General features: G+C 38.8%; 1 protein-coding gene across 6 annotated transcripts; it reads left to right on the top strand.

Moving 5' to 3' along the window:
- The first annotated feature begins 256 nt into the window (after positions 1–256).
- Positions 257–47,456, top strand: ESRP2 (epithelial splicing regulatory protein 2). Of its 6 annotated transcripts, none has more exons than XM_076349336.1 (17): positions 257–438; positions 681–833; positions 1,757–1,885; positions 21,222–21,335; positions 23,219–23,333; positions 24,087–24,185; positions 24,308–24,362; positions 25,281–25,391; positions 26,236–26,368; positions 26,565–26,607; positions 27,123–27,424; positions 29,537–29,758; positions 31,057–31,243; positions 32,483–32,675; positions 33,705–33,882; positions 43,001–43,112; positions 46,065–46,130. In XM_076349336.1, exons 2-16 carry the CDS (start codon positions 699–701, stop codon positions 43,088–43,090), a joined length of 2,106 nt encoding a protein of 701 aa, XP_076205451.1. In that variant the 5' UTR covers positions 257–438; positions 681–698; the 3' UTR covers positions 43,091–43,112; positions 46,065–46,130. The 6 variants fall into 6 exon arrangements, with proteins under 6 accessions (XP_076205451.1, XP_076205450.1, XP_076205452.1 ...); XM_076349335.1 differs by having other exon boundaries at positions 31,057–31,255; XM_076349337.1 differs by lacking the exon at positions 46,065–46,130 and adding an exon at positions 36,089–36,122 and having other exon boundaries at positions 31,057–31,255; positions 43,001–43,062.
- Positions 47,457–54,443: the final 6,987 nt, after the last annotated feature.

Genomic DNA, 54,443 nt, shown 5'->3' with positions numbered 1-54,443 from the left:
CCGCGGGCGCGCAGCCGGAGCGCGCATTGCCCGCGCCCAGCGCCGGACGGGATCCCGCAAAACCGAAAGCAGGTAGAGGCGCTTCCTGCAGGCAGAATTGAAGAGAGAGAAAGGGAGTTTTCCTCTGATCTCCCTCAAAAACCAATCAGGCCAGATCAGCCAGGCGTTGATTCTCCCTCCGTCCCTCCTACACCTTTTCCAAAGGCCCAATGGCCTTGTCCCTCTGGGAGATTGACTAGAGTCACATGAGCTGCACCAAGGGCAGGTAACTCAGGAGAGGGGAAGGGGAAGGGGGAAGGAAAAAAAAAAAAGAGGAAAAAAAAAAAAAAGCCCAAGCCCAGGCTGGGCTTCTGCCATGATGTCAGAGGGAAAGAAACCCACAGCTTGCTAATTTCACCTCCCAATCAGCCCCGGGAAGAAGGAGATCACCGGGAACAGGTAGAGATGCAAGTTTTCTCCATTTTTTTTGTCTCAAACACCCTACCTCCTATATAGCTCTTTCTCTCCTCTTGATACTGTGACTCCTCGTTCGCTCCTTTCCCCTTTGATCACTTGGAGGTAGGGGGTGAGCCTTGTGGGATTTTTTTGTTCTTTTTTTTGTTTGTTTGTGTGTCTGTCTTTTTTTTTTTGTCTTTTTTTTTTTTTCTCTCTTTTTTTTTGACCTCTGCTTTTGATTGTAGTTGTTTCCCCCTGTGGTCATGACGGCTTCGCACAGTGACTCTTTGGTGGTGTTGTTTGGGGCAACAGCTGGTGCATATGGGGCTAAACTGGGTTCGGATGAGAGGGAACTAATTCTCTTGGTGTGGCAAGTTGTGGATCTACACAGCAAGAAGGTATGGCTTCGACACCCGGTCCGAGGGCGCGTTCCCCGGGCGCAGGGCGAGCAGGCTCGCCCGGCCGCTCGCCGCCTCCCCGGAGCCGTTTGTTCATTTCACAAATGCACCGAGGGGAGGGGAGGGAGTGGGGCCCCCCTGCCCGGGGGTCATTCACTCATCGGGTTAGCCGCTCAAGAAGGGCCTTTTTTCTTCCGTTTTGAGGGAAGAAGTAACTCTTAAAGAAAGTTTGGTCGCTTCCACCCCCCTGCCCCGTCCCCCTTAAAACATCTGTAGCTTCGAATTCGAAGATGTCTACGGACTTCCGAAGCTTTAAAACAAAAAGCTGCCTTCAGTAGGCTCCAAACGTGCATGCTTTCATGGGAGCTGTTTCAGGGTAACCGTTGGACCCTTTGCGGCCTGCTGCGGGAGACTTTTTTTTTTTTTTTTTAACCCAGTGTTTGGATAAACCTTTAAGAGAATATTGACTTCCTTTTAATTTTTAGGCTAATCTGAAAATATGCTCTAATCTTTTTTTCCCAAAGCCCTATCATAATCAAGAACCCCCTAGAGATGAAGGGCTTTGATAAAACAAACATGACTATCAGTTTCATGAAGAGATTCAGGAAACTGCCTTAACATTGCGTGATCTTCCCTTTGCAGTTAACAACTCCCGCAAAAATCGGTGCTAACTGCAAAAGGCATCACATGAAAACCAGCTCCGATTCACCGAAGCAGAGAGCGTGGCTCTCCTGGGCGGGAGGGAAAGAAACCGAGGCAAAAGGTTTCGATTTGTGAAATCGACAAATGCTTTTTCTCATTGCGATTGTTATCAGGAACGTGATACTGCACCCTTCTGATTTTTCTGCAGTCTCAACGCACTGTTAAAAAGAGCTAATTTGATTGTTCCTCACTTCTGTCCATCATTTCTTAAATGTTTTTAGGTAGGGACACTACACAAATCCCTGGTGAAAGCAGACAACTTGGACTTAAGTGACCAGTGTCGCGAAGTGAGTGGCTTAACACCAGAGGGATTGGGCAAAGCTGAACCACTGGACCGGGTTCTTCAACAGGTGAGGTGCTGCTCTTGGGAGCAGGGGCTATTCACGGTGAAGCCTGGGGACAAGATTCAATTGCTTTGATAAAAGAAATAGACTTTAATTTTGCCTTTCCCTTTGAAATCATTAGCAAGTTTTTGTGCTTATTTTAAAGCTAACCCAAAAGAGACCTGAACCATTTGAAATGGGAACCCCGTAATTCTGAAACAGTTATGTACAATGCCAGAGTATTTGGGCTGACACTCTAGTCCTTGGAAGATCTGGCTTCTGATTATTTTGATGGGTCTACTTTTATTCTAAATTTCTCTTACTCAAGCCTTAAAAGAGTGGGCCGATAAGAGCACTTCTTAATTTAGCAGTGCTAATCAAACTTTCAAAATTCAGGTGGTATGTTTTAATCTACAGGTTCACTGCTATAATGTGTATTAAAAAACTTGACCTTTTCTCATTTGTTATTCTTAAAGTTAGTTGAAATCTTCAAAACTATACTTTCATAAAACATCAGCTGTGCTTGTTGTGTATCACTCTTTTCCAGATGAGCTTAATTAGTTTAGTGGATTATAAAGTGATTGGGGTTTTTTTATACGATTTCTGTATATTGCTCTTTGGCTCACTTAATATCACACTAAGAGAGTAAATCTGTAAATTTGTATGATCCTTGTGGTTCAAGAGGCCCTAAGTTACCTAAAAAATTTTCATGCAAGTAGTGTATACATATGCAGTTCCTGAAAGTTTGCTTGCTTTCACTGTCTTTTCTATATATGAAATGTGCTTGAATGGAAAAATACAATAGTGCATTTTTGTGTAACATATAAAACTGGCTTTCCACACCTTGTCTGAATCATTCATAGGTGTGTTTCAGCAAGAAACTTGCTTAGGCAGTAGAACAGGTTCATGTTGCTGTAACTTCTGGTGACACAGATAACTTGGCAGACTAGGTCCTAACCCTCTTTGATACTGAATGGTTAATACTTCACTCTGGAATGAGTAGCTTTGAAAATAGAATTGTGTAACTTTTATGTGCCTTAAAATCTGTCAACATTAGCTGCAGATGGCAGTTATTCTACTTGCACTAGTTTTGCTAGAGACCAAGAGGTGATTTTTTTTTTTTTTTTTTTTTTTTTAAAGCTTCAAAATAACCCCTGAGAAAATGTGCAGCTGCAGGTTTGATCTTGTCCCAGATCTTGCACTAAAGACATCTGGAACAGCTTAGCCTAGTACACTCTGTTTACCTTTATAACAGACACACTTTAATTATACTCAATACTTTATGAGAGATTGTATCTTATTGCCATAAATTGCACTGTAGGTGGGTCTGCCTTAGCAAATAAAAGGAAATACTACCTTTGTGTGTAGGTGGGTAGAGACTCTTGGAAGAACAACAATTTTTTTCCTTTTTCTTTGGCATATCTATGCAACTAAATAATTATTTTGCTGTTAATTGTTGGATGCCAGTTGTGATGTGGCAAGTTCTGTCATAGGTCTCTGGGAACACGCTTTACCTAAGCTTGTCTCCCTTCCCCTCCATGTGTCCTGACTCCGTGGGAGTTAGGAGAGAATTAATTCATCCTCCCGCTTGCAATGGTGGCAAAAAGCAAAATCCCATATTCTTTAATAATAGCTCCTTTTCTGCATTTTTGAAGATAAGTCCATTAAATATTTTAATTGCATCATGTATTTTAAGGATAAGTCAGGTATTTGTCAACACATACAGGTTTGGGGTTTTTTTTGTTGTTTTTTTTTTCTCAGTTAAGTATTTTGATTAGCAAAAGCACAGGTGGGTGAAGTGGTTATTTGAAAAGGAGGAGGAAAAGGAAGTAGACTTGTACCTTGATTTGAGATAATGTTATAGAGTGTGTGAAATTAGCTTTCCACACCCTGCTTGGATTGTGGTAGAAAATTAGATGCAGCTGAAAATCGCTCACTTTAGCACACATCTCAATCACATAAATGCAAGTTTCAGTGCCTGCTTCTGGCTTTTGCCTTGGGTTCCCAGTCTCTACATGTAGAGGGAAGTGAGAATCACTAAGCACAAATCCATTGTAACTTTTATCTGTGCTTCAGAGGTCTCTCCCAACCTCAACCATTCTGTGATTCTGATTCTGTGATTCGTAACTGGTAAGCAGTCGATCAGGTAGTGTGGGTCTGGAGTTTTTCCACTGACCACAGGAAGCCTCCTTCTATTACTGTTTAGTTCGCTTTCTAGCAATGATAGGGTCTACCAAAAGCCTGTAATCTGTGGTTAAGTCTTTACTCTGCTTGTAACAAGGCACTTCAACAAATGATGCATCATTTCAATTTTACTTCATATTCTTACAGTGTTAACATCTCACATGACTTACTACTTGGGTTTGTCTTAAGAAATATTCTAAAATAGGGTTCCCCACCGATACGTTTTTGCTGTGTAATTTTACGAAGTGAGGTTCTGAAGCACAGTGCCCCCAAATAACCAAGCTGTTTGCTGCAGTGTATGTTCTATACATTTTGCTGCAAGTTTTTAAATACTGTACTTGTCCATGGTAACAAGCATTTGATTCCACAGATGCTAGTGCATTTATGGGATCCAGCTGTATTTTCTGATAGGTGATGTGCAATGTTTTGATAGCTATGTTTTGGGTAGGGAGGAGAGATCCTGGTAATGTGCAAATATTAGGCAAATAGTTACCTGAAGTCATAAAATGTGTGTCCTTTGGAAGCAGTCTGCTTGATGTATTTAGTTCAAAATGGCATTAATAACTTATCTCTGTTGTTGGACCAATAATGGTGAACTTATAGCTGCTGACTGAGGTGGTGTTGTAGTTGCAGAATGCTACTGAGTAGAAAAATGTGAGGATTTTTTTTAACAAAGTAAGTAGGAGATCTCTTGTTCAAGTGTGTATTTGGAACTGTCTTGAGCCTGTGATGTAAGCCTCTAAACATGCATTACCTACACTACTTACTAAAGGGAATAGTGTCCTACGTTTCTTCCATTACTGGGACATTCTTGCTAGGTTTCGTTGTTCAGATCCTCAAATCACAGGACTGGCTTATTTAGCATGTTATTTATATCTTTCTAAATAACTGCTGCAGCTTTATGGTTTCCCAGTTTCCAAGCTTTTGAGGGAGAAAATTATTTTCAGGTTGATCTCTGAAACCTTGCAGGAATGGAAGCTTGCTTTTAAAAGGCAAAACCAAAATGAACTTTGCCTTTCTCTCAGGCCCATTACTCTGTCATCAAAAAGCTGACACCTTCATGGGCTTCTCTGCTTCTAGCCATGGGGGTTCTAACTTTAAGATCGAATACTAAGTTGAAAGTGGATTTCTTAATCCTTCCCATACAGAAAACCTGGCTGAATCAACATGACTTGCCTTAAGACATGTTACTTTCCTTTTGCAAGGCAATATTTGCATGTCTCCCTGACAAAGGATAAATCTAAGAAGAGCTAATAATTTTGGAGAGCTGTCTGCAGTATTTAGCTGTAATTACCATCTTACTTTGAACGATATACATAAAAAGGGAGAGGTTCTCATGAGAGCTGGGTCTGCTTTTGGACCTATTGAAAGCATCCAAATTTCATCTATGGATTGACATTTAAGTATTAAAAAATTGTTTGAAAGACTGTCCTAGTCTTGCTGATCTTTCATCGTATTGTACATTGAATCCAATACATCAATAATAGATTTGATTCATATTCTTAAACATAGACAGACAAAGCTGGGCTTTTTTTCCCCCACTCTCCTAAACTATGCACAAATTACAAATACTGAGGGGTTGCTACTTCATCAGGTGACAACAAATTACCAGTTCTCTAAAGCATGTTTGGATGCCTATTGATCATCCAGCTGAGCTGCAGGTGCAATTTATTTTCTCACATATCAACAAATTCAGCAAGAAACAAGCTGGTTAGATGAGCATTTGGAAACAAATGGGATGGGGGGAGAGGTGGAAGAACCGGTGAATTCCTCTAACCTGATAAACCGGTTACAACTTTTTTTTTTAAGAGAAACTTGTTCTGCAGCCTCTTCTTCACAAAGTGCTAGCAGAAAGTTTTCTTGGCTCACTTGCCAGCTGTCATGCCTTCATTTTGGATAAATGATTTTTTGAAATTTTTTTTAATACATCTCTGAACCTCCGGACTGCAGAAAAAAGCCTGAAAATGCAGGGTGATTTTTTTTTTCTTTTTTTATTTTTTCTTGAGTCTCGTGGTTGGTCTTCCAACTTCAGATTATTTGATGATTGCATCAACTCAATGAAACTCCTAACAGAGTCTGTATTTTGGAATATTTGCTGGGTCTGAGTTCTGAAGTTTTGGAGCAGGTGTTTGGCAAACCTTTGGCAAGTGTTACCGAGCAGGCTGTTCTCTCCACAACAAATACTTAGGGTGTAGTTTCACAAGATTTGGCTTCAGCAGTGAAGCCAGCTTCTTTCTTGCCCCTACACCATACTTTGCCTTCTTTTTGTTGTGTCAGTAAAACTCTTTGTGAAGCTGTGCTGTAAACAGGATCACTGAAATGAGCAGGTAGGGTGGGAACTTCTAAGCTGCTTTGCTGTCCAAGCTCACGTCCCATGAAACTACACCCTTTGGTTGTATTTTCATGATCCAACATGTTTGATGGCGATACCAGCTCAAGGTATTTCTGCCCCCGCATCATGTTCTCAAGCTGCAGTTGCATGAAAACTTTTTAGTGGCACCTTTCACTTAGGTAGGTCCTGCTACATGGACCTCCCTCACCTGCATTCTGCCAATACAAAAGTTTTTGGGGTGCATATTAAACTGGAGCAGGGCACTGTTCTGAGTTAAAAACGATTCTGGTTTGGAGTGGTTCTGTCTGATGTACAGTGTGGCAGATTAGGTAGTTTTTCCAAGGGCAGCCATAGCACCAAGGTGTGGACAAGCAGTGTGGGTGAAAGGAAAGAAACGTTTTAAGACAGGTTGGCCACCAAGCAGTTTGTATTGTGAAACTATGGCCTTGGTTTGGTATCAGCCTTGAATGATGAGGATTTCCTGACAGACAGAAGGTGGCCTTCAGGTTGTCAGGGCAGGTAAGTGATAAACACCTGCTCTTACAGGAGGGCTGAGTGTACTGTGTGCATGTAGCCTTATGCGGGGTTCTTACTATGTATTAGCACCTTAATTAGCTCCCTATTTCCATTGATAAACTTAGATGAGCATTGGTTATGTTTGATACCTAATATTGGAATATAGTTAGTCTTTACTGTGGTGAAGTAAGGATGTGCTAATGCTTCCTGTAGCTGCACGCTGTTACAGTGTGGAATTTTTTTTTTTTTTCCAGCAGTGAAAATGGGTGGCTAACTCTTGTTTCAGAACCCTAGTTGTAATTCTGTTGTTGATGGTATAGGTAAACTATTTTTCCCTTTACAAATCCTCTGTGCTACCCAGCTCCCGCTACATTATTATTGAAGCACTCAAATCTGTTACCTCAAAAGCAGAGAAGAGTTAATAGCAGAATGAGTTCCTCTGTTATGTATGTAATATATATATGTATACCTGAATATACATATGTAGATCATGTGAATGCATTTGTTATTGGCAGCATTTACGTTCTATTAGGTTTGGTGGAAAAGCAATAACCTTAGCTTCTCTGAAGGCTGCAATACTTCCATCTGAATTCCTCGAGTATTCCCTTAAGCATTGCTCCTATATTTAGGTGCATTTCAGTTCAGAATGAGCAGAGGATTAAATAAAGCAATTTGTCTGAAGCTGCATATTCTTTTCTTTGCAAGCGTAAAAATGTGGTAGTCTTGGCTACCTGGGCTCTCTTCTTCTCTGAAAATTGTAAGTACCAATATTCATTAGAAGTGAATAATGTGGCCCAGTGGTTTGAGAATGAGCCTGAGTAGACTTGTTATGATAGTGAATGCTGCTGCTTGTTCTGGTGAAGTTAAACAGTAACATTAAATCTCTTACCAAGACTGGGTGGATTAGCATATATAGAAAAATAAACTTTACTATGACCTATCCAGAATAGCTTGAAACACTATTGACACTTCACATAGTGTGATGTAGTGCAGTGTTTGAAAACTGTGTCACTAGCACATTTGGATGTTCTCACAGCTATGCTATTATATCTGAATGTTTGAATTTCACTTGAAATTGTACTTGCAGCTTTTTTTTAAAGTCATTGGAAGACAGTAAAACACAGAGTAGAAGCCTTTTAGTACAAAGATTGCTGGATTGCATGATCCTCAGAGACTTTGAACTTCTTTCCTCTAACTTGCTGTAAGTAGCTATTGGAAAAGTCACTGGAAACGTGTTAATGAACTGTTGTTAGGGTTTTCAAAAGTGGCTGAGGAATAATTGAGGAATAAAGGATTTGTATTCTACCATTTTGACAATAAGTATATGTGCAGTGCTTCTACCAGTTCTTACACATTAACATGGAAGCAGCTTAGAAAACTTGTGTGGATACTCTGGATTGTCTGCAAGCCTCCACTGTTCCCCTCTTCCTCTGGTAGCATTTTATCTGGTTCTTGTCACAGCTTTTGAAAGGGTTGCATGGTTCTTGCATCTGTGTGTTGGTTTACTTGGAATTTTTTTTTCCTTTTTTAAAAAAAAAAAAAACACCCTTAAGTTATATGCAGAAGGTCTTGGGTAGTTAAGTGCTGCCAAACAAGGGCAACATCTCTGTCAACATGTTGCAGCACTTCTTTGCTGAACAGTTAGGTTTAAGAGTGACGCATAGATGCTGGAATTGATATTGCTAGGAAAGCAGTGTTGTGGCCAAAACTAAAAATGCTGATTGGAGATTAATTTTTTTTTTTTGTAGCAACATAATGTCAGCCCTGTTTTATTTTATAATTTCTATGGTTAAAATTGGAACTTTTATGTCTCTTAATTAGAAACATAAACAGTAATTCTCCCTCTTCTTCACATTCATGTCTTTGCCATCTCCTGTCTGCTCTGGAAAAGCTTTTTTTTCTTCATAATAGTTGCTGCTTTGCATTAAAACTGCAGAGAGATCATGTTGTTTTCCTTCATGATCCATTTCTGTTAGCTACAACCTTATTTCAAGAAAGAAGGAAAATATTCATACTCTGAAAAGCAACTTCACGTGTGTGTCCTAAGAAGGTACAGAATCAGAAGTCATGTTTGCTCTACGGACTGTTTTTTAGTGCTTTGCTCTGATAAATCTGTGTTGATGTGCTTTAAACTGTTCACAGCTTACTCCAGTATACTTCTATACAATAGCCTCTGTTTTTGCTTTGTTTATAAGCAGCTGCTTTACTAATCTGTCCCTCATTCATTAAATCCACATGCTGTGAAGGTAGATGTGAGTTATAAGATAAATATTATGCAAAAGGTATTGGGAATTGAAATTTAAATGCTCACCACTTGTGATGAGTGACAAAACAAATAAAAAACCCAACCCTGCCACTTCTCCTGAACTTGCATTTAAAAATATTTTAGTTTTTCTTTCCCCCCTGCTACCTTTCTTTGTAGAGCTGCAGTGGGCAGAGAGGGGCAAGAAGTGTTGAGAAATGGACGTTGTGTTAGCACTAAAACATTGGAAAGAAACTTAACTTTAAGATTAAGAAACAGTTGTATTCTCTTTCACAAAAACTTGGCTCCTGTGATGATTTTGGATACCTGTTAGCTTAAAAGAAAAGGTTCTATTATTAGAGCTCTAGGGCAGTGTCTGAATTGTGTTATCATTCTTACTGAATTGAAATCAAAACTTAATTAGTGGTGTTGCCATTCCTTGGCTCTAATTTTAGAGAAATTTAAGGATGTGCTTTAACATTATAATGAATTGTGTAGACGTTGGTAGTGTGTGAAATTAAACGTCTTTACAGAAATTGTGGCAGAATTACTTTCCTGATAATGCAATTCACTGCAACAGAATTACTTAAGAATAAAGTAGAGCTATAGTATGCAACTTGGAAAACAAAGTGCGAAAACCACTGTAGAGGTTTTGCTTTGTAAGTAGATCTTATTGTAGCTGTGTACCTGAAAGTCAATTTAGGAGTCCTTTGCAGCTGAAGGGAGATGCAAAACAGTGTATAACACGTCAAACCTCTTGAATCAAATAACTATTGGATTGGAGGGAGATGCACGAGATTGAGAACTGGAAAATACATAGCAGTTACAAGAATATGACTATGACAGAGTTTGGGGGTTTGTTTGATTGATTACTTGAGTGTATTAGCCGATGTTATTTCTTACACCACAATTAAACTGTTACAGTATGGACTTTTGCTTATTGTAAAGCATGTGAAATGGCACTGTGTAAATATTAAATGCAGGAGAAGAAAACTGCTGCTCTTGTGGTATGCTTAAAGAAACAAAAGAAAATATAAATCAACCCCCTCTTCCTATAAACCTCAGACACTGAGAATTGATCACAAGAAGCTGTGTGACTTAGTTCATATTCCAGACAACTCATATCAAGTCTTGCGGTCATAATGAACTCACTTTGGAAACAAGAAGCTACCTGAAAGAGAGGATGTAGTTCTATAAAAGGAAGCAACATCTAAATAAATAATCTAAATAATGTCACCATTATATTGTCACCACGAGTTTTTCTCACTTGCGCTCTTCCAATTCTCTCCCCCATCCCACCGGGGGGCGGGGGGGAGTGAGCAAGCAGCTGTGTGGTGGTCAGTTGCCAACTGAGGTTAAACCACGACAGTCCTTGTTTTGTATTGGGCAGGTCTGAATCCTTTGGAAGGCCAAGTGTAAATTCTGATCTTACTCAGTTATGAACTGCTAAAATCTTAGAGATAATAATTTCCTACTCTCATTTTTCCTTTTATCAAACATAATCGGTTCCTGATGCATGGGGTTGCTGCCCTAATCTGTGACTGTAAAATTTCAGAGATTAAAGGCAAGCTGACTTAGGGATCTACTTCCACTTCTCCTTTATGTTTTTGTGAAAGCACATTGAACAAGAAAGGGAAAACTCCCTGTTTCTAAAGCAGAGTAGAGCCAGTTTAGAGAAGTTTGACTTTTTTGCTGGTATTTGTAAGGGTTTGAGCAAGAATCACTTGGTTTCTTATGTAAGCAAAGATACTTCATGGATCTCAAGGCTGTTATTCAGGAGAGTCCATGCCTATGATACTCTTACAGTGTAAGTCTAAAGGAGAGGCAGGAGTATTAGGGAATCTTGAAGGAAACTGAATTGTGGATAATAGGTATGTCTTCTTTCTTTTTATGTCTCCTCTTTACTTTCCCTGGATATTACTACAAAAACAACCTGAAAAACAACCCAAAAGAAAAAAATGCTTTAATTTTGCAGGTATTGGCTATTCTACAACTGGTTAAGCTTGCACTACAAACAATGAGGTAGTGTTGAGTAAATAGAGCAGTACCATGCATTACAGTCAATAGAGCCAGTGCTAAAGATCACGTTGCTAATGAAAGTTTGTCCTTGAAACAGGTAAGTGGGAGTGGGGGAGGTATAGAACGCTGTGAGAGAGAGCTTGTGCTTAAATCAAGACTTTAGGAAATATTGCAGTCATGGCATTAATTAAAACCTAGAGTTTGGAAAGTATGTTCAACCTTGTCTTTCAGGCTGTAATAACTTGCTCTGTGAGTTGAGCTGATAGCCAGCAGCCTATGAGGAGTGTGAGGCACCATTGTAATCCTGCTTGAAATGTAGGTAAAAGGTTGACAGAGTATGGATTTTTTTCATTACTAATATTCAGTTTCCTTTTGCTTAAAGACAGACACATGAATAATCTGTGCTAACAAACACTAAGGTGTTCTGCAAGATAGGCATCTTTTTTACATTATTTTGTTGGTTTTGATAGCTAGTGGCCTCTTTCATACAGGTTAATTTAAAGGTGAAAACTTATTTTATCTCAGTAAGTGTTTCCTTATTTAGCAGTTTTCTGACACATAATATCATAGTAAGGTAAGTCCAGAAACTGTGAAATTCTTATGTTGCTGGACTGGGGTGCTTTATCTTACAGAAGGCTAACTTCAAGTAGCTTATTTGTGGAGTACTCTGCATATTTCAACACTCTCTTATTACAACAGATTGTGCTTTTGAAGATAAAAGCTGTGACCTGATTGCTGTGACATTTAGATGGCCTGAACCATGGTCTTGCCTTTTATGCTTAATGCATTACCTGAATTAGATGCTGTAGATACCATAGCTGGAAAGCATACAAATAATGGTGTTGCAAACTTCCATCTAAGAAATAATTAATCAAAAATGGTCATAAAATGTTCAAGTGGCATGGCTTGGACAGATCTTTGTCTTGGCAGAAGGTTGGATTTTTGCTTTCTTTCCTATGAAGAATTAAAACTTTAGTTAGCTATTGTTTACTCTGTCGCACAAAGACCCAGGCCCAATTAAAATGAGCCAAAGAAAGAAATAATGTGGAATTTTCACCTTTAAGACAGTTTATCACAGTCCTGAGTCACAATGGTCTGTTTTCTATGCTGTACAAACTGTCACCGGACAGGCAAAGCATGACAACTGTTGCTCCATTTCTGTATTTCATATTCTACCTGTTGCTGAACCATGATAAACAAACCTATTTTTATGCAGAAAATGAGCTGTAGGCTACCCTCACCTAAGCTTAAAGTTTCCAGTCCCTCTATGTAATTCTGAAGGAGTATGATGAATTTTAAAGTACTTTTCTATGTTTTGTTGGATGGAAGGATGTGATGAACTTGAAGAGTACCTTCAATTTTTCTCCCTTGAACTCTTGCAGTCATTATAAGAGGTATATGTAGGCTGTGTGCCTTCTTGACTTGAGAACTCTGTGGTGACCTGTGTGATGACAATGAGGAGGAGGAAGTAATCCTGGAACTTCAGCTTCCCAACAAAGTAAAAGATGGATATCTTAAGTAGCTTTAAAAATATAATTCTGTATTTTTTAACTACTTCTTCTTTTGAAGGTTTGTGATTTTGGAATTTTATGGCAGAATCCCAAGCATAGGATAGTTGAGACCTTAACCCTGTTACCTTTGTTAGCTCATTCCATGGGTGGAAAAGGATTAGTTTCTTTCTGTGAGAAAGGCAACAATATGAGTTTATGTCTATACAGACATCCAGTGTAGATGAAACTGTTTTGGAACAGCAACAGAAGCAGCAGGATGTGTAGTACCTGGTTTGCTGTTGTTGGACCTCTGTTCAGGAAAGAATACAAAATGACAACAAGTTTAGTAGGTAATAAGAAGCAACATAATATACTTGAGGAGAAGACAGTCTACAGTGCTTGAAGCTCAGTGCCACATCCTGCATCTCCTTGAGACTGAGGAGAGCAAAACCTGCTCTTACACTTGCAAATTCCAAAGTTGGATGGAAACTCTGGCTGGTTTTGGGTAATATGTACGTATCTCTCTCTCTCTCTCATACATTTATGGTGGCCATTGTGACTGATTACTCATTCAGTTGTTTAATACAGTTTATAGTACCTCATAAGGTATAAAGTGATATGTAACTTGACTGGTCATATTGAGCACAGCTACATTGTCTGTGGCATGCTGGAAATGAAAACCATGCTTTTGTCCAGGCTAGTCTTCAGTCACTAAATAATCTTGGGCATTAGTGTTCAGTAGAGCAAAAAATTGCTTTCCTCTTAATAGGAGAAATCAAACTGGCAATATTGGTTTTGAACATTACTAGCGAATGGACCTGGGCTGCCTCTGTCATCTTCTGTAAGTTTCCCCTGCAAAGAAATAAAACCAAGGGGCAATTTCTTTTTCATGTTTGTGTCTGAATAATATCTAAATACAGTAATTTTTCCTATTTTGCTGGAAGGGGAAAAAAAAGTTAGGTGCAGCTTGTGGCTGCACTGTGGCTTACGCTTTTTTTCTTTTTTTCCATACAGCAGTTTCAGTACAAGGTCGCCATGTATCCATTATCAGCCGTGTGGAATAGCAGTTAACAGATGAACAAAGGCAAGGGCTTACTATAGGATTCTCTGTTTAAAAAGTTACCTAGCCCACTAAAGGGTTATCATACTTGTAAATACTGCTGAAATGCAGTCTGTGCACCTCCCAGTAGTATTGACATGCTTTAAATTCCTCCATTGCATGGATAAGGCTGACGTTATCACCAGGGTTTGAAGAGTGAAGGAGCAGAAAACTGCCCATGGAGAGTATTGTAAATAAATGTGAAACCCTCATGGCTGTAGGGTCTGAGGCACAAAGTCCAAGTGAAAATATTTCCCAAAGTTGACAAGTCATGGTATGTTGTGTGTGTTCAAGCTTTGTATACCAAACCCATGGCTTGTTACTCTTGAGATTTCTCATGCTGTATTAGAGCCTTTAAGTCTGAAGGGAGGCTTCAGGGTTGCTGGATGTTTGTTTTTCAGTGGTGCTCCAGTCTTGCTTATGTTTTGGTGGCAGAAAAGTTCCGTTAATCTAATTTGGCTGCATCTCACCTCTTGATTTCCTCCCCTTCCCCCCCCACCCCAGATAACACGTCCTTCCCCAAACACCCCCCACACACACATGTATACACTATGGTGGTATTGATGTAATGATCTTTAGTGTAGCTGCAGAGTAGGCAAAACAGAGAGAGTCCAAAGAGATCAGAGAATCACACAGTAGCTGAGGTTGGAAGAGATCTATAGATGTCATCGAGTCCAACCTCTGAAAGCAGGGTCAGCTAGAGCAGGCTGCCAAGGACCATGTCCAGTTGGGTCTTGAATATCTCCAAGGATGGAGACTCTGCAACTTCTCTGGGCAGCCTGTTTCAGTGCTCAACCACTGGACATCTCCTTTCAGGAACCGCACCTGCAACTATGTAACTGGTTTTGGGTGTTCTCTGGCAATAAATTGTAGAGCACTTGCCTCAAAGCCTCATTTTATGGAAAGAACTGCAATATCTTTGCCTGTTGAAGCAGAACTTGGAGTAGGGACTCTTCAGAGAGACCTCTTTGGAGATTGTCATTTGTTCTCCATGCTTCTCTTACCTGAAAGAAGACAGATCATTGTTATATGCTCTATGCTACAAGCAAAGAATGACCCACAACAAAGGCCTAAAAGACAGTCTAAAGCTCTAAGGTAGTGAATTACAGTAATGTCTAATACGTAATGATGATTTTTTTTTTTTTAACACCAGTAAGACTGGATATCATACATGGGTATAAACAGTATGGCTTTAGTCAAAGCACATGTGATGTTTGTTGCAAAGTGGTAGTATATATGATGTTAATATGTGAAGTATGTGGTCTCATTGCTAGGAGAGCTCCAATTAGGAAAGTTTAACATCTCTTTTTTTCAATTGACAATTCACATGTGGTGAAGTGTGAAAGTATGCATGAGAGTGAACTCTGATATTTCTGGATTGAGAAAGAAGTGCTTTATGCGGTTGCTACTTAAGTTGTTTCTACAACATAAAACACGGATATATATGTGTGAGTCTGTATAGACCTTATAGTATTATTGATTTGTTTTGGTAAATTCTATTTGATAATGTGTCTGATAGACTACGAGCTGTAGTTCTCAAACTTCATTATGCTAATAAAATGTAACAAGTTTCAGGACTTAAAGAAAATGTTGAGGAATATAGTGAACTGAAATTTAGAAATAATTTTATAAATTTAGAAAGTCTGAATTGTTAGACATGCAAACATGAAAGTTCAGCTGAACTGATGAGATTTTTTAATATTATAATTTATGTCACTATATATAATTCTATACATAAACATATGCATGAGTACACAGAGATACATATATCTGTATATTAGAGCTGTCTGCCTGTAATCGTTTCTATGCTGCCCTCCACCTTTTTTTCTAATAATTCATTACTGGAGGAAGTCTCTTATGTGGGTAAAATAATTTGTGAAAGAGATCTAAAATAGATGTCTAGATTCTGCTTCGCATGGAGATGCGTGCTGGTCAGAGTGAAAATTTATTCTTGATTTCTTAAAACGAATATGGAAAAAAGAACACATGTAGCTAATTTTCCAGGTTGAGCAAAAGAGATGTAAGCAGTCTACATTTATATGCCTCAGATAAAACTTTTTCCATCTCAAACAGTGTGTTTTACAGATCTGTGGAGTATATTTTCACTTTCTCTGGGACAGTTACATATTAGTTATGCGAGTTCTTTAAGCTCAAGGGAATATATTGGCATATATGAGCATAGGTGAGCCAAAATAACTTTTCTTCTAAGCTATTCCTGAAAGTTTTCCTTTTAATAATGACCAAAAGATGTCACTCCTGAATAAGGTTTGGTTTTGGGTTGGTGTGTTGTTTTTTGGTTTTTGTTGTTGTTTTTTTTTTCTTGCAAAAGACTGATCTAGAATGCTAAGCCTGTTCAAATTCTTTTGACAGGCTTTATCCCAAATCAAGTATCATCTGTCTGTCTCGTGTCTTAATTTTTGGCTGGACTAGGTGTGATTTGCCCTCCCACCTAAGTCTAAAGATGGCATAGAAGTCAAAATGAGCACTTTTTGGTATGCTAATTTGGCAGAAACTGGATCATGTATTCATGTGTAATCTCCAAATTGTTATCTCTGGGCAATTTAGTAACATGCCTGTCTACCACTGATTTTGAAGCCAGGTCCCCACGCTGTGAGGACCATCCTTTGTGCAAAGAATATTGATAAATCTAATAACTCATCTTTCTACCTGGGAATAGATGCATGTCTAGCTTAAGCGTGGACTACAAGCTAAGGTTCTTTCTGGATTTTTATGTTATGCTTTGGCATAACATTCCAGACCTGGTTAAATTGCAAGGATGCCTTTAATTCTGAAGCTTTGTGAATAATTTTGTGTCTTGCCTGGTGCTGTTAGCTGTGATGGGTCAGTAGGGCTAAAAGAAGCAAAACAGAGAAACTTTGTGCATTGCTAAAGGAAAGGATCCTATTTTGAAGATGCACTAGGAGCTGCTGGAGGTCTGATGAGTAAGAAGCAGCCAAATTTTCTGTTATTTCTCGGAGATGAATTAAAGAGAGATTCCCCAAGAGTATCTTGGTGTTTTAGAAATGGTTCCGTTGACAGCATGGATGCATTCTGCAACTGAATTATCTCAGTATTTCATTACCATGCCAGGCACAGATACAGCGCAGATGCAGTGGCCTTTCTCAAGGATGAGAGCTATTTTTAGTTAGGGAAATGGGAATATCCAAATAGCCAGAGGTTTATTTTAGTGCTTTGTGCATCATAACTATAGAAAGAGCTTAATGAGGAATCTTCTTGTTTCTCTAAGATCCACAGCTTTGTTCAGTTATAGTTAAGGCAACACGAAGGGGGCTGTGTCATTTCAGCCACTTGGGATTCATTTGCAGAAAACACAGCAGCTTGTGCTGGCTTTCATCCAGCTTTGCTGCTGGCAAAACATGTCTCTTCGCTCTCTTTGTACTCTCAGCTACATGACCAAAATCCTGTTTAGCCAGTTTTTCAAACCGGTGCTCAAACTCAGTCCTTCCCTCTCACCACCTTTTCTCTAAGAACTGTTTTAGGTTTCGTGGAGGTAAATGTACAGAGCAGCTTGTTTGATTCTTCTTCTCACTGTTCAGTTTTTAACTCAGTATTGAATTATTGAACATGTTCCTTTAAATATGGAGTGATTCATCAGAGCTCTACTAGAGAGACTGATCGGGTGGAATAAGCAATAAAGGGTGGAGGGTGATGCCAATACGCTGTGGTTCTTGCAGTTGAAATGAGGGCTGGTTGCAAGATGCAAAGAGTGGTGATTAACACTGTATAACTCTGTTGCTATGAAGTGAGTAGATTAACAAGGGAGACACAGGGTGTGTGAGCTTGGTGGAGGAAGTCTTAAGGTGGGGCAGTTTTGCATGCTCAAGTGGGGGAGTGCTATGGAGGGCAGCATGAAGATGAATGGCAGGAGGTAAATAGCTGAGAGAGTTTTTATTAGTGGAGTGAAGGAGATGTGGATGGAATTTACGAAATGACAGAGTTGTGGACAGGTTGTTCAACATGTGAGACAGAAAAATGTAATGTAAATCTGGCACTGGTCTTAACTTGTCCTTAGCTTGCTACATTTGGGTGTATGCTGGTTCGAGGTTGTTTTGAGATGCTGCCTGAAATTCATAGTGCGACAAAGGAGGCTGAAGATGGCTTTTCCGCAGGAACTCCGAATTGCTTAACTTATGTTTCAATGTGGTTTTATAAACACATCTGTACTGGTTGCTTTAACTCCTTCTGATACATGTGATAGGCTGTATCTATTGCCTGAAAGACTTAAGGGCCCAGTGTAATCCTATAGTAATGAGAGTGGGTCCACAGCTATGCTTTTCATACTTAACCTTTCCAGAATTTGGAGACATCTCATGTAGATGAAAGAAGCCAGTTCAGGCCAATCTCAAATATCTGTCATTCCTCTGTGGCAGTTTTATGCTTGCTGTTTTGCCCCACGCTCTTCTCCTAGGTGAATCTTCCCATTCACACTCTGCTACCCCATTGCTCTCCTCAGTTAACCCATGCGACAGCTAAGCTGTTTTGGATAGGAAGGATTGCTTATGTCTCCTGACTATTCTTCCCACACTCCTTTTGCCCTCTTCTGGAGCAGTACACCCCAAAGTTTGAAAAAGGCTGCTTTTAAAATAGGCATTTCTAAATAAGCACTCGGCAAGGCCTGCCAACCTTGTGGCATTTTATCTAAGGCACTTGAAGCTGCTAGCCTCTAGTAAGAAACGTAGAGAATTGTTTTGACATGTCGATTGTCCCGTTGGAAAGGAGTTTGCAATGTTGAATATTATCACTGACATTTAATAAATATGCAGTGCAAATACTTAGGCTCAGTTAAAAATAAAAACAAATGCTGCCTCTCATACCTTCTGTAAACCTCAGTACGCTTGGAGTAATGGGCTTATCGGTGTCCTTATTCAATATTTCACTCTTCTTGATGTCTTCTCTTCAGGGGCTTCTGAAAACAGCTGTGTTGTCTATCTGTCTTTACAGCTATACGTTGTGTGGGAAACACTATCTGAAAAAAAGGTGAATGTTTCAGTGCAACAGTCTTGATTTTTACCAACTTGACTTACACTACTTGGCCTGAGCACTTTCTCCCTTCTCCAAACATTTTTCTCCTTTTGTTTTCTAACTTTGTGAAGACTTTTTGAACTACAGTTCTTATGTTTTATTTGTAAAGCAGGAGGCTGCATACATTTGCTGCTTCCCTCAAATTGTGTGTGTTGGATTTCTTCTTGTATCTGATCAAAATAGCTCCCTAACTGCACTCTTTACATGGGCTCTTGTGCATCTTCAGAAGCACAGGGTACAAAGTTGAAGGTTTGGGGAGTGTTTAATTACTGTTCATCAGTAAGACTCTGCTTCCTTTTGGCAAGAATCCCTGTACACCTTCTGGAGGCTAATTCCTATCACCATTTCCAATCCCTTTTTATAAATATTTGCTCTTTACTGTGCCCAGAAGTTAAAACAGAAAGTAATAAGGTGCTGCATTTAGTAAGAAGGCAATTCTCGTGTCTGTTATTGTGGTGAGAATATTTGTTGCTGGCCTGTGACTGTGGCAGTCCCCAGAACTGCATTTCTGAAGTGGTTGCTTTTGAGTCCTCTGGAATTTTCTTCTTTTTCTGATGTTTACACATCAGATGAGGTATTTTGAGCACTCTCAGATCTCAATTTTCTGACTTTAAATCATCCTTAAACAATGATTTGCTTTATAGCCTGAGGTTCTTCAAGACTTCAACTTGTGGTAGGAACACAACCTGAACTAGCAATCAGGAGGAAATTGGCTTTCTGAATCTGCAAGAGTTTGGGTTGTTTGTTTGGGGGTTGGGTTTTTTTGGGGGTGGGGTTGGTTTTGTGTGTTTTGGTAGTGTGCAAAGAATTGCATTGTAAAGGGTTTTTTTGAGGGGATATTTCACCCTTCTTAAAGATACAACTATCTTCTGATTGATATTAAATAACTTCATTTGTAGATATATTTATATCTATATCTGTATATATATATCCAAATTAAGCAACTTACACAAGATGCTGATGTAAGTGCCTCTCCTTACCCAGCTCTGCCCCTCAGTTCTCTATCTTGATATGTAGTAGCCACTACTACAGCATTTCTGAACTCAAAATGGTAATGGAACGCTGGTTAGCTGTCCAAGCCTAAAAAAGGGCCTGAATTGTATTTGAGGAGTTATTTTGAAATAAAGCCTGGGTAATCATGTCTCTGCTCTTACTAAATCATGTTCAATACACGATTTCTCCCTTGTGGAGCCTTACCTTTGGGACACAGATGCTGCAACTTTTGTTCACACAGTGAACACTGTGTAGCTGTGAGATCAGATCATTAGGACATCATCTTTCCTGAGCAGAGACTGTCACTATGTGAAGTGTCGCATGTGTTGATGATAAAACAAACCAAACCTCTTTTCCCCCCCATACACAGGTTAAAAGACAGCATATAGATATTGTCTAAGGTTCAAGTCAACTTGTAATTTGATTTTGGGGGTGGTTGTTTTGGAGTTGTACGCTATTGCTGAGAGCAGTGGGTGGCTACTGCATCATGATGTTAATTATTGCTTTGTTTGTGATGTTTTCCTGGGAGGGAGTAGCATCAAGAGGGAAGCATAGAATAATTATAGTTGTCCCCTTGAAAGTTAGCTAACAAGCTACTATTTACTGATTTGATACATGTAGGTACTATAATGCATTAGTTGACTATTATGAGCAAGGAATTTAATGCTGGTATGAAGTAATAAAAGGCTAGAAACTGTTGTATAAGGATGGAAAATAACATTGAACAAGACACAGATGGAGCCCTTTCCTCCTGAGAATTAACCTGTTGGGGGTTATTCATCCTACAGGTAGGGAATAATTTTGTTTTATCTAGTGTTTGTAACACTGTACCTCTACCAAGAGCTTTCATTGGCTTGGATCCGACTTGATTATAATTTCACTTTTGAAGGTATTAGACCACAATTTGTTGGCTTTCCTTAGCATATAACTTTTGAAACATTAGAAAATCCTGATGGGTAGCTTTTTTCCCTTTGAAGTTCAAATTAAAAAAAAAAAAAAATATTAAGGACATAACTGAAGTCAAAGGTGATATAGGTGAAGAAAGGCTATTGCAAAATCAGTATTGTGATTGATCTTGAAAGGTTTTTCTTCTTTCAAATGTTTCATAGCTTTTATTATAATTAGTTCAGATTTTAAACATTACCATTACAATACTATGACCTTTCATATGAACTCATTATTCTGCCATATTGTCCTAATTGTTCTTTTTACCATACTGCTGGTGTTCTTATTTTCAGTTCCGCAAATGCATGTAGTTTCTTTGCCTACCTTTATCAGGAGCCCACGTCTGTACTCCATCATGTTTTTTCAAAAGCTATTACAAAATGCTGAATTATTTTATCTTCTTTTTTTAAAAAAAAAAGTGTTTTAATAATGGTAACTGCTTGTTTTATGGAATTATCTGTATCAGTCAGTACAATGAAATTTATCACTTTATTTTTCAGTTTAGTCAGCTGGTATCCAGTGATTTGAAAGTACTTGGAAGGAGCTCTTACACACTCTGCAGTGATGGCCAGTTACTCATTCGACAAGTCCTCCACCCAGAAACATCTAAGAAGGTATGAGATCAGAACTGATGCAGAAGGGGCAGTACTGTGTTTTAAGGACATCAAAGAAAATAGTCTATGTGAGTTTGAGATGAGCAACGCAATTCAACCTTGGGAACTATAGTGTTCCAAGAATATTTAAAATGATCCCCTCCCTGTCTCAACCCTGTGTAGCAGAGAAGTAGTTCTTGGCTCTTGCTCTTGGAAGTCAGCTACAGTACTTGAGGATGCCCAGATGAGTGTAATGAAGAGGAAAATTAGGAAAGACAGGATAGAGACGGGAACAATACAAGTACTTTGAATTCTGTGTCTTAAAAATGGAAGCAAAGGTACAGGTCTAACCTCAGCAGTGGTGATGGAGAACTATTGCTTTGTTTAGGCTTGAGTTAAACCACAGGTTCTGTGCGGAGCCATGGGTTTCTACCAAGATCTGAAATTGGTAGGAGCCATGTGTCAATGTCCTATAGAGAGTAAACACACAGGCAGTGACTTGCCATGGAGAATGGCAGCGGTTCCCCATCTGCATTTATTCAGCGGGAAGTAGTGTACAGCTTATTTGCCACTCCCACACAAAGCAGCAGTTTCCACTCCAAGTTCCTGCAAGGGCTTAGAGCAGGCTGTCTTGCACAGGGAGAAGAATCTTGTCTTTGCGCAGGGTGGTGGCTCTTGAGTTAGCCTGCTTGGCAGGGTCTGCAGGAACCCCACAGGAATGGGAGCTGCTGACATGGAAGGAGTTGACTGATCAGTTGTATTTTTTTTCTCTATATAAGGGTATTGGCTCATGCTGAGTTTCTACAAATATTCGTTTGGCATTTGTGTTATATTAAAACATAACGCTGTGACTTTTTATGAAAAGCGCATGTTTATGTAGGGATGAAGCAAGTAAGGAAACAGGAATGATATTTAACATTCAAACATGATAGTGGTTTTTGGTTTTTTGTTGGTTTTGGTTTTTTTTTTACTTCATGCCATCCTGCAATATGGGTTGTGGGTAATTCTTTGTACTTCCCTCTTGAAACAAATGGACTAAAGCAAAACAAACACTGTAATGTTGTGGAAGAAATAATTGTCCATACCAGATCAAGGAATGGATCTGATTGAGTGTTGAGTCTCTTAATACTGCATTTCTTTCTCTTTTTTCTTTTTTCCTCCTTCAATACTTTATCATTTGTGAAAGTTTCTTTCCCCCTGCACATCAAATGTTACTAAGCCTCAGACCTTAGCTCTTACTATTCCTACTATTATAAGAAGCATTACCTTGCGACTTTTCTTAATTCTTTATTTACAAAGGTGGGTGCTGTTTGGTTAGACCAAGGTCAAACTTTTCTATAGTAAAACAGTTGGAGAGTGTGAGACACAAAATAGTGAATTAGACCAGAATTATTTGTTTTGTTCCTTGAAAAAATAAGCTAATGTCTGAGTGAAGGGGCAGCTTAAACGTTTGTTTAATAATGTTATATAATTGAAATTCTTGAATAAATGTCTTTAAGTTGCTGGAAGATATTTTGTACACTGTAACAATATTTATTTAAACTTTGTTATCGTGTTTTGGTACAATATTGCTTTTCAGTGTAGCCACAAAAGAGAAAATACAGTATCCTAAATGGGAGTATTTATAAAACAGCAAAACCTAGATTTTTTTTTTTTTCTTCCTTCCCTAGCTGTTTTGCACAGGTCTGCCGCTCGGAAGCTATTCGGGTTTGCTCATCTAGTGATCTAATTCTGTAAGGTTATGGAATTTGAACTGTGTTACAAAGGAACTTAACTGCTCTATCATAGACAAGCTGTTGACATGCAACTATGTGATTTTTGAGACTGCCTCATTCAGTCCAAAAATATTAAACGGAATTTAAAGGAATGGTGTGTACAAAACAAACTTTTTGCCTTCCTTGTAGAACTTCCTGCTGTCAGACTGCTTCTATTCCTTTTATGATCTGCGCAAAGAATTTCACACTTGCTACCCTAGTTCAGCCGCCGTGAAAGATCAGACTATCAAGACCATGGCAGAATGTATCCTTTTGCTGCAGCTTTTACACCAGAATCAATTATGCTGCTTTAGGTTTTCTCTCTGTGATCACTACAGGTTTTATTCTTCTAAACTAAGACGTGGGTTTTAAAAACTCACAGGTAAAATGGAAGGAATGTTTGCTTAATTGTGTGCTGGGGGGCGGCTCTGCTTGTAATTTTTTTTTTTTTTTAATTTGAGTCTAACAATGAGTTCTAAACCATATTTAGTAAATCCACTAAAGAAAAACATCACTTGCATTGATACTTGATCTTAAAGGAAAGGCTTAGCTATCAGTGGGCCTTTTCAGCACCAGTTGTCCTGCAAGCTTCTACTATTTGCAGAAAGATAGTATTAGTTCTCTTGTACGATCCTGAATGAACTGAGTTTAAAACAAAAACTAATTAAAAAAAACCCAAAAACAAACTAACACCCTATATCTACATTTTAGGAGGATTTTTGTGGCCCAGCTGAAGGTGGTTAAAGTTCAGTTACGTTTGAAGTGATAGAAACTTACTCCGCTTTTTTTTTAAACTGTTAACACTGAAATGATGTAAGCTATCAATAGTTTTCAGACTGTTGACTGTTAAAGTGAATATTAACCAGTTTATGAGGAGAGTAACAAATGTCGAATGGTCATATGTCCCCGCTAAGACCAGTAAATTTGATTACCAGTTCTGTGTTAATATCAGGAAAGTCTTATGACTTGTTTACAAATGATTGTGCAAGTCTGTTGTTTTCTATAATCACCTGTTTAGATCTAGGTTTAGGGACAGATGAAACAGAGGAGGACTTTGGCGTGTGGCAAGTGAAAACCATGGTGGCTATAATTTTCAGCATGCTCTCTGAAAGTTGTAGTAAGTGACCTATTTATGCAGAATGCTGAAATCTTTCTTTTTCTGTAAGAATTGGCAGTGGTACTGTCATTCTTAAGTAATCTCTGACCCTGGTTATATTTAAACTTCCTGTTTTGTTGCAGATCACATATTTACTGAGCCTGAAACTGTGAAATACAAGTACGAAACAGGTCCTTGGTAAGTGCCCTTGTCACGGTTGTTTACAACCAAAGATGAGTCTTGTCTACAGCAAGGAAAGCTTGTGAATATTTCCTCACGGTCACTGTGAAAGTAGGTTGGTTCCTGAGAACAGTAACAGTGTATTCAGTAGTCCAGTGTAGACAGACTATAGCTGGTATGTTGAATGCTGTACTTTAGTCCGTCTCTTTAAAGTCACTGCAAGTTAAACGCTCTTTGTTCTCTAGCTTCTGTTTTGCATGGCAGCAAGGCTGACTTATCTTACCCAGTGGTGAAGAAATATTTGTGAACTTTCCCTAAGTCAACAGGGGTAATGGCTAGTGCACCCTATATGCAGCTGAACTACATGGCGCTTCTGAAGAGTGGTCTGATACGCTGTATTGCACATTGGGTTTAGGGAGAGAAGAAACAGGATGGTTCTTTGTTTTCAAATACATTGCAGTAACTGGAGAATGAAACATCTTAAGCATAAGTAATATGTATTCATATTTAGGACTGCCTTGTAACCTTCTTTGTTTTCAAATACATCGCAGTAACTGGAGAATGAAACATCTTAAGCATAAGTAATATGTATTCATATTTAGGACTGCCTTGTAACCTTCTATGTTGGATTGTTACATCTTTCAAATAAAATTAATCCAGTTCCTTATTACTTCACTTTGAGACTGCCTTCCTATCTTTTTTAAGGAACTGCAATGTTGTGACAACATAGTGCATCTTAGGCATTGTATATATAAAAGGATTATCCCAGTTATCTTTCCTTTCTTTATTGAAATAAGTAATGGAATTAGAAGAGTCTCAATAGCAAATATACTCCTGATTTACAGGTTAAATTAGTTGCAAACTGAAATTTGTTAAGGTAATGGAAAACCTAGATTAAAGCTTACTTTGGCTGCTTTTTTTTTTCTTTCTGTGCAGTAGTAAATCTGAAACAGTGGACAGTGAGACAGTAATACGTGCCAGAGGTTTGCCATGGCAGTCTTCAGACCAAGACATTGCTCGATTTTTCAAAGGACTCAACATTGCCAAGTAAGATAATAAGAATTTGTCTTGCTTTATCAATTTGTCTTTAATAGCAAGTTCTTTTAATATTTGTTTAACACACATGTCCCAAAACCCCCACTAGAATCCTCGCTTCTACTGTCTTTCCCCACCCAGGCCCCTTCCCCCTCCATGGTCATGATTACTGAACAGGTTTACCAGCCTTAGGCGTGCAAGAAAGAGTTTTGAAGTGTGTGAAGAAGAGACTTATCAACTGAAAACCAACATATGTTTGTTTATTGCTAGTACCTAAAGAGAGAAACTCCTCCTACTGCGTTAATCAAGGCAGACTCCAAGATATAATAGAAGCTTTAGTTTTGTGCCAGTTCTTCAGTATTCTGCTATACCTCCTAAACAGGCCAGATTCAGAAACCTCCTAGTGCTGTTTGGAGGAAATTTTCATGTGATTGATATGTGTACACCTCTGCGTATATATGTGTGTATTTATATAAAGAGTGGGTTTAATTTAGCATACCTGTCACTTAATATATATTCCAGATTCTCCACACTGAGAAAATATATTTTATTTATTTAGAGGTATGAGGAAATTCAAATCTGCATCTCTGAGATGATAGGAAGGGCTTGCAAATTTACGTCTGCGTGGAAGTTGAGGAAGTGGTGAAGAGCATGAGATCCAAGATCTCGCTGAAGCAGATTCTGCAGTATAGTTGCGTTACATGAAAAATGAAATTAAATTGTGGATAGTAGCAATTTCTTTTTCAGTCTGTAAACTCCGTGTTAAAGTCTGATTTCTCTACTCTTCTTACACAATTATTTATGAAATGTATTAAAGATTCAAACTAAGTTTATTTTTGTTGGTTTTACCTTCCAGAGGTGGTGTGGCTCTTTGTCTGAATGCTCAAGGAAGAAGAAATGGGGAGGCGTTAGTTCGGTTTGTCAATTCTGAACAGAGAGATCTCGCACTGGAAAGACATAAGCATCACATGGGTAGCAGATACATTGAGGTAAAAAGTAGTGACTTGAAACAAATCTTCGGAGAGCAACCTGAATATTTTGGACTACAGTTTTAAATGAGAACAAATTGCAATTCTGTTTTGCCTAAAGTACCAAAATACAATTCTCTCACATGTGGAAGAGCACGTGTGTGTTAGAGTTGAATATTGTAATTTTCACGTGTGGCTCTTTTTTTTTCTCTTTAAGGTTTACAAAGCAACTGGGGAAGAATTCTTAAAAATTGCAGGAGGTAAGTGATGCTGGAGTTCAGTGTAATTACTGAAGGTCATAGGAGTGTTGTTCTAGTTCTGATTCCCCCCCCCCTTGACTGAGGACACAAATGGATAATGAAGTAGCTTTTCCTGTTTTGTCTTCCAAGAATGCTTGACCCTATCAAGTTCTGGTTTCACGTGGTTGAATTTGAGCTGTGAGCATTTGGGCTGTGATGTTCACAGACAGGTCTTGCTGTTTGGGAGGAAGATGAGCCTTTGCAGTGGAAGCATCTGTGTACCTTGTATAAGTTCATACTAATCTCATCTTTGTTCCAATTTCATTAAAATATGAAACACTTTCAGAGTAAGGGAGTTTCACCTCAAAATAGATTACTGGGAGTTAGTAGTATCTCAGGTCTTCTGTGGGTTTGTTGCTAGCTACTTACCTCCTATATTGCTCCTTAATGCTTTGCTGCTCCTGGGTCCTATGGAATAGACTGACCAGCATGACCATATGTTGTTGGCTGACCATATGTTGTTATCTTTCTACCAGGCACCTCCAATGAAGTGGCCCAGTTCTTATCTAAGGAGAATCAAGTTATCATCCGGATGAGAGGCCTTCCATTCACTGCTACTCAGGAGGACGTCTTGGGGTTCCTGGGGCCAGAGTGCCCAGTCACAGGAGGGAAAGAGGGACTTCTCTTTGTCAAGTACCCAGATGGCAGGCCCACAGGAGATGCATTTGTGTTATTTTCCTGTGAAGAATATGCACAGAATGCACTTAAAAAGCACAAAGAAATACTTGGAAAACGTTACATTGAACTCTTCAGGAGCACAGCAGCAGAAGTCCAACAGGTTGTAACTATTGGCTGTGAGACTCGAAACTTAACAGTTAAAACATTTCTTCTAACACTTGCACACAAATACATTGTAGACAACCATGATAGTCTATTATATTAAAGATGTCAAGTTCTAGAAAGGGCTATATGTGCTTCCTGATTGGTATGGAAAATTGCACAACATTGTTTTTTGTTTTTTACTGCCACTGTTTGTTGTTTGTTTCTTTTTTTTAACATCCCTCAAATTGTAAAGTAAAAATCATTGGATAATTTTCTTCTACTTAAAGTTGACTGAAATCACAAAAATAATTTTAAAAATATACAAGATTGATAGTATTGTAGTAATGCTTCTTGAAAATTTGCAGTATCGTCTTTAAATTCTGGTCTCCATGTACAGGATTTCTAACATTAAATCCAAATCTGGACGCATTAAAACAGCTTTTCCTACAACTGCTCTGTTGGAAACTAAGAATTACCAGGATGTATCTGATTTTTGGTGAAATGAAGTGAAATATTTGTTTCCCCAAGATAATATATTTCACTTTTTTCCCTATCCATCACCAGTTCCTATTACCACCTTCTTAAACTGGTAAAACCATTTCATTTTGGCACCAGCAACTCAAGCCTGTAAAAAAAAATTACATATTGCATTTTTCTGCCTGACACAAAATATTTCTAGACTGATAATGCCAAAGGAAACCATTATAAGATTTGATCTGGTCTTTGCATAACCACTGGCTATAAAAACTTAATACAGTTACTGTTTCAACCTATGTGACATGAGAAGTCTTTTCCATAGAAGTGATGGGGCAAGGGAAAGAATATCCACACTTGTAGACCTGCCATTTGCCCTTAGTACTGTGATACGGAGACTAGAACAGCCAAGAATCTGATATGTGTATTGTGAAGACTAAGTGAAATGGCATGGTGAGATTTGTTTTGGTTTTTTTTTTCCCCTCCTTCCTTGTCAGTTCTGCTCCTTAGAGAGAATGAAGCTAAGTCCTCTAAGGAACAAAATCACTCTGTCAGAGTTACCAAGTCTTTGTACCCATTTTTGTTAGAGACCCCTGGATAAAACTTGTATAACTTATATTCTATCCATATGTCATTACTACTTCTTCTACGACAGCTGTCTAGGGTAACAGCCTGATTTTTTTGCTGCTTGAGCAAGAGATTATTTTTTTTAGGGAATTACAGGCTCCTTGTTTGAGTAATTACAAGAGGTAAAGCCAGCTCTCATCTACTTAGTGCTGAAACAAAGTAATTGCAATATTCTATACCTAACTGAGGGAGAAGATTTCTGACCTGAAAGGTGCTACAAGTAGATTCTTGAAAAAAGGCTTCTATTGAGACAAACTCCCTAGGCTGAATCATTTTTGACAAAACTAAAGCTTTGTAACCTCTTTTTTGGTACCTCTTTAAGTGGAATGTGTTTCTTTATTTCTGATAATCATTGCTGAATATGTTTTTCAGCAGCAGGCCCCTACAGCAAGTTATGTTCCCTTTCTTATTTGAGAATGAGTCAAGAGAAAATAAAACATTGAGATCAAGGTCTCCTATAGTTCTTATCCTCCCCCCCCCCGGCTCCTTTTTCCTCCTTCCAGAAACCCTGCACTTGGAGATGAGCACTCAGGTTAAAAAACAAACACCCTCACTTAACCGATCAGGTTTTATGAAGGAATTAGAGCTAGTGTTTTTACTTACTAGTTATTTCAGGTCTCAGTTCTTTTAAAATGACTGTCTTTAATTTACCCTAATTTAAGTAAGAACTGTATGTGACAATACTGGTTTATTAGCACAAATGTGGTTTTCAAATGTTCATTTTTGGGATATTCTAAAATGAACTGTAATCTGCTTTTAACTTTTTATAATGAGATTAGAAAGGTCTGTTATTAGGGTCTAGCAAATTAAATTTGTAAAATTTCCTCTCACCTCTTCTGAGTTTGAAACTTTCAAAGACCCAACAGGAAACTATCCGCAATAATTTGGTTTAAGAAGGTGTTGGGTTTTTTTTCCTCTAATGTTGGAAGTGGATTTATTTAAATGTGTGAAATAGTGTTGTGAGAATTGATTGGTGCTCAACCAGATGATGTGTAAATCTCTATCAATGTGCTTTTTTTGCCAACAGGTACTTAATCGATATATGTCAACACCTCTTATTCCCACTCTCCCAACTCCCATCATTCCTGTCATACCCCCACCATATACCATTGCCACGGGTAGCATACGTGACTGTGTCCGGCTCAGAGGCCTTCCTTACACTGCTGGCATTGATGACATCCTGGAATTTATGGGAGATGCCACAGCTGATATCAAGCCCCATGGAGTTCACATGGTCCTTAATCAACAGGTAGTAGCATTTTGCATGGGAGGGCTAACTTTCCAGTTATTAAACAGGGTTAGAAGTCAGGGTGGCTTACCTGTTCTTGGCTGTGCTTTAGGTCTTCTATAGTCTTGAGAAAATATTATGTTGTTTGCCTGTCTTTTCCTTCATTCTCCTAATTTCTCCTCCCCTTTTACATACACACTTGCTTTTCTTTCTATATATGTATGCATAAGACTGGGGAGGATGAAGCTTGTTCTTTTAATGATAGATGTATCCTGGAGGCTGTCTGAAATAGTCCCTTGTGTTTCAGTCAAGTGCTGGAAACGCACAAGACACAAATGTCTCATGTTAGATGGCGTAGCTGCTCTGTCAGCTTCAGGGTTTCTGCTCAATGGTAGCTGTGTTGTTTGAGTGGTATTTGTGGAATAATTAGGTTTTCCTAACTTCTAACTTGATTAGAGACTTCTCAGGCTTTAAAGGAAGGTGATAATTAAAAATTGTGTTTTGGATATATTTTAATGACAATCATAGGGATATTTTTTCCTTGTTGTCTTGTGTTTAAAAAGAAACTCTATTAGCCACAGAAATAGTGAGGTGTTAAAGAAAACAAATGAGAGAGAGATCTACTATATTTGTTTTGTTAAGAAAGTTTTTAATATTTTATACGTACAGCAATGTCTGTCAGGTTGCAGAAAATCAGACCTGGAAATCAATTTCTAATGTAGCTATGGACTTTACTAAAGCATGTCTGGAGCTTTATGCTGTTACACTATTGCGTAAAAAGTAGTTACAGGGAAGGCAAAACCAGCTTCTTCCTAGAGCCTCTCAGCAAAAGAATAAGAGACAAAGTTAATAAGCTGCAATAAGGAAAATCCCAATTGGTTGGGGGAAAAAAAAAAAAAATCACAATGAGAAATTAGTTAAGCACCTGAACAGGTTCCCAGAGAAGCTGTGGAATCTCCACCCCTCAAGATGCTTGGAATTCAAGTAGAGATGGCCATAAATGGCCTGATGTAACTTGAAAGTTAGTCCTGCTTTGGACAGCGTTTGGATTAGAGGCCTCCAAACTTTGTTTGCATGCCGAATTATTCTCTATTTCTTTCTGCACAAGACAGAGGAAGTGTTGTGTTAACTGGGCGCTGGTTACATGAGTGTTACCTTTCTGCTCCTAAAAATAATTGTGGAGTTATTAGTCATTGGTGCCAGATGAGAAAGAACAATACAGACTTTCAGTAGACATTTGATCTTATACTTTCTGCATTTCTTGTGCTCTGGGTGTTTTACTAACAGATTGACTTATGATTATTTCCCCCCTCCCCTAGGGACGACCATCAGGTGATGCTTTTATCCAAATGAAATCTGCTGACAAAGCCTTTATGGTGGCTCAAAAATGTCACAAAAAAATGATGAAGGACCGTTATGTGGAAGTATTCCAGTGTTCAGGAGAGGAGATGAACTTTGTTTTAATGGGTGGCACTTTAAATCGTAGTGGCTTATCCCCGCCGCCATGTAAGTTACCATGTAAGTCTGCAATTCTTCTGCTCTCTGCTGCTAAAGGCTGATATGTGGTAGGTGCTGAAGCTTTGTGGCCTTTCACCTTTTGACTTGGGTTTTGCCATGATCAATAATCATCCATCTGTATACATGCCGAGATTGGAATTGTTACCTTTGGGCAATAATGGGGCTGATCAGAGGCATTTTTATTGTATTTTCGGTGGTGAGTAGAGGGCAGCAAGGCCTTGCCAGTGAAATTGTTGCACACTTTGCTTTTTACGGGTGTACTGTTCTTCTGAGCTCTGCAGTAGACTTGCCTGTAGTGAAACCTACTTGGAATTAGAGGGATTTTTAAAAGCGGGGGAAATTCTATATTCTAGCTGCCGATGAGTGCTCTTGCTGTCTTGCCTTAGAGCATTGAGAAGGTACTCTTTGGGCTTATTTTTGAAGGAAAACAGCCACTGGGATGATATGCTAACAGACCATAGAGTGGTGAGGTTGGATGGATTTTTATATTTTTATTTTATTTAAGATTACGGTGAACTTTATTGTGGAACTATAATGGAACTTTACTGTATCATTCTAATGAGTCTCACTACCAAATCACTAAGCAGATACCGATGTGTATTTGCAAAACAGTAAAAAGCTGCCAAATATAGTATTTAAAACCAGTTTGACTGCACACCAAGCCAAGCTTTATGTTCCTATACAAATCAGATATTTGTTCATCAAAATGCATCAGACTAGTGATCTAGTGAGGTTGTCTTTTTTCCATTTGCTATATCCTAAAAATACTTTTAGAAGTTGCAGGAGGCTTATACATGAAAAGTCATGGTCAGCAGTTGTGGATGCCCATGTGTAGCTAATATTATGGTACTTTTGTCCCACAGAGTACAACTTCTGTTAGAAAGAACAGAGGGTGTGTTGGTGTGCACGCCTGCTTCCTCTATGCACATGGCTTTATGCTTTCTTTGAATAACTCTGAAGTTCCCTACTTTCCTTTTGCATATGGACAAAGCTGCTCAGCTCTAGGAGTTGTGAACTCTTAGGAATTGCTCATTTCGAATGCCCCAGTTGTCATTCATGGTGAGGTAGCAGGAGTCTCCGGGGGAGAAGCTAGAGAGCAGTCTTTGCACAAGTGTTTATTAATCATGCCCAGATGGTATTAATCACATTGGGATGAATAATTCCTTTCCTATAGCAGAGATCTCCATTCTGATTGTTTTTTGTTGCTGTGTCCTGGTTTGTTTTTAGGTCTTTCTCCACCAGCTTATGCTGCTTTCCAAACAGCAGCTGTGATCCCAGCAGAGGCAGCGCTTTACCAGCCACAAGCCCTCTTGCCAACCACCAGGACTCCCCAGGCCTCTGCAGCTGCTCCTCCAACTGTTACCTACTACCCAGCTCAGGCTGCTCAGCTTTATATGAATTACACAGCTTACTATCCCAGGTAACCCCTAGATTTAGCTGCTTCTCTTGACGTTTCATCTCAGTGGAGTAGGCAACTGTGTGGTCACCTGTGAACAGCTCTTAAATTTGTACTTCTGGTGTAGATAATCCTGGGAACCTGATGTTCATCAGCAGAGGCAGTAGCCGTTTTAACTGATTCTCTGTGGCCTTGTAATGAAGTTCGGCTGTTCTGTAGGTTCTGTTTGAATCTCATGATAATGTTGGTCTAATATTTAACAGTGGTTTTGGCACTGGGGCAATGTCATCTAGGTGGTTCTATTTCTTGGCCAAATGAGAAGCTGTATCAATACATGCCTGTACCCTCATCCCTTAGTTTGTTCTTGTACTTACGCTACTGTTTCCATACTGAAAGACTCATCATAGGTGTGTACTAGGTTTGATTTCTTTTATCAGTGAGACCAAAGAACACTTTACATATGTAAGCAAAGCAGAAGATCTCCACCTTTTCCCTTCCCACAGATGGTATCAACATGGCTCACTGAAGTCTGGTACTTTGGTCCATGGGGAAATAGCTTGTTCATTGATAATTCCTAGGCTTGTGACACTTACTAGTCTGAGTATCTGGTAAATTGCTAGATGGGCCCTGACCAGAGATGCTACTTTACTCACTGTTTTGTGGCTCAGAAGTACCAGATTTGGGCCCTTGCCTACTTTTCATACTGTGATTCCCTCCTTGCTTTTTTTCTTTATGGTTTTATTAACAATCTTAGAACAAGTCATCTGCAGCTACTATTTTTCTTCTCCCCTGCGAAATAACAAGTGCCATTCTTTACGTCTTCAACTACAAATGTTAGCTATTTTCCTTTCCCTCCCTTCTCTAAAAATAAATTATCAGATGCTGAAGAGAAATTAAGAAAGTCCACAAAGCAGTCCAGATCAGGGCTGCTTGTTTTTCTGTGGTTTTTGGGCTTATTCTCAAATTTAAATTTTCAGTTTTATCTTTGCCTGTTCTGAGTACTAAAACCAGTTACTGGTTTTTGTAACAATTTTGCCCCTCTCTCTCTTTCAGTCCTCCAGTATCCCCTACCACGGTGGGGTATATTGCAGCTCCTCCAGGAGCTGTAGCCGCTGCTGCCACTGCCACCCACACTCCGATTCTGCCCCAGCCTGGAGCATTAGTCCGTATGCAGGGCTTGCCATATAACACAGGAATGAAGGAGATACTCAGTTTCTTCCAGGGGTACCAGGTCAGTATGCAGTCCCTCTCCTTGATACTGTATTTGGACCTCCGAGTAATGATCAGTGGGGATCAAACGGAGCAAGTGAGTGCTTTTGGAAATCACTGAACAAGTGTGCAAGCTCAATGTTGTATATTTAACTGGCAGACCAAAGTGTAATATGCAATTTGCCTTATTTTTTATATAAGAAACATATCCTAATTTGACAGCAGTGATTTAGTGTCTAGGGTTAGGGTTTGAGTTCAGAGAGGAAGAAAGCACAGAGCCCAAATGTGAGTGGGGCTGCCAGAGGAAGGTGAGGGCTGCCAAAAGCATTCGGTCCTGGCCACTTTTCAGTGGGAGCCCTAGGTAGGTTCAGTGTTTGACCTTCAAGACTTAAGTGTTAAAGTCTGCTGAGAGCAAATTTCTAGTACAAAAGGCTGTGACCTAGGTGTGGTGACTTGCTTGCAAAAGGAGAAAGACAGATGCCTCTGTCAGACACTGTTTCAAGGACTAATTATTTTGGTGACAGGCAGGAACATTTCCCATTGAAACTGCATTACATTGCAACCTAAAGGAAAACTGTAATCTCCAAACCATTTTGTGCTGATAGCAAATATTCTACGTGCTATAGGTAACTTCAGTCAGTATGTACTGATTCAATGCTCTGTCAGTGAGCAAACACATAGAAACTTATCTTCTTGAGGAACATTAAAAAAAAAAAAGCACCACGTACAAATGTTTTTTTCCAGCAGCACTTATTTGAATTCATGGAATGGGTCTTTCCATGTCTTCTGCCTTTCATCTCAGAGGATATTGTATCTATATCCATGTTTTGTCATCACATGTTTGCTAAAAGGAAAGGTAATTGAATACAGTATATTCTGGTGAGTATTTAACTTCTGTGGGTAACAGGACTTACACAAATACCAAATCTGCCCTTTTGGTGCTACTCAGAAGCACTGACTTAAAATCCTCTTGTGGGTCTCAAACCACTGTTCGAGTGATATGTGTGAAAAGACGACAATTTTTGCATGTTTGTCCTTCAAAATTCTGTAAGTTGGCTAACAGTGATATTGCTTATAAAGGGTAAGATGCAGATGGATTCTTTTTAATGCATAGCAGCAGTTAATACAAAACATTCAGGCATGGTATTTTTTTTTCTTTTGTTTCTTTAAGATTCTTAAAGGACAATGGGCTTTAATTTGTAGAGCCGGATGTCTGCTATGTAAATGAGTGTAGACTGAGAACAGATGCTTAAATGTATATGTTCCAGGTTTTGAGTATTTGGAAGATACAGTGCTCTACCTGTTGTGGCTTCTTTTCAAATGTTACATTTATGTTTGAAAGTGGTTTCGCATACTTGGTTTTTCAGTGGAAAAATTTGAAGGTTAGCTTATAAAAAGTGTGATGAATTTTGACGAAGAAACTAAATGTTGCTGTATTTTAGGGCTTTTTCTTCAACAGGTATTTCCAGAGTTCAAACCAAATTCAATTACTTGTGGCTTTCATGATTTCCAGACAAACAGTAGTAATCATTCATCTGTTGCTTAGCCATTGATATGTTACCTTTTGGTTTTTTCAACTGACTGGGGTTTTTGGCAGATGGATGGTAGGTGTATTAAAGCCTTAAGTGGGGAAGCCTATTTTCTAAATTGAAATTCAGGTAGAAGTGTAAGTGCACCATTGAAAAATGTGACCTGAACCTGTCTGTGCATAGAACAGGTCAGTGACAATGTCTAGCAGCTCGGTCTTCCACTAAATCTTCAGTTTAGTGAGTCTGGACTTTGGGTCTGGTGCTGAATTTGCCCTTTTCCTTGTTTCTGCATTTGGAGAGCAGTTCATAGTATTTGTATTGCACAATTAAATGTTTCAAATTAATAGAAGTTTTGCCACAAGGTGGAAACTATATTCTTCTGCTGCAACGTCCTGTCATCATCGGTTACTGTTATTAAATTGGTCACCTCTTTGATTTCTTTAGAAGATGTTGTCCAAATGAGATCGGGTTCAATATCTTATAAAGGAGCCAAGGAATTATTTTGAATTGTTCTTGGAATCCCGCATGTGGTAATGCTAGTTTTATACTCGCTCATTCCTTAGAGGGGAAAAAAGAGGTGGTGACTTACTGTATTGGGACAATATTATGTCTCTGGAGCAATAACTAATCTTTTTTTCTTTTATTCCTCCCCTTTCCTCTCTCCTCACATTATTTTTTCATTTTCTGCTGCTGCCCAAGGATTTATTGCACGATGCTTCTGCTCGTTTATAAAGTGAGCCCCTAATAATCGTCAGTGGTTTGGGCATGGTTTTAATCTCTGTATAACTAATTGATGTTGGTATTCAATGGTCTTCAATGTTGGTATTCTGGGAACCAGATCGGAGATGCTGAATTTGAAGGGTGATTTTTGTCTTTGTATGTCCTTGTCTGAAAGGAACAGGTTTTAAGTTTTAGCTCTTGCTTTATTCTCTTCTGTTTTCTTCCTTCAGTCTTCATGGGTTCCATATATTGCATGTATGCACATGTTGCTACTTAAGTGAAAGCACCTTTCATACCAGACCTGCCTCTTAAGAGATAGACTTTGCTTATCATGGGCTTCAACAAGCTGGTCTCAACATCAGTACATGCTTCTAATAACAAGTAGTGTAAAAATCTGCAGATCAGCATTTTAATTTTCAATTAATTTTATCAGTACTAGCCTCTTGTTTAGCGGTTCAGCAGCTTGATTTCTTCTTGTAGTTCTGCTTTCTTGTTTTTATTATTGAAAATTCCTTCCAGCTTGCATGTGTTTAATGTATGTTGCATTAAACAATCTTGAAAAACCTGTGAAGAATTTTAATAGTAAATCTTGGAGATGGTAATTTTCCCCATCACCTTTCTGTATAATATTGTGGTGTACTGTAATCTTCAAAAGAGCTAATATTAGTACTCTCTGGTTCAGTAAGTAATTCATGTTAAACTGCTTCTTAGTTGTACTGTAATGCAACAGGGCTATTGATTTGACTCCAATCATATACTGGATACATAGCTAAAGGATACTTAAAAAAACAACAACAAAGACCAAAACAACTAAAACCACAGCAGCAAAGACCACCACCATACAATTCAGATAGGACGATGGGATGACAGTAGTTGCTCTGACAGGTGCTAAAACACCAGCTGCTCAGCAGATGCTGGTCTTTGGGCATTATGTTGAAGTAAGGGGATCTATGGATGTTTACAGGAAACTTCCCTTATAATTTGAAAAATATGTGATTGTGAAGAGACCCTTCTAGAATTAAGAAAAATAATTCATATTTCAGATCCTATGGGGAAAATTTTGAGGAAGAAGTGGGGCAAAAATAGTCATTACATGCAACAGACTTTTCAGTGTTACTTTAGGCCATCACTCTGTACAGTTGTAGAAGCAGTGAGAGAAATTAGGTAAATAAGGAACAGGTGTAGTAGTTGGGTGATGAATTTATGTGAAGTTGTGTGTATCAGAACAAAATTTTTCACTAGAAAGTATTTTTCTTTATTTACTGGCTAAATCATCTATGGATTTTACTCTTTAGCCACTAAATGAATCAATAAGAAATATTTCTAGTCTCCAAATAATGACCTAACTTTTTTTTCCTTCTTATGAGAATTCAGGTTATTGCTAACATTGACAGAGTTGATATTCTGACAAGAACCGTTAGGTTTATGTACAAGTAGATGCAATTTAACTGTGCCAATGGTCTTACCTGACCAAAAGCTAGTTCACAACTGTCAGCTTAGCTTAGATTCAGCATGCATTTAGTAGTAGTTGCCTGGTTTCCTGGAGGTTGGCATGAATGTAAAGCGAACTCATGTCTGCCTGAAAAAGACCATGTGGATTAGTTCTTAGAAAGCAGACTTGCTATTTAGGTGTATGTTTCATTCAGGACTAGCAAAAAAATAAACTAGGAGAAGACTAAGATTTAGGGGCTACGATCACCATCTGACCTTTATTTTAAGCTTCCTGAATTTGCTGAAAAAGGCTAGGATGGAAATGGGACTTCTTTGTGTATGTGTTTTTATGTAGGAGAAGCTTAAAATAAATACTATTCTTTAAATCTGTACTGGGCTTAGGTGCCTTTTATCTGCAGCTAAAAAGAGCTTTTGCAGCATATTAATCCTCCAAGTCTTCAGAGACCCAGAATTCAAGGCTCATTGTTGGGAGCCGGGGGGAGGGTGGCTTGCGCTTAAAACAGTAATAAGGAAGTGAAGGGAAGTGGATGGATGGCTAAATTCCAAGGGCATTAACAGCATTTCTCTCTTGTATCAGGACAGCGGGCTTCATTGTTACCAACTTTTTAGGGATTAGGTTTTTTTTCTCCGAAATGCGTGCTTGAACAAAGAAGTATTCTCTATTTCCTATGGGTTCCTTTTGAAATCTGATGCTTCATAGTCTGAGAGGGATACCCTCTCGTAGTCTGTGTGCCAGTTCTAGGCATAGCACCTTCTGACTAGGGAAAGGAAGGGAAAGAGGATGTGGTAGAGGAAGAATTCCCACTTACTGGTGTTTGAAGTCATCTGACAATATAGACATCACTGTATGCTCATCCCCATGCACTCGGAATAGAGTATGCTGTTTGTTTTGCTTTATTCCTAAATTTATCTTCCACCTGGAAATGTTGCCTGTGTAGAGAAAGCATCTGTGAGACTGGGTCTAGTAAATCAATGGTTACTGTTTCTGTCTGTGGCCTCCCATGCTTGAAGCAGGAGACTTAAGTGGCATCATCTTCAAGCTGTGTTTTTGGGAACAGGCATTACGTATTTCACTATCTGTTCCACAAAACATTCAGGTTGTATCTGTTCCACAGAGCATTCAGGTGGTTGCCGGTGCTTGTATCAGCACTGTTAAGGTACAATTGATATACTTTGGTGGCAAAGCCAGTTTTAGGGTGTTTCTCCTGACTCTTGTGCCAAAGGTTACAGTTACCCAGTCATTAAATCAGATTCTACATTCCAGACTTACTATATCTAGACTTTTTTCCAAAGTCTGAGAGATGGATTTCTTCCCTTTGGGAACTGTTCTGTGATAGAGTTTATCAGTAGTTTAGGCTAGAATTGCAGCTGCAATCGTGAAGAGGCCATTTTGCCTATGATGTTTTCCTTTCCAGGTGGGAACTATTTTTAGCTTTCCTCTTGTTTTTTTCCCAGTTGGGCCATGTCTATATATACTTTCCAATTTTAATTTTGTTTTTAGCGATGGATTTTTTTTTTCCCCTAGATTACTTTGCATATGCTGTTTTAGACTGATCTTTGAATGTCCACTGTAGGAACTGCAAAAATGAAATGGAAATCAATGTCTTGCTGTTTAGTGACCTGGTTAAATCTGTGCACAGTCTGGGAGGGGACAAGGACAGTCCCATATTCCTCTCAACGTAGCAGGTATTCCTGGAAGAAATAAAATAGCTTGAAGAAAAAAACAAACAACGCATGTGCAAGGACAAGAGTGTAGTATACTACCTCTTTATTAACCACTCTGTCTCCGATTCCTATCGTCTTAAAAAGTTTTGCACTGCAGTAGGCGTAGCAGATAGTCTGTCTGAGAGATGCTACCATACTGGAGGTAATTGTTGGTCAGATATTGTTGTCTCCTTTAGGAGAGAGGAGTTAGTGTTATTTAATATACACCTGTCACTTATTATATAGTCTATTGCAACATATTATTTAATATTTAAACCCATGTATATTAAATAACACATTATAATATCTCTGCCATTTCAAATGTTCATACCTAGAAAGGTATTTACCTTACACTTGTAAGGTAAACCGCTGACTCTGTAAAGAAGCAACGTGTCCTTCAAGAAACATCATTTTGCCATTATTAACAGACATGTCTTAAGCTATAAAAGTCCCCAGTGTCATAGGGGAGGTAACAACAAGAAGAACGTAGGGAACAGGAAACAGCATTCTTCACTATTCAATGTAATCTCTGTTCCAGTCAGCTGTGTTTTTTTCCCCAGTATATATGCATATTCTTCCTGCCGCCTTGCAGCCTGCCATAGAGCTAATCGTTGACCCCAGAATCTTATTTAGTAACCATTTGCAAAGGTTCCGTTTTGCTCCCTTCTCCTAGGTTAAGTTCTAAATGCAAACCTTATCCCATACCTAGTTTCCATCTTTCTTGATCCTAGCTCCCATCTCTGATCGTTGGAAGAAGTCGGTATAGCACCAGCGCATACGCTGAGAACCATATCTTGATTCCTTAACTCTGAGGCTGACTTTTCTAATGGAGTTCTTTATTTAACAATGGTATTCTGTGCGATCTTCCTTACTAGACTAAGCTAGACTTCTTGATGTCTACTTCAGGGGGAAAAGAGAAATTGCATTATTGTCTGAATTTATTTCTGCATTCTCCTTCAGTCATTCTAGGTTATAGGTCTCCCCTGCTCATCATCTATGAGCGTATCCAATTTAATAGGATGAGATGAAGGACAACTTTGATAGAGATTGTATTTCCTAGATTAAGTAATGGCTTAAAAAGCAAGATTTGTTACTGCGTCCTTCCAGTAGACCACTATATTTTAATGCTACTGTTGACATACTGAGAGTAAGTGGAAACCCCTGGGTGATCACAGAATCTTTTAGGTTGGAAGGGGAGTCCAACCCCCCAAGAGCTGTGAGCTCAAAGGGAGGAGGTGGGAAGGCAGCAGCTCTGAGGAAGGAGTCTGTGTTTCAGTTCAGAGAAGAGAGGAAGGTGGGAATGAGATGATAGTGGGATAAGAGGAGGGTAGTGGGGGCACTAACAGTGAGGTCTGCTTTTAATTTTATTTCACTTACATTTAAGGGGAACTATTGCAGTATTTGGTAACTTCTTACCAGTTACTTGTGTGTTAAGGGTAGGATTTGAAAATACAATGTGAAGTTTCATATTGTCTCTGTATTGTCATACTGTCTCAGGTCTCAATAGCATTTATACAGGAAACAAACTGCTAGAATCTAGCTCAGTGAACTTGCAACTGGTTATACTGGGGGTTTAAATCACTAGGTGGTATTTTTCAAATCTAAATGGAAGCAGAATTTGGTCTACTGCATTGCAGGTGAAGCTGGCAAAACTGTATTTCCATTTTGAGCAATGAGTTTATGGGTTCACCCTTGGCTTTACACTGTTTATCCTGCGTGATTGGATGTTTTTGTTTTGTTCTTACGGGTTTCTGAAATGCAGACAGAATTAGAAGTGTTCATGATCATATACTTCCTCAGGCAAGTTAGGGTAGTTTCCGTTTCATTCACAGGGAATAAGAATTCCCCCACTTTATTTCCCAGCTTGGCTTGCAGTACTACTTTTTGAAATCTGTAAGTTTGAAGAATTTATTGTTCCGCGACTTCTGTTTTAATTAACTGCAGTCTCTTACTTATGTTTCTTGTGATTAGAAGTTGCTTCTATTGCTAGGTATTTTGATTTTTTTTTTTTTTTTTTCTTCCTTTCTTTCTTTCTTTAGGCCTAGGCCTAAGCTCTGGCAACTTTGACATTTCTGTGCAGGGTAGTTTTCCCACTTTCATGGTTTTTCTTATTGTTTATGCATTTCAAGTGTAACCTTTTAAACACTGTCCCTCACAAGAGACTATAGACCTTTACCTACTGTACATCTACTGATAATCTAAAGTATGTACTATCTTGAGACATTCCTTCCAAAGAGTAAACATACATTTTGTAGATTTGTTTCAAGGGCAGGTCTGGGAACTGATAAATCTAATATTTGCACGGTCTGGTTGCCCTGGCAGGGACTATCTAGAAAATACTTCTTATATTTGTCTTTTACTTAATGGCATGGGTCTAGATGTGAAGGTGGCTAGAATTCAGTAGTAAAAATTCTGGGAGGTTCTTTTCTTTTACGTTCTCTGGGCTCTTGGTTATTGTTCTCTGTGGAAGGTGTATACTGTGATGAATGTTTTTTTTCTTTTCAACTTCACTTTGGATGGATACAATGTGTCCTGTATGCCCAAATATAATAACTTTTTCTCCCTAAGCTGGCAGGAGACTTTTTGTATTATAGGAATATCAAAGGAAGGCAGCATAGTATGTCTACATTGTGTGCATTTGGCAATTCTCTAAAATGTTAGTGCAAAACAGCCATTTTGGGGGAGACAGGAAACGCTTCTTGCCACTGAAAGGATATTCTATAACTTGGGTTATGCTAAACATTTTGTCTTCTGGATTACAGGAGCCACTCCAGTAGTCTCTGTAGCATGTGCAGGTATGCTCAGTCCCTTTCCAGGATATGTAATTTTGGAAAGACTGAGATAAATACAAAACAATGTTTCATATTCCCCAAGATCTGTTTACTGACTATAGGTTTCATATTTGTACCAGGCCCTCCAATAGTATGCATGATTACTTTTCAGATTCAGGATCTCAAATATTTCTTAGATCTGATCCACATGTGGGGTTTTTTGTTTTAATTTGTTGGTGTGACTGTACTGTACAGTCACTTTTTATCTTAATATTCTTCTACTACAGACCTATCATGACGCAGTTACACTGTATAGTTTATTTCTTTTTCCTATATGGAAATATACTATGCTATTATAAATGCTATTTTATCTTCTAAGTGCATTCATGCTGAGACATTGTTTTTCTTTAACTACACTGGTGTAGTCCATGTAAGTCTATTATATGCAGCTAAAGTGTTTATCACTCAACCCTAGAGAAGCTGCAGTTTATTTCCATGACTCCATAAGAGATCTGAATGAGATCCATACGCTTCTTCTAATCCCCCACTTCAGTATGCATGCTGGAAGATGCTCATCTGTTCCAGTGAGAGTCATTACTGGAAGCATGATTATGCAAACTTAAGAGTTTTGTTACCTGATGCTGCCGTCTCATGAGTAGAAGGAAAAAAAGGAGCATTTCATTGTCTAAACTATTTTCGTTCCTTGATAAGGAACAGTTCAAATACACAGTTTAGAATATTCCCCACATGTGTTTACTTTAAATCTATTTCTACAACCGGTAATTCAGTTGATGGTTTGTTTTTTTTTTTTACCTTGCATAAAAATAGTGTCTGTCAAATTCACTGTCTCCTGCCAGTTATTATAGCTGCTCTTAATTATGGTTGCAAATGATCGTCTGTGTGGCTTGCTGTACCAGATCTGTTCCTCTGTTGCTGATTATCATATATCACACTTGTACTGTAGTATGCACCTGATGACTACAATGGCCTTATTCAGCTGAGCGATCAAGCAAGGAGTGTGTTACAAGCACCGAAAGAGTGGGTCTGTTTGTAACTCTTTGTAACTTCTGAAGAAGGTAAGATGCGACTGGCAGAAACTGGGTCTCCAGTGGTGAATGGGAAGGGAAGGAAGGGCTTGGTGATACAGTTTTTTGCTTATGGCTTTTTCCTCTTCTTAGCTTGCGTTGGCATCCTTGCTTTAACCTTTCTGCTTTTGTCCTATTAAAAAAAATCAACTAACCAAAGAAATAGGCCGATTGTGATCTGTAATTCATGGGATAGCAGCGGTGGAGGTCGTGTGGTTGCCTGGTTCTGCTCAGATGGTGTGTTAAACTTCCAGAAGGGTTTATTAGTGTTTGTTTCTCATGTGAAGCTTTCAGTCCAATACTTTATTTTTAGCATAGCAGAAGATGATTTTTTCTTGATATGGCTACAAAGGGCACACAAATGTATGTGCAAAAAACCCCAAACCTCTCGCTTTCTCTTGTCTGTATCACATAGCTGTCTAGAGATTAATTTCTCTGTTTCTTGATCTCCCTAATGCAATGTGAACTATTACTTTTTTTTTTAGAATAGGTTTCTTTGGTATAGTAGCTTTCTAATGCAACTAACTAAATTTGCTAATGGTAAACTTCCCTGCATTTTGGGCACTACCACATAATTCTTAAAGAAGTTTTGTTGTGACCTATGTGGAGTTTGTGACTTCCCAATACCATTGCATTCCATTCAAAATGCTACTGATTAGTTACTATGTTTTTTTTTCTCCTTAAAAAAACCACACAAAACTCTCAATACAAAAAATGGCAATCAAATACTGTGCCTTGATAGAAGTACCTTCACAGATAAAGCTACCTTCACATAATCGCTATCAACTCAGTTGTTTTCAGATTAGTTGGTTTCTCATGATACTGTTAGATCTGCTGAGGAGAAGATAGATTAGAGGCTGCATGGTCTGGTGATGTACAGAAGAACACCCATTATTATTCTGAGCATTTCCATATTTATGTGACCTTGGACAACCTGTTTAGTGCTCTCGTTTTACCCAGATTAACTGGAAAACTGGATCAGCAATAGGGTTCTATGTGTGAGATGGAAAGAGTCTTTGACTAGAAAATAATTTGTAGAGTAGCTCATCCTGAATTCCAAACAGTCCAAAGTAGTATCATACAGATACCACTCCTTTTAGAACAAAACATCCAGAAAAAAATATTTGTATGGATTTGAATCTATATTTTAAAAAAAGTTCATAAAGAAAATATATTTCTATCCATAAATCTGTATAAATTAGAACCTAAAACTAGTGTGTCTTAAAATGAAACTGAAGGGTTTTATGTAACCCTTTCAATTATGTTGCTTGCAGAATGCGTAGATTTCTCTGCTAACTTTCTATGCAACTCTTATAACGTGAATTTCTAGATCCTTGCCCTGGTATTACGCCAAGGCTGCTAATTAAACTACTTTTTAAAGCTCTCCTCTGTGCTCTGAGGACTAACTGTGCTCCATGTGTGTTTTCAGCTGACTCTGAACTGCAATATTAAACTTACATTCAGGACCGATGTGCTAAATGACTTGATCCCATATGGATTAACAGCAAAGAGCTGGTTTAGAGCAGACCATCGTTTAGCTCAGATTTGCAGCTCAACCCAAACTGTGTACAACTTTCTCTGAGCACAGTGTTATTCTGAAATAAACCAAGATTACTTCCAAACCTGAACTGGGCTTCAGACATGATGGTTTTTTGTCTTTTGAATTTCTTTCTGCATGCTATTTCTTGACTAACTTTAGTTCTGTGAGAAGAAATGATATGAAGTCTGTACTAACTGTCGTATACATGCTTTTAGTTTCTGAAGTGTACCGTTGCTTATGTCTTAAGAATACTTTTAGTGCCTGCTAAGTGGGTGAGTGAAGCTCTGGCATGTACTTGCTATATTTTCATATGTTTGAATGTAAAGCTGATCAGAAACTGTTGCTGATAATAACTGAGAAGTCTGATATTTCTTGCTGTATACCAGGCATGCATGAATTCTACAAAAAGTGAAACTCTTAAATATTTTAACCTTTTATAAAATCATGAGGACATATGTCACATGAACTTAACTTGAATTGGGTTAATACTCATAAAACTGGTTGGTTTTCCAGCATAGACCATATGTTTTGTCTGGCACTGATTTCTCCAACAAACTAACCTTGTTTGCTGAGCTTTTGATCCTTCAACCTTTGGTTTTGAAACTTCACTGAGATCCATTTCTATCCAACTAATAGGGCTTCCAAACTTAGCAGGACTTCCAGCATGTTGTGAGAAATGGCTGGGGTACCATAGGGCAGAGAGAGATGTCTGCTTTAAACTCAGCATTTTGAAACTGCCTTTTAAGAATTCACAAGGGCCAATGCACTCCAAAGTAAATCAACTCCAACGACTAAATAATCTCATTTGCTATCCTGCTTTTTTCTTAGCCTAGTTAAAATTACAATAAAGGTTTCTTTAATTCAGTTGGACTGCACCAAATTTTACTTTGTTTTACTGAACAATCTTTCTTGCACTGTATACCTGTGTTAAGTTCAGCTCATCCTCCTAACGCAGAACTCTCATACAGCTGTATCTTTTTTCTTTTTTTAAACTTTGCATGTGAGTATTCACATGCCTTATAGCCTTTGTTGCTTGGCCAGTAGTCCACATAGTACAAGAATTATTCACTGAATGCCTGGACTTTCTTGCTCCATTTACCCTTTATTAACATCTAAGTCTTTCTTTTCTTGTCAACCTTTAATCTGAATTACTTCTCTAGCAAAATCTTTGCATGGAATTATGTCTACATCATTCTGTTCAGCACAGCAGCAGAGTAAGAGCTGCTGCTGTTCTCCAAGCCAAGCTTTTAATCTTTGGTCCCTTCTCCTTCCTATTCTCACATCCCAAATCTTTTCGCCACAGACACAGGAGTGGAGTGAACCAGATGCGCAGCATTAGAAACTGCATTTCCAGGTGTGGTCTCTAGTCTTAATATCTTTTTTTTTCTTTTGTCTTCTTGCAGCTCCACGCAGATTCGATCCTCGTGCTTTACAACTTTAGTGGCCAGCCCAGTGGAGAGGCATTGGTGACTTTTCCAAGCCTGGATCTAGCTAAGAAAGCAGTGGCTGAGAAAAACGGACAGCTCCTGGGAAGCCGCTATGTAGAACTGTACTTGGTCTAACTAAACACTCTTTGGGGGATGGGGAAAGAATGTCGCACTAAACACCGTGCCTTTTGCAAAATAAGTCTTCCCTTGCCACCCAGGCAGCAGCAAGTATGCCTTTTCAGCATAATATGTTGGAATATAGAGTGGTACGTGTCCTGTATTTAATTTGAAAAATGGCGTATCCTATGCCAAAGATAAAGTGAAACCAAAAATTACGCAGTTAATTTACTTAATTTCTAATGTACTTGTTTAAAAATAAGCAAACCCACTCCTGGCATCTAGTTAATTCTGAAGACAATCTAATAGCACTTCAGCTATCGCAGCCATGGGAGAAACCTGTCCAGTAGCATTTGAAGTGGAAAGCGAAGCTTGAGTCATTCAGATTCTTCTGTGTTTAGTTTTTAAGAGTTTACACTTGACAAAGTGTCTGTTTTTTGTAGAGTTTAAATGTCTTTAGAAAGGTCTTTTGGAATGCATAGCTTTCCCAGTTCAAAGCATAGATCATATTGATTTTGGTTTTTGTTTTGTTCTTGACTGGAAAATACCAGGATGCTGGACCACAAATGCAATTGTGCTTTCTCATGTTTTCATTGCGCATTGTTTTGCAAAAGCCATATTTGTCTTTCTTACCAATGTACTGCTGCCAATGTGTAAAGCAAAAAAATAAAAACAACGGCAAAACCAGGAGAATCCTCCCTGCCCACTGATAACTCCCTGCCCCCAGCCCCAAACTTTTAATCTCTACAGGACAAAAATGGCACATAAACCTGAGTACTAATAAGTTATATTTTTTTATTTAAGCATAATAGCTTTCAGATACTGTATTAAAGATTTTGCTCTAGTTTATGTGCATGCAATTTGTTTACATCTTTAAACGACTTTATTTGTATATTACGAAACAAGATATGTTGAAATCTAAATCCTCTAGTGCATGCTTTTTTCTTTTTCCTTGTGTGTGTATATACATAAGCTAGAAGAAGTACTTTTACGTCATGTAGCATGTGTTTAAAAAAAAGACATCTGCTGTAGAAGCACTAAATGACTTTGTTTTTACTGTGCCTTACTTCAAAACCATTCCAAGTGCAATACCAGCAGAGCAAAATGTAATGAATCCTGTTGTGACATGTTCATGGATGTCTGAATTGATTTTTTTTTTTGTTAGTGTACAATTTGAGTTGTACTTAAAAGAACTGAATGATGTATGCTTCTTTATATTACAACAAATAAAAGAGATGCTTACGACGTGTATTGGCTTTTGAAAGTAACCTGTGCTTTGTTTTAATGTATTTTCATGGGGCATCATTCTCTGATAAATAACCTTTTACTCATTTTTTTCTCCTAGATTTAGGTAAGCATATGTACTTGTGAAAGTGGTGTGATTTTTCTTTTTTTTTTCTTTTTGCATGTGCTGGTAAGTCAGAAATATGCATGATATATATTTCTCTTGTAGTGGAACGCTTTTTAGGCAATGTGATGTAACTGTTCACGTGCTTAGTTCTCTGCTTCTGGTGCCAGAGGAAACAAAGTATTGAACTTGAAATTGTGTTCATGTTTGGATTTAATTGGCCTAATGGGTCACTCCCTTTTCTGTGCAACGCAAAATGCTACGTTTGTGTCACAATGGAGCCAGACAAACTTTCAGTAGTAAAAATGGAGAGGGCAAAAAAAATCATATTAAAACAATGTTTGTTTCTAGTCAGAAGCATCCCATGCCAGTTGCCCTTTCATCATTAGAACCTCCCATCTGAAGTTTTATCACAGTCAGGTGGGATTGGAGAGAAAGTTTTTTCATTATTTTAAAGTGGGACTGTTTAAATTAATCTGTTTCCAAGATTTGTCTTGGCGAATGCTACCAAAAATCTTACTCTTAAAGTAATGCTAGAGAGGACTGCACCATTATAATTAATGTTCTGATTGTGCCTGTGAGGAGAATGCTTCTCCCTTCTAAAATTTTCATCTCTATCCTGAGCAATACAGTACCTATGCTGTTGTAGCTACCAGTCCACACTGTTACATTCTGCCATGGTCCAGCTGGTCACCTCTTGGTTACGTCTTTGCAATCAGTGGAAACATCTTATTTTTCTCTTAATAGCTTGTATGGAACTTTTGGTTTTCTGTTAGCTAAAATGATGCTTAATCTCCTAAAAGCATATAGTCTTTTTACAGCTCCTTCTGTTGTTGTTTATACATGATTTGTGCCGCCTTTGGCCGGCTGGGAAAGCTGAGCCGGGGCTGGAATGGAGCACCTCAAGTAACACATCAGCCATGTTTTAGATGTACACATTCCCCTTGCTCTTTAACACCTTTATGGTTTAGTCAACAATGATCATAGCTTAAAACTTTTAAGTGTAGTCCCATGCTAACATGAACTGAAATTAGTAGCAGACTCTGCCATGTGCAAAGTCTGTGTCTAGCTATCTATTAAAAAAAGAAGTTTAGCTATCACCAACTGCTGTTTTAATCCCTGTTTAGCATGAGATGGTGGAAAGTAGTTACAGAAATTGAATTTGGATGTTTCAGGCTGTGTGTTTGTATAAAAGCTAACACGTGGGCCGTGTGAGTAGTGTACTTTTTTTTTTTTTTGAAGTTATCTCTGCAAAACAACCGCAAGGGCAGCGATAGCATTTTGGTTAGACCAGGGACCCCCAGGTGGGCGTCTGACAACAGGCCAGACCTGGAGACACTCTTACTCTGAACTTTCTTGCTTCTATTGAAAACTCTGTGGTCTCGTCTAAAGGAAACATGAAAGAAAAATAATAGTAAAAGACTAAACAGTGGAATAGCTCACTTAAATGCATATTGCTCCAGTCTTTAAAAAAATAATAATAAAGTATGCCTCCCCCACGGCCCATCCCTGAGCAGTGCTGCGCTGCTGCTGGCCTTGTTTTGGGGCATGGGGGGTGAGTGGGGAAGGCAGGCCCTTCTGCTGCACCTGCCAGGGGCCCCTGGCTGGGCCGCGGTGCCCCCCTCCCGGGTGGGGCCGGCGGCTGGCGCTGCCCAGGCCCGCCCGCGCTGCTGTTGCTGCCCTCAGCTGTGTGGGGCCCGCAGTGACCGGCCCCTCCCGGCGACCGCGGCTTGCCTGGGCACCCAAGCCACTGTGACATTAAAAGCGAAGGAGGCCTTCACCTGCCGCCTGGCGTTTTACCCTTTTTTCGCGGTAAAAACGAGACGGGCCCGTGGCAGAGCGGTTTCCCTGGGGGGTCGGCTCCAGGGCTGGGGGGGACAGAGGAGCCCGATCACAGCAGGTGGCTGTGGCCCCGGAGGGCCCGTCTCCCCGCCATGTCAGAGGGCATGTCGGCCTCCCTCCACCACGTCCTGAGACCTGACATCTGATTGCAAACATTTTTTTCCCTAGCCACTGGCACAACCAGACTGTCTTCGCAGCTGGCATTTGACGTTTTCTTGCAACAGGCTAAGGAACAAATCCCACCAGTTAGGCCCTCCTTTCCTGGCCTGGGGGACGCGGCCCAGCAGACGGGCTCCCCCTGAGGGTTTATGTGGCTCAGCTGTGAGAGGGGGGAGTCGGCTCTGAGGCCAGGAGGAGGGGCTGTGTTGAGGCAGATAAATTTTGAATGTTGGAGGCCTCAGGTATGGCAGGTAACTTCTGGAAGTAAAGGTGTGCTTACATTTCTACTTTAGCCGTGCTCTCGAAGCAGCGTGCACCAGAAATAACGTCGGTTTGGAGCTGCTTACTTGCCATCTGGCAGTAGAGGCTTTATAGCTGATGAGCTGGATTTGAAATCCAAGAGTTCTCCTTTACAAATGGGACATAAACAGTTGCATCACATGTCTTTGAATGATAGCGTACGTCACTGGAGAAGGCTGGGAACTTGGGGTAAGGCCTAAATATTCTTTATTTTCTTCAGTGTATACATTTATTCCTTGCAATTGAATTGTTAGATCATGCCATGTTGCAGAAGCCACATCAAAGGGATTGCTGTCTTTACGTGCATGTGGTTTAATGGAATAAGAAGAATAAATACAGAAACTGTTAAATTTTAACTGTTCCACCAAAGAAGTGAAGTTTGGGAAAGAACTGTGATTTGACCGTTACTGTTGTTAAAGAAAGGGTCCTCCCACTCTGTCATCAGCCACAAAACTTCTTTCTCAAAAAGAAGCTTAATCTGTGCTCACAATCAGCAAAATGCCTTACCTGCACTTGTATTGCCATACTATATAATTGAAGAACAGAATTAGCATTGTTTGTATTTTGCTTCTTAGCTTCATGCTTCTGATAGTGCTAGTTTGGAGATGATACCTTTACTCATGTATTTCTGCTCCCATTCTCTTGATACTGATAGTTTTACCTAGAAATTATTTATATCTTGGTCATCCCATGGGGTGTTCCTCCCTGGTTTAGAGAGAAGATAGCTTATTCTTACTACTTTTATTTGAGGTTAGGTGAGACTGAAGAGTTTGAAATGGCTGTTCTCTATTTTAATAGTTGCAGCTGTGTTTCCAGATCAGGTGTTTTGTGTTGGAATTTCTTCATTTGCAGAGCAGACTCACACTAGACAGGCTTATAAGTTTTGCTTGTTTATATGAACTAAGATATTGTCAACAAACTTTTGTTAGTGAAACTCAATTCCTGATTTTTTTTAAAAGAAAAAAAGCCTTTCAACACCTTCATTTTTGAAATAATATTTGTTTCATTTCAGTCAGTTAAAATGAATTACAAGACTTGCTGTTTAACCAGTTGCATCCTGTTTTGTATAGATCTGTATTTGACAAAGTTCGTGGTAATGAATTTTGAGTTTACCACTTACAGTATCTTCTAAAAGCTAATTGCATCTAAAGATAGCCTGAAATATTCTAAAGCAGAAAACTCTCCTGATATGTACTAAGGTTTGCCAGTAGTCAATTTAAAACTTTGTCCTTTTTAGACCTACTTGTTATATGGATTTTTAAAAAGCAAACCCAAAATAAACCAGAGGCCTGATTTTTTTTTTTTTAATATATAATCAGGTGAGGGCTATTATATTATTTAGCTGGATATGCAGTTAGACAATGTAAATATTCAAATAAAGATGATGGTATGTTAATCTAGACTTGCCAATTGCTCTTTCTTATATTGGTGTGTTACTATATTCCTTTTTCATTTTACTTTATATACTTGATTTTTTAAAAACTGTCTAGCTATTTGATGTTGCTTTCTGTGTGCTTGCTGATAATAAAAAGCAGAGTTTAAATACGATGCCTTCTCCTCTGTAAACATTACTAAAGTACTGCTATGAGCATCTATTTAATGTTAGCTGGGTCTTTGAGAGAATATCTTTTGCTGTGGGTTGGGTGGGTTTTGGGTTTTTTTTTTTTTGTAATCTTTATTTAGTGGCAGGAGTAGGAGTTTTTAGGTTTGTCAGAAGCATCAGTGGATTTTTAGTTTGGTGTCGTAATTTTGTTAAACTGTTGATTTGGTGTTTACTGCCTACATTAATCTTTGCTACCAGTAGATGTCCCCTTTCGATCAGGGTTTGCAAGTACTTGAACTACAAATGCTTGGGGGCCTGGAGTTTCGTTGTTAGCAACTGCAGTAGAAGCTTCTGCATACCAGTGTCAGTAAATAAGCTGATGTCCATTAGTCTTAAAATCGGAGGTCATTATGTTTCCCGTAAAACAGTTAATATATATTTTTTTAATTTTGTTCTTGTTTTTCTATTTTAAATGTTTTCTGTGAAGAGTGGTACGTTCATTGATATTTGATAGGGTTGTTTTGAAATGTACAAATTTATTTCAAATTGTGAAAATTACAGTAGTATCTGACTATTTAGTTGGAAAAACAAACTTTTAAAAATTGCTCTGCAAAAAGAAATCATTAAAATATCTAACAGAAATCCAGTGGAAATGGTTGGACAAAAGCAGTGCTTTAAGTGTGACCCCAATGTGAACATACTATTTTAGAACATAAGAAACTATGGGACCAAGAAACGAAAGCAAAATGACTCTTTAGTCTTCTGGCTTTAAGAAAGAAAAAATTTATACCAATAGCATAAAGTTAAGGGTTTGCGACCGATTAAATTTGATGATTTACTTGCTCTTGGCCTTGTGGTTGGTTCTTGTGCAGTATAACGGCCTCAGTATTGGCAGGGTTTCTCTTTGAGATGTGGTGACTTTCTCAAGCTGCTTGTTCAGCTCCTCATTGCTGGGGGTTGTAAACTACTGTTGGCAGAGAGCAAATGTTCTTGTTGTTTTGGATCCTGTTTCCAGCCTACTCCAGATCCACAGCTGCTGGATATCCTGGCACGGTGGCCAGATATACAGGGGCAACAGTAACTGCCCTCCTCCTGACGCTGCCTTTGCAGAGCAGGCTGTGCACATGGCTGTGAGGGAGCTGGAGCTCAGCATGAGGAGAACCAGACTTGATATTTACTTTGCCCCTCTATCTAAGGCCCGTGTCTGATGTTCTGAATCGCCCTGTATGTGCTAATTTCCTCTCATAAAGAAAAAGCCAAATTGATGATGTAGGCTTGTTTTCATTTTCAGCCTTTCTCCCATCTTCCAGGTCATTTCCTTTGGTCGTGTTGAGCGCCATGAACTGACAGTCTTCAGAAATTCTCTTTTAGAGGATCTCGTGCACATTAATCACTCAGACTATAGTGTGTATGTAGTATAGAAAGAGGTATCATAAAAATTGGGAGGGGTTTTTACTCTTTAATATTAGAACTTCTTGTGTTGCTCTAGCACTTGCCACATTTTGGGACTGCCTCATTTGTTCCAGAGAAAATTCTGTGAAATTAGGAATGACTGGAGGGGGGAAGGGGATTTGTATATCAATAGTTCCGCTATTTAAAAAATTAAACAAACAAACACTCTCTCCCACAACCCTTAACCTTCAAACACGTGAGTTGTCTTTGTAGATTTTTGTTTCTTTGAAGCATTCCCTGTATTGAGTGTCATGATGTTTCCCACACAGTTCAAGAATAAGTGAGGTATTTTTAACTCAATTACAATGTGAACGAAGCAATAGAACTATAAGGAAAAAATCATTAGCTCTTGAAGTGAGGAGTTTATAAAGGAAACTTGTGTTTTGTTAAAAAAAAAAAATACAATAAACTCATTTGCAAGGTATATTTTTAAGTGAAAGCATATAAACCCCTAATTTTTGACATTAGAAATTCTAGTTTTAAAATGCTGGAGTTTTTTCCTTTCCTTTTTTTTTCTTTTCCTTCTTCCTGTAAGTATAATGAGTATTTATTTTACTCAGACTTCTGACCCTGCACTAAGAATGTTGAGGTAGCGGAAAGTACAAAGGAATGGTTAGAAACAAGGGAGAGTTTAGAGAAAAGTTAGCAAGGTTGAGCCAATACCAATAGAATAAAAAATTTAGACTTACGAGAATGCAACCCACCTTGTGTCAAAAGCCTGGGAATGTTCAATGCCTTTTACTGCTTGTCGACCTTCAGGGACATTCTTCCCTTGTTGAGCAATAAGTAAAAATGTGAACAACAACATGTTGCATTGCTTTTATTTTGGGAGAGCAGCTTTTACAATAGACCTGATGAATGTGCAATTGTTCTGGTTTATATCAATTTCTTGTACCGGTCCCTACCTTCTAGCTTGGCTGTTACAGCACTGTAACCTTAGAAAGCTTTTTGTTGTTGTTGCTGGTTTTTTGTTTTTAATCATCACCTGTTATCAGCACTTAATTTTCTGCTCACTGGGGGTGGGGGAAAAGCTAATGTGCTACTGCCATGAGTCACTTGTATGTGTATATTCTCTTTTAAAATAACTTAGGATGCTTGAAATTCATGCACATGTAGCTTTTGAAATATGTATTTATGTGCAAAAACCTTCAAAAACTTTACTCTGGATGCTTTTAAAAGGATGATATTAAAAAGTATGCAAGAGCAAAATGAAGGAAATGTTACATTTCTTCTTATCACCATCCACAAGAACGGACTAGAGGTGGAAGGAAACCACATCAGAGTAACTGAGGAGAGGAAGAGTGAAATGCATGATGGTATTTTGGAGAGGGGGAGACTTACAGGAATTTTCTTCCAGAAGCTCTGAAAAACTGTTGATAGGTTTGTTGGAAAAATATCTCTGATGTGGGCAATGGAGTAGCAATAGAATTTAGCTTTCTTTGCTGCATTGAGGGCTAGCACTTGTGGGCTTGTCAGGAAGCATAAGATCTTTTCCTGATGTTTTCTGTACTATTTTGCTGTTAGGGAGCTGTCTTCCTACATCCAGGTGTGTACTGCCTTCATCATGGATGGCAGATACACAAAACCCTGCTGT

The sequence above is a fragment of the Aptenodytes patagonicus genome, chromosome 11 (assembly GCF_965638725.1).
Source record: "Aptenodytes patagonicus chromosome 11, bAptPat1.pri.cur, whole genome shotgun sequence".
Lineage (NCBI taxonomy): Eukaryota > Metazoa > Chordata > Aves > Sphenisciformes > Spheniscidae > Aptenodytes > Aptenodytes patagonicus.
This window is presented reverse-complemented; position numbering and strand designations above follow the sequence as displayed.

What these genes read in the sequence shown, in the direction of transcription:
- ESRP2 (XM_076349332.1), top strand. Translation starts at nt 699, where the DNA reads ATGACGGCTTCGCACAGTGACTCTTTGGTGGTGTTGTTTGGGGCAACA. An exon ending in TGGGTAGCAGATACATTGAG is followed by an intron (nt 26,369 to 26,564) that starts GTAAAAAGTAGT and finishes TTTCTCTTTAAG; the next exon opens with GTTTACAAAGCAACTGGGGA. An exon ending in GTTTCTTCCAGGGGTACCAG is followed by an intron (nt 33,883 to 46,064) that starts GTCAGTATGCAG and finishes GTCTTCTTGCAG; the next exon opens with CTCCACGCAGATTCGATCCT.